Genomic DNA, 72,089 nt, shown 5'->3' on the forward strand with positions numbered 1-72,089 from the left:
TGTTATTAAATTGTCACATATGAATTTTTTACTACTTAAAAATTAAGTCTTAAATAAATTAAATCAAAATGTATTTTTCCACACTTAAAATATATTTTTCACATCATTTTTGTAACACAATAATAAAATATATTTTTCTAAAGAAACATGTTAAAATAGGTATTTTAATTAAACCCAAGCTTGTTGGTTAATTCTTGGTAAATTGATATTTATTTAATGAAAATGTCACATATTTTATTTTGAGCTAAAATAAAATAAATTTATAAAATAAAATAAAGTTTTGAGAAATTTAATCAACTTAGAAATTTTAAGAAAAATAAAGCATGTAATATGGCTATTGATTTTCAAACAATAAAAGCAAGAAATGTAGAATTATCGTTTTTGAAAACGTCTTTATTACGCAACATTCCCACGTATGCATGTTACATGCAAATAAATTTTTACGTCCAGAATCATGATTATTATTCAACTATGTAATTTTTATAAAGCAATCATGTTAGTAAAATGGGAAGAACGGGCATTATTCTTTTTGGCGATAATTGCATATTTTAGTGTAACTGTTATCATGAGTGCATGGCCCATGCACACATGAGTTGTATGGAAGGGCAAAATAGTAATTTTATGAACCTAAGAAACGTTATTTTGATTATGATATAGGCTCGTTGAACGATTGTGAAATTCTTAGCTTGGACCTGAGGTAAGGAAGTTAGATAGATTTTATGACTTTATGCTATGAATGGTAAGGCTGTTATATGAATGAACTGTTATGAAATTATGAATGCCTTAATGTGATGATATGATTGAATGTGATATGTGTATGGGTGTTAGATACATCAAACAGAATACGATGTTAGATACATCAAACAGATTTCGATGTCAGATACATCGACCGAGTTACTAAGGACATTGAGACGTGACTCCTAGGGCGGACGCGCCGAGGTTATTCAAGGACCAGTGATCTCCTGTTTACCTCATAGGGTGACATGGACAACTAGCGTTCCATGCTCATCATGTATGCTGTATGATTGTGATATGATGATATGTCACATTTATGTTATGATATGTTGATATGTCACATTTATGTTATGATATGATGAAATGTTACGATTATGTTATGATGTACCATGATGTTTTTAGATGAACGTTAGTGTTTGGTTGTTTGTTGTCTTTCTTACTTGCTTATTTGCTTGTACTTCCTTACTGGGCTTTTAGCTCACCCCCCTTACTTTCCTTCCAGGTAGCAAATAAGATTTCTCTATGGCACGCGTGGTGACGTGAGGAGTTCTTCATCATGGGGTGTATGGCGTGGGGCAATCCTATGGACGATAAAACGATCAATGTAGAACGCCATTTAAATTATGTTTTGTTTTAAGGGACTTTTTCCTAAATTATCAGTGGGACTCTGTTATTTAACTTAATTGGTTTTCTTTGAACTTTGCATAAAAACCTATGTTTTATTTTAAACTTATGGCGCCAACTTGCATGATTTTAAATAAGTCCCCCTGAGACTTTAATAATGGATGGTATTCTTTCATAAGCTATGTTATGCGAATATTTTGTAAGTATTAGTCTAGGGCGTTCTTTATAAATGGTATCAGAGACGGTCGTCCATGTTTTCCAAGGACCCCCCCCCCCCCCCATACACGCTAAAGATGGGAAAATCTCACTTCACCGCGTCGTAAGTATTTGCTTATGTGTTATTGCTTGTTTCTATTTTATTTAATGTTTCTGTTAACTGCTGTAGTAAATATGCCTCCTGTATTAAGAACAACAAAGAAACAATTGATTAAGGAAATCCGTGCAATTCCTAAAGTTGAGCTTGACGAGGACTACTACGATTGGAAGGTAGTGGTCCTAAAGACGACGAAAGAGGTTTGCGAACGTATACAAAGAATGATGAATAAGAGAGGAGCTTTGCTTTGGCCCATAGAACAATACTGGGTAATGTGTGAGGCGTTGTCAATGTACCCAGAGGCTCTTTTACAGTTAAATCAGTCATGGAATAGCGTTGTGATAGATGACATGGAGTTTAGCACTATGGAGTTCACGATTCGCGACTTTCTGGTAAGTTACGAACTAAATCATCAGGAGCTGGTATTAGTAATGACGGATGATGGCGAGATAGAGGAACGTTTAGAATCGATATATGACGTGGAAGAAGTACTGCGTGCTATACCGCGTCCGACCCCAAGGATGGAAATTATGGCAAGCGCGCCTGACTATTACCACATTCCGGAGGACATATTCAACTATGATTCAGGGGACGAGTCCACCGTCGAGGACTAGAGTCCACTTCGTGATCGTCGCATGGGGATGCCAATAAATAAGATGGATTAGTAATAATTTCCTAAGACTTTAAGGAAACATGTTTTGGCTAATTAAACACTTTTTGGGATTGTTTAATTTTGGAATATTTTTAGACATTTTTAATGCTATGGATATTTTATGCAAATTTAATGGTGTGATGTGAATGCATGATTTACAAATAGCCATCGATATGCAAGTTCCTTCCTTACGATTTTTCCTGTGATTGCCTTAGAACTTCATCATGTCAACCAGAGGAAGAGGAGGAAGGGGAAGAGGTAGAGGTAGAGGCAGAGGAAAGGGTGCCTCCGCAAGGTCTGAAACTACGGCCATCCCTGATGTTGAAGTGCCAACTGCTCAACCTGCAGCTCCAGCAGCGCCAACTGTGGACCTAGCTGCAGAGGTGGCAAGGCTAAGAGAAGAGTTAAGACTAAGAGATGAGGAGCTAGCGCAAGCTAGACAAGCACCACAGACATCTCAAACGCACCCTATACCCCAAGTACCAGTGGCACAACCGCAGCAGCCAGTACCACCACCTGCACCACAACCTGTAGCCTATGGGTTTGAACCAGTATATGAGCGCTTCAGGAAACGAGCCCCACCGACGTTTGAGGGGAAAGCTGATCCAATGGAGGCAGAAGATTGGCTAAGGTCTGTCGACGCTATTTTTGATCATATGGAGTTAGATGATCGCCAAAGGGTTTCCTGTGCAGCTTATCTACTTAAAATGGATGCACGTATTTGGTGGGACGTGACTAAACAGACCCATGATCCAAATACCATGACTTGGGCGCAGTTTGTCTGGGCATTCAGTAAGAAGTATTATAGTCCAGCGGTGCTAGCAACTAAGGTTGATGAATTTATAACTCTGGTTCAAGGGAGCCTTTCGGTCACCGACTACGCACAGAAGTTCGATCGATTGGCCAAGTTTGCCCCTGAAGTGGTGCCGACTGATGCAATGCGAGTTTAGAGGTTTGTAAAGGGACTCAAATCAATGATAGCAAGGGATGTTAGGATGACCAGCGCTGAGGTGGCCAGTTATGCAGAGATATTGGATAGAGCTCTTGAGGCTGAATATTTGGAGGATCGAATATGGAAGGATAATGCTGCTAGAAGAGAGAGCCACCGCAACAAGAACTTCCATGAGAGCAACAAGAGAAAGGCTATCAAAGGGCAGAATAGTGGGGTTGACAAAAAGCCTAGACCTCCAGTCCCGAACAGCAGCAACCACAACTCTCAGAACCATAACAACCGCAACAACCGCTTCAATGACCGGAACCGTGGGAACCAACAGGGCAACCGAGTTGAGCATCCTACCTGCCCTAAATGCATAAGGAAACACCAAGGAGAGTGCCAGGCCGGTACCAACAAATGCTTCAAGTGCGGCCAGACAGGACATTTGCGGAAGAATTGCCCACAATGGAAGGCGGGACAGAATAACAATAACAATCTGGTGCCAGCAAGAGTCTTCGCCTTAACTCAGAACGAAGCGGCCAATAGCAACACCGTGGTTACAGGTCAGCTCCCTATATCTGGTACAATGTGTAGAGTCTTAATTGATTCTGAAGCAACTCATTCCTATGTTTCCGTGAATGTGATTGATAGACTGAATATGCCTTGTAAGATGTTTGCACATAACTTTAGTACATTGTTGCCATCGGGAGATATGATGTTGTCAAATAAGTGGTTACCGTCAACACCTGTAACGGTAGAAGGTAGAGAGTGCCCAGCAGATCTCATAGAACTGAGTATACTGGATTATGATGTCATACTCGGCATGGATTGGTTATCCAAGCATGGAGCTACGATAGACTGTCGAAAGAAGATCGTAGAGTTCAGGCCAAAGGAAGGAGAGGTTTTCTCCTTTAAAGGTGAAGTATGTAGAGTCCAAGAACTTTACTTAGCTAATTGTTTAGTAGTATTATAGTATGTTTACTGTTATCATTGTTACTTTGGATTTTTGGTTCAGACCGGGAGTTATTTGGACACTCATAGTAGTACTTATAGATTTTCTAAGTTTAACCTATAGTTTAAGAATATTAAGTATAACCTAAGGTTTGATTAATGTGACTGATATTAAGGATTATATTAGGATATTATAAGGTTTAGACATCAACCAATAGGATTTTAAGCACATGTTTTGAATGGTAATTAAGGATTAAGTATTTTTGAGGATTAAATTAAATAAGGGTAAAAGTTTGAATGTATAGGGTCAGCCAGCAGCTTTGAGCACGTTGAGGGCTTAGTCAAGGCTGTTTAGTCCATTCAAACTTAGCTAAAAATGTATAAATTCGTGTTTAAATATTCTGCGTATGCCGATATATCGCAGCTATAGGGGGCGATATGTCGCAGCACGTAGATACGGAAAACACGAATCGATGCACGGTCGCCTCGGGAACAAAGGTCCAGGCGATATATCGCCTATAGGGGGCGATATATCGCCTCCACCAGCATGTTTTCAAATTCATTTGAATTCTTTTCCCTTCAGCCATTCAAACGCCTTCAACAGTCCAGCATCTTCTGAACGAGTCTTCAGCCTCTGCTGAACGATTATTCAAATGATTTTCACTTAAAAAGCCATTATTTTTATTCAAGTAAAATCAAGATATTTTCATTCCCAAACTCTATAAATAGGACCTAGTACCCAGCCATTATTCACCATTTGCTCTAAGTTCAGAAGCTGCTAGTGTTAAGTGAGTGTGAGAGTGTAAACACTTGGTTTGGGGAAAAACTATAAGCTTAAACATCATAAGCTTATCAAACACTTTGGGAAGTGAGTTCTATAGTATTTCGGTGAAGGTTAGATTGATCTTGCAATCTTTGAGGTAAACCCAAAACTTTAGTTCTTTTCTGTATTTTTATGTTATTTCCTTTCTCAAAACCTTCTACTCAGTCCCCTAACCTTATTCTTATTTTGGTTAGGGAATCCAAGCTTTTAAGCATATAAGTCGGTAAGTATGTTTTCTATGGTTTAGTCTTTCCATCTCTTTCATTTCATCTCCTTTCTTTAGACTTACTCTTTTTTATGGTTTTAGGAGTGTTCCAACAATCCCAACTCAGTCCATAATCTCGGTAACTTTGGTAAGGAAAATAGGCTAGAATTAATATGTTATGTGCTTATGTTATATATATGTTTATGTTATTAAAAGTGTTATGATATGTATATGTGTATGTTTGTAGGCTTGGGCATATGACCCATATGACTAACAAGACCCCAAATGGGTTATGGGCATATGACCTACTTAGCTAGTAGGACCCCATTAACCCCATGGGCATATGCTTGTTTAGTCTATGGGACCCCAAGTAATAATGGCCATTATAATAAGTGTATGTTATATGTATTATGTTAGGTCTTTATGTTTTCTTATGAAATTATGTATGTGACTTTGTGTTAGATTTTCCTTACTGGGCATTAGGCTCACTCCTTTCTGTTTATGTGCAAGAAAATAAGTTTAGAGGCGGAAAGATTCGTGACGCTTGGAGAATGTGTATCGATGATGAATGGAGTCAAGGGGCCGAGCGTTATTCGATTCGAGGATATAGTCTCCTTTTATGTTTTTATGGTTTTTATGTGTATTTTCCGCATTATTATGAAATGTCTTTTATTTTAAATCTTGTTTTGTTTTAAAGACAATGGGATCCCAAAATCCTTCTTAGTATTCTGTTTATTTGTAAATAACTCTTATTTTTCAAGTTACTCAATAAATTATGGTATTTTCGTAAAAATGTAAGTTTTATGTATAGTTTCGATAATGGTCCAATTAGTCTAGATTAGTGGGTCATTACAGTTGGTATCAGAGCAAACGGTTCCTTCGCATGAAGTTCTCCTCGATACACATGCTCAAAGCTCCGAATCGGACCGCCAAGTAAGTGTTTAAGTTACAAGTTACAAGTTACAAGTTACAAGTTACAAGTTACTTTGTCTATGTGTATAGCTAACAACTTTAGTGTTTATGTTTCAGTTAAAAATGAATGGAGCTTTAACCTACCAAGATATCCGAGCCATTAAGGCCTTAAAAAGAATAAGGGAGCCAAGAAACACCATATGAGCCTTAGAAAGGATTACACGAAGGTTGCTTTTGTTTCACCAAGCAATAGGTGGCCTTCAAGAGGCTAAACAAATAATGCTAAGATCAACGGAACAATATGTATTAGTGATTAGGTTGTTTAAAGATTTCCATCCTGTAATAGCAGCCTTAGAAGAAATATGGGAAGAAATGAATGATGAGGATGAATCACCCTTAGCAATGAGATACTATTTCCTCTTAGTTAGGTTCACCACAAAATTTGAATTTCAATTCACCAAGGAGCAAAAGAATAGGATTCTCACAAACCTTCCTAGAGGGCATTTTGATGCTCATGATAATGATGACTATGAGGCTATAGATGATGATATGTTAGATGACGGATCGGATGTAGAAGATCCCGATTTTTAGATTAGTAGTTTTTATTTGTTTTATTTACTTTTATGTTATGATTGTAATAAGTGAATTTTTTTCCAAATGAATAAACATGCTATTTGAATATCATGTGTGAGTTTGAATTTTTTTCAATCATAATAAATACTAAATAAAATGAATAATGACTGAGTTCGGTGAGGGTGGATACGAATCAATGAACCTGGTTTCCTTGTTGAGAGTTAGGGGGCCTTAGTAGTGGGAACGATTTTACTGATCCCAGCCCTCCCTCAATATGGTTAACTTTGGAACAAAGATAAGTTTCGAGCCTGAGAATTAAGTCATATAGGATTATTAGAAACACACTTAGAAAATAAAGATGACTTGTTTTTCTAAGTATAGAAACCCACACTAATAATAAATAAAGACCTATATAATTTTTCATAAAAAGTCATAATAAATAGGTCCGAGATATGTTTGTTTTAGAATAAGTTTTTGCCTTAGAGCCTATTAGGAAAAAAAAGTTCTAACATGTTTCTTTTAACTGTTAGAACTCTGCTACGATGTCTCTCCGAAGATCTGCTCGCACCAACGGGAACGCTTCCAACGATGTTCCAGCGACCAATGCGGTCCCTACCGTTCGCCGAAGGAGAGTGCGTGTTACTGCTCGCCGCAATGCGCCGGCACAGCCAGCTGACAACACTGTAGAGATTGCCAGACTGCGACAGCAAGTTGAGGAACTTCTGCAGCAACAACGCCAACAGGCTCAATCTCAGCCTCAGCCTCCGCCACAGCCGCAGCCGCAGCCGCAGCCACAGCCAATGGCCCCAGCACCCCAACAAGTTGGTCCGTATGGGGGATGGCCTATGACGAACTACGCTCCTTATCCTGTACAGCATATGGAGCCGGTGTACGAAAGGTTCCGCAAGCAGCACGCTCCGAACTTCGAAGGGACTACGGACCCCTTTGAAGCAGAAGAATGGCTAAGGAATGTGGAGCCGATCCTAGCTCACATGAACCTCAATAATGCTGACCGCATATCCTGCGTCTCATCTTTACTCAAGAAAGATGCCAGGATATGGTGGGATTTGGTCCAGCAATCCCACGATGCTGCCACTATGACGTGGACCCGATTTGTGGAGCTCTTCCACAAGAAGTACTACAATTCAGCGGTACTTGCTACGAGAGTTGAGGAGTTCACCAATCTGAAGCAAGGGAATTTAACAGTGGCGGAATATGCTCGTCAGTTTGATCGCTTAGCCAAGTTCGCGGCAGAGTTAGTTCCGACCGACTATCTAAGGGTGAACAAGTTTGTTAGAGGACTTCGCCCGAAGATCGAGATGGGGGTAAACTAGCAAACCCAGGAAACACTTCATATGCCGACGTTCTTGAGACGGCAATTGAAGTAGAAAGGTTGCAAGCCAACGTGAGCAAAGAAGAAGCTAGCAAGCCTGAACCCAAACAACAGAGCCAACCTCAGGCCAGTCGGAACAGCAATCAGTCTACCAATAGCGGCAACAGTCAGTCCAACAACAACGGCAACGGACATAAGAGAAGGCATCCTGACAACAGGCAAGTTGACAACAACAAAAGGGCACGACCAAATAATGGGGGAAACAAGTCGGGGTACGTGGAATACCCGCCATGTGCCAAATGTCAGAAGAAGCACCCCGGAGAATGCCGTGCCAACACCAAGGAGTGTTTCAACTGTGGTCAAGAAGGGCATCGTAAAAGAGACTGTCCTCAGCAAAAGCCGGAAGGAAAGAAGGACGAAAAGATGGTTCCTGCTCGGGTTTTTGCTTTAACCCAAGGAGAGGCGGATGCTAGCAACAAGGTGGTCACAGGTCAGGTTTCCATCCTCAATAAATTATGTCATGTATTATTTGATTCGGGAGCCACCCATTCGTATATTTCGTTAGGAATGATAGATAAACTAGACAAACCTAGTGAAAGATTTAGAACTAGGTTTCCAACCGAGTTGCCTTCGGGCAAAGTAGTTCTATCATCACGAATTGTACGAGGCGTACCAATCAAGATTGAGGACAAGGAACTAGAAGGAGACCTGATAGAGCTTGTGATCAAAGACTTCGACGTCATACTAGGCATGGATTGGCTAGCACGGCATGGCGCAACGATCGACTGCAGACGCAAGAAGGTGACATTCGATACTCCTGACGGCCAGAAACTGTGCTTCATGGGACAAGCTTCAGGACTACGCACACCGTTAGTGTCATCTCTCAAAGCTCAGAGGATGATGGAGAAAGGATGCCAAGCATTCTTAGCCAACATCACGAATGTGGAGAAGGAGACATCACTCAAAGTTGGAGATGTTCGAGTCATACAAGAATTTCCAGAAGTATTTCCCGATGACTTGCCAGGATTGCCGCCAACTAGAGAAATAGACTTCACGATAGAATTAGTACCGGGCACCGAGCCTATCTCTAAGGCACCATACCGGATGGCACCTACGGAACTCAAGGAGTTAAAAACGCAGCTACAAGAACTCCTAGACTTGGGTTTCATTAGGCCAAGCCATTGACCATGGGGAGCTCCGGTACTATTCGTGAAGAAGAAGGACGGAAGTATGCGCATGTGCATAGACTACCGAGAGCTGAATAAAGTAACAATTAAGAACAAATACCCGCTACCTCGGATTGATGATTTGTTTGATCAACTCCGAGGCGCGACTGTATTTTCTAAGATCGATCTACGGTCCGGGTATCATCAGCTCAAGGTAAAGGGAGAAGATATCCCTAAGACAGCCTTTAGGACTCGTTATGGACATTACGAGTTCTTGGTTATGTCTTTTGGTCTTACTAACGCGCCAGCCGCGTTTATGGACTTAATGAATAGGGTCTTCAAGGACTACTTGGATAAATTCGTCGTTGTGTTCATCGACGACATTTTAATTTACTCCAAGGATGAAGTGGAGCACGAGGAACACTTGAGGATAATTTTGACGCGATTGAAGGAGCACCAACTCTACGCGAAGTTCAAGAAATGCGAGTTTTGGCTCTCACAAGTGGCGTTCCTCGGGCACATCATATCGAAAGACGGAGTTGCAGTAGATCCATCGAAGGTAGAGGCCGTGAAGGATTGGCCTAGACCAAGGAACGCGTCGGAAGTAAGAAGCTTCTTAGGGCTAGCAGGTTACTATAGAAAGTTTGTAGAGGGCTTTTCTAAGATAGCCACTCCACTCACCAACCTGACCCGGAAGCAACAAAAGTTTAACTGGAGTGATAAGTGTGAGGAAAGCTTGCAGTTGCTTAAGGATAAGCTTTGCTCAACACCAGTACTTAGTGTCCCAACACCCAACGACAAGTTCGTTGTTTACTGTGATGCATCAAAGTTAGGATTGGGATGCGTACTGGTGCAAAATGACAAGGTGATAGCCTACGCCTCACGTCAGTTAAAGGAGTATGAACAACGCTATCCAACTCACGATATGGAGTTGGCAGCGGTGGTCTTTGCGTTAAAAATCTGGCGCCATTATCTTTACGGAGAACGGTGCGAGATTTATACGGACCACAAAAGTTTAAAATACTTCTTTACTCAGAAGGAGCTTAACATGAGGCAGCGCCGGTGGTTGGAATTAGTAAAGGATTACGACTGCGAAATCCTATACCACCCGGGGAAGGCAAACGTAGTTGCCGATGCCCTTAGCCGAAAAAGTTATGGGAACTTAGCAGCCTTATCCGGAATAGAAAAGCCACTGCAACAGGAGCTTATCAGTGCCGGAATAGAAGTGGTTGTAGGCAAGCTGGCTAACTTGTCTATCCAATCGAATCTGCTAGAAGACATACGGAATGGTCAGAGACATGATGATTCACTAGCAACGCACATGGATGCAGTCAGAGAAGGCAAGACTACAGATTTCTCAATATCCAGTCAAGGTTTATTGAGATATAAGGATCGAGTATGCGTGCCAGACAATCAGAGTATTAAGAAGACGATCCTAGAAGAAGCGCACAATACTCCGTACTCAGTTCATCCAGGGTCTACCAAGATGACTCATGACATCAAGGCAGTCTATTGGTGGCCAGGGATGAAGAAGGACATAGCGGAGTATGTATCTAAGTGTCTGGTATGCCAGCAAGTGAAGGCGGAGCATCAGCGGCCTGCAGGATTATTGCAACCGCTTAGCATACCGGAGTGGAAGTGGGACGATATAGCCATGGACTTCGTGACGGGTCTGCCAAAGACAAATAAGCAGCATGATTCTGCTTGGATAGTCATAGATAGACTAACCAAGTCGGCTCATTTTCTGCCTGTTAAGACTTCCTATACGGCAGACCAATATGCAGACATCTACATCCTAGAGATTGTACGATTGCATGGAATCCCCAAGACGATAGTATCAGATAGAGGATCAGTGTTTACGTCAAGATTTTGGAGAAGCTTACAGCAAGCCATGGGTACTAAGTTAAGTCTTAGTACAGCTTTCCATCCTCAGACAGATGGGCAGTCAGAGCGCACGATTCAGATCTTAGAGGATATGCTACGTGCATGTGTACTTGACTTTGGAGGATCGTGGAACAAGTACTTACCGCTGATCGAGTTCTCATACAACAACAGCTACCAGTCGACGATCGGAATGGCACCTTATGAGTTGCTATATGGAAGAAGGTGCCGATCACCGTTGCACTGGGACGAGGTAGGAGAAAGGCAGCTTCTAGGGCCCGAAGCTGTTAGGCAAGCTCAAGAAGCAGTAACGCATATTAGACAGCGTATGCTTGCTGCTCAAAGCCGTCAGAAAAGCTATGCGGATACCAAGCGACGCGATGTGGAGTTCCAAGTTGGAGATCAAGTCTTCCTGAAGATATCTCCTATGAAGGGTGTCAAGCGGTTCGGGAAGAAAGGCAAGCTCAGTCCCCGATTCATAGGTCCTTTTGAGATATTGGACAAAGTGGGACCAGTTGCGTATAGACTAGCCCTACCGCCAGCACTAGCCGATAGTCACAACGTCTTCCACATCTCGATGTTACGCAAGTATGTGTCAGACCCATCTCACGTCCTCAAGTACGATACCATAGCGCTCCAGAAAGACTTAAGTTACGAGGAACGATCAGTTAGCATCCTAGATAGGGGGATGAAGCAGTTACGGTCCAAGAGCTTTCCTATAGTTAAAGTCCTATGGAGCAATAGTTCTGAACGCGAGGCAACGTGGGAGTTGGAAGAGGACATGCAGAGCCGGTATCCGGAGTTATTTGGTAAGTAAATTTCGAGGACGAAATTCTTTTTAGTAGGGGAGAATTGTAGAGTCCAAGAACTTTACTTAGCTAATTGTTTAGTAGTATTATAGTATGTTTACTGTTATCATTGTTACTTTGGATTTTTGGTTCAGACCGGGAGTTATTTGGACACTCATAGTAGTACTTATAGATTTTCTAAGTTTAACCTATAGTTTAAGAATATTAAGTATAACCTAAGGTTTGATTAATGTGACTGATATTAAGGATTATATTAGGATATTATAAGGTTTAGACATCAACCAATAGGATTTTAAGCACATGTTTTGAATGGTAATTAAGGATTAAGTATTTTTGAGGATTAAATTAAATAAGGGTAAAAGTTTGAATGTATAGGGTCAGTCAGCATCTTTAAGCACGTTGAGGGCTTAGTCAAGGCTGTTTAGTCCATTCAAACTTAGCTAAAAATGTGTAAATTCGTGTTTAAATATTCTGCGTATGCCGATATATCGCAGCTATAGGGGGCGATATGTCGCAGCACGTAGATACGGAAAACACGAATCGATGCACGGTCGCCTCGGGAACAAAGGTCCAGGCGATATATCGCCTATAGGGGGCGATATATCGCCTCCACCAGCATGTTTTCAAATTCATTTGAATTCTTTTCCCTTCAGCCATTCAAACGCCTTCAACAGTCCAGCATCTTCTGAACGAGTCTTCAGCCTCTGCTGAACGATTATTCAAATGATTTTCACTTAAAAAGCCATTATTTTTATTCAAGTAAAATCAAGATATTTTCATTCCCAAACTCTATAAATAGGACCTAGTACCCAGCCATTATTCACCATTTGCTCTAAGTTCAGAAGCTGCTAGTGTTAAGTGAGTGTGAGAGTGTAAACACTTGGTTTGGGGAAAAACTATAAGCTTAAACATCATAAGCTTATCAAACACTTTGGGAAGTGAGTTCTATAGTATTTCGGTGAAGGTTAGATTGATCTTGCAATCTTTGAGGTAAACCCAAAACTTTAGTTCTTTTCTGTATTTTTATGTTATTTCCTTTCTCAAAACCTTCTACTCAGTCCCCTAACCTTATTCTTATTTTGGTTAGGGAATCCAAGCTTTTAAGCATATAAGTCGGTAAGTATGTTTTCTATGGTTTAGTCTTTCCATCTCTTTCATTTCATCTCCTTTCTTTAGACTTACTCTTTCTTATGGTTTTAGGAGTGTTCCAACAATCCCAACTCAGTCCATAATCTCGGTAACTTTGGTAAGGAAAATAGGCTAGAATTAATATGTTATGTGCTTATGTTATATATATGTTTATGTTATTAAAAGTGTTATGATATGTATATGTGTATGTTTGTAGGCTTGGGCATATGACCCATATGACTAACAAGACCCCAAATGGGTTATGGGCATATGACCTACTTAGCTAGTAGGACCCCATTAACCCCATGGGCATATGCTTGTTTAGTCTATGGGACCCCAAGTAATAATGGCCATTATAATAAGTGTATGTTATATGTATTATGTTAGGTCTTTATGTTTTCTTATGAAATTATGTATGTGACTTTGTGTTAGATTTTCCTTACTGGGCATTAGGCTCACTCCTTTCTGTTTATGTGCAGGAAAATAAGTTTAGAGGCGGAAAGATTCGTGACGCTTGGAGAATGTGTATCGATGATGAATGGAGTCAAGGGGCCGAGCGTTATTCGATTCGAGGATATAGTCTCCTTTTATGTTTTTATGGTTTTTATGTGTATTTTCCGCATTATTATGAAATGTCTTTTATTTTAAATCTTGTTTTGTTTTAAAGACAATGGGATCCCAAAATCCTTCTTAGTATTCTGTTTATTTGTAAATAACTCTTATTTTTCAAGTTACTCAATAAATTATGGTATTTTCGTAAAAATGTAAGTTTTATGTATAGTTTCGATAATGGTCCAATTAGTCTAGATTAGTGGGTCATTACAAAGTAGCAGGCCTTCGAACACCCATAATATCTGCACTCGAAGCACGGAATATGATGCAACATGGATGTTCGGCATTCCTTGCCAGTGTAGTGGATAAGACCAAGGAGTCAGAACTAAAGCCAGAAAATGTTCACATTGTTTGTGAGTTCCCGGAGGTGTTTCCCGAGGAATTACCAGGACTACCCCCAGACAGAGAGATCGAGTTTGTAATCGAGCTTGCACCTGAAACTGCACCGATATCTAAGGCACCCTATCGAATGGCGCCGGTAGAGTTAAAGGAACTTAAGAACCAACTACAGGAGTTGTTGGACAAAGGGTTCATAAGACCTAGCCATTCGCCATGGGGAGCACCAGTCCTATTTGTGAAGAAGAAGGACGGGAGTATGAGGATGTGCATTGATTATCGAGAGCTCAATAAGGTCACCATTAAGAATAAGTATCCTTTACCTAGGATAGACGACCTTTTTGATCAGCTACAAGGGGCTTCAGTGTTCTGAAAGATTGATCTGCGGTCTGGGTACCATCAGTTGAAAGTGAAAGAGGGAGACATACCGAAAACGGCCTTCAGAACTCGCTATGGACACTACGAATTCTTAGTGATGTCCTTTGGACTCACCAATGCCCCAGCAGCCTTTATGGATATGATGAATAGGGTATTTAAGGATTTCTTGGACAAGTTCGTAGTAGTGTTCGTTGACGATATCCTCATTTACTCAAAGACCAAGGAGGAGCACGAAGAGCACTTGAGATTGACTCTAAACAGATTACGGGAACATCAGTTGTACGCCAAGTTCTCTAAATGTGAATTTTGGCTGGAACAGGTAACCTTCTTAGGGCATATAGTCTCCAAGGATGGGATTGCAGTAGACCCATCAAAGATCAAGGCCATTAGAGACTGGCCCCAGCCAAAGAATGCCTCAGAAGTTCGGAGTTTCTTAGGGTTGGCAGGTTATTACAGAAAGTTTGTCGAGGGTTTCTCGAAGATCGCTACCCCGTTGACCAACTTAACCCGGAAACATCAGAAGTTCGCATGGACAGAAAAATGTGAAGAGAGTTTTCAGACCATGAAGGATAAGTTGATTTCCGCGCCTATCCTTTGTGTTCCCACTGAGGGCGGAAAATTTGTGGTATACTGTGATGCGTCAAAGAACGGTTTGGGATGCGTGTTGATGCAAGAAGGGAAGGTGGTAGCTTATTCTTCCAGACAACTCAAGGATTATGAGCAGCGGTATCCCACTCATGACCTTGAATCGGCAGCTGTAGTATTCGCACTCAAGATATGGAGACATCACCTGTACGGAGATAGGTGTGAGATATACACCGACCACAAAAGTCTGAAATACTTTTTCACACAAAAAGAACTAAACATGAGGCAACGAAGGTGGTTGGAATTAGTAAAGGATTACGATTGCGAGATTCTATACCACCCAGGCAAGGCAAACGTAGTTGCCGATGCTTTGAGCAGGCGGGGATATGGGAGTGTCTCAGCACTGTATGCGATAGAGATGCCTCTTCAGAAAGAGATCATAAATGCTAGGATTGAAATTGTGACAGGAAGTTTGGCAAACCTCACATTGCAATCCTCTTTACTAGAGCAAATCCGAGAAGGACAGAAATTGGATGAAGCCTTGGTGAAACAAGAGGCTTTGGTACAAGAAGGTGGTAACAGCGATTTCATGGTGTCTGATGGTGGATTGCTAAGATTCAGGGGTAGGATTTGTGTACCTGACAGTGCTAAAATTAAGGAAAGTATCATGAAAGAAGCGCACACAACTCCTTATTCCTTGCACCCAGGATCCACGAAAATGTACCAAGACCTCAAAGCACTGTATTGGTGGCATGGAATGAAGAGGGACATTGCTGAGTTTGTTGCTAGATGTTTGACATGTTAGCAAGTCAAAGCGGAACACCAGAGACCAGCAGGGTTACTTCAACCGCTCTACATTCCTGAATGGAAGTGGGAGGATATCACGATGGATTTTGTGGTAGGGTTGCCTAGAACTACCAAGCAGCATGACTCAGTGTGGGTGATAGTAGATAGACTCACTAAGTCTGCTCATTTTCTGCAAGTTAAGACTACATACTCGGCGGATCAATATGCTGACTTGTATGTTAGTGAAATAGTGAGACTTCATGGGGTGCCAAAGTCGATAATTTCTGATCGAGGGTCAGTTTTCACATCGAACTTTTGGAAAGGGCTACAGAGAGCTATGGGATCAAGACTGAAGTTCAGCACTGCTTTTCATCCTCAGACTGATGGCCAGTCCAGGAGGACTATACAGATATTAGAAGACATGTTGAGGTGTTGTGCATTGGACTTTTCAGAGTCTTGGAACCGATATCTACCTCTAATGGAGTTCTCGTATAACAACAGTTACCAATCTACCATAGGGATGGCTCCCTATGAGATGCTTTATGGGCGTAAATGTAGATCTCCCTTGCACTGGGATGAAGTTGGGGAGAAACGGATTTTAGGGCCTGCAGCAGTTAGTGAGGCTAGTGAGGCAATTGAGAAGATACGCCAAAGGATGCTTACTGCGCAGAGTAGGCAAAAGAGCTACGCTGACCTCAAGAGAAGGGACATCGAGTTTGCTGTAGGCGAGTTTGTTTTCTTATAAATCTCGCCGATGAAAGGTGTGATGCGTTTTGGAAAGAAAGGGAAGTTAAGCCCTAGATATATCGGTCCATTTGAGATATTGGACAGGATAGGGAAAGTTGCGTACTGTTTGGCACTGCCCCCAGCATTAGCTGAAACGCGTAACGTCTTTCACATCTCGATGTTGCGTAAGTATGTGTCAGACCCCTCTCATGTGATGAGTTACGAGCCGTTACAGCTGAAGCAGGACTTGAGTTATGATGAACAGCCTGAGCGCATTTTAGAAAAGGGAATCAAGGAACTGAGATCCAAAAGGATTCCACTAGTCAAGGTCCTGTGGAAGAATAGTACGGAACGAGAAGCAACATGGGAGTTGGAGGATGACATGAAAGCAAGATACCCTGAGTTATTTGGTAAGAAAGAATTTCGGGACAAAATTCCTTTTAAGGAGGGTATATTGTAGTGCTCCAAAAAAAAAAATTTAGATTATTTAAATTTTGTGCTTTATTTGATTTAAATGTTAAGTGTGATGAATTGTTTTATTTAAGTGTTGTTATTTTATTTAATTGTTTATTTGTTTTATTTGATTGTTTGTTATTTTATTTAATTGTTAGAAATGTTTTGGTTAATTAATTTAATAAGTGAATAATTGTGTAACATGTTATTTTACTATTAGTGTTACATTCACTACTACAAAATAACCTTTACGGGACACTTTTTTAGGACACGCACATAAATGCAAGTCCTTAAAAATATTTATGAAGTTTTTAGGACACTCATTGAGAGTCCTAAAAAAACACAATTTAGGACTCGCAATGAGTGTCCTAAAAGAAAATGCGAGTCCTAAAAAAATCTGGGCTATAAAAATAAGTGTTTTACTTAATATTTTTAAGGACTTGCTTTGGGAGTCCTTAATACTCTTTTAGGACTCGCAATGAGTGTCCTAAAAGAATTTGCGAGTCCTAAAAAATCTGGGCTATAAAAATAAGTGTTTTACTTAATATTTTTAAGGATTTGCTTTGGGAGTCCTTAATACTCTTTTAGGACTCGCAATGAGTGTCCTAAAAGAATTTGCGAGTCCTAAAAAATCTGGGCTAAAAAAAAATATATCTTACTTAATAATTTTAAGGATTTTCTTTGGAAGTCCTTAATACTTTTTTAGGACTCACTGGGAGTCCTAAAAGTATTTAGGACTCCCAAAGCAAGCCCTTAAATATTTTAAGTAAAACTCTCAAAAACAGCCATATATTTCGGGTTACACATATATACTTAAAAAACTTTACACATTTGGGGTTTTATAGGGTTACATATACTCAAACCCACAGCAGCCACACAAGGAGATGAACGGCTGAACGGCATGACCAAGGCTGAAGGAGATGAACGGCAGCAGGTGGTGCTCGACGGCAGTGACGTTCCAGCATTCTCGGCGGCGTCGACGGCGGTTCCAGCGTTCCAGCACTCACGGCGGCGCAGGTCTCGGCTCCAGCAGGCTCTCTGGCGGTGCAGGGTCTCGGCTCCGGCGGTGCAGGTTCTCAACTCCGGCGGTGCTGGTTGCTCACGGTTCCAGCCGTGGGTTGAGGTCTGTATATTGCTTATTTTTTTTTATTTGTTTTCTTATATAAATATATATATTATAATTTCAGATATATATATATATGATATATCAATCAAAATAATATATATATATACTAGAGAGCTTGCTCAACAAATTGAGAAGGAGGTATTCTAGTTGATTTTTAGATGGAGCAAACCAGTGAGATATTTTGTAATCTGTGGTCCTAATTATTTTTGCCACTGGCACTCCATTGTACTCTATTAAATAATCCAATGCTGCTATGAATGAGATATTTGTAATATGTGGTAATAAGTGGTTTGATAAATATAACTGCAGTTAAGCCTGTTTAGAGTCATCTGATCTTAGATGGTAGTTGTAGTTGATTTTAAGATGGGAGCAAACCAATGACCTATTAATAAGATGTGGTAATAATTATTTTTGGAACTTCATAGTAAACTATTAAATTATGCAATAATGAATAAGATAAGTGGTTGCGATAATTATAACTGCAATTGAATCTGTTTAGAGTCATCTTATTTTACATATAATTGTATAAGCCTGGGTGTGTATTCCTTTCCTCATTGCATCTTATGTGAGTAGAACTGTTTCAGGTGTCTCATTATGGTAGTTTCTATTTTCAAGTAGAATTCCTACTTTACATTTTGTAGATTCTATTTGTTTCAGTTTTAAGCACCCTTTTCCGTTCGCCATTTGGATATTAATGTTATTGAACATGATATATATGTTCAAGATAATTGAGTATATTGTGCTGTCACTGTGTATTGATTCTGTGTCATAATAATGAGTTTCTGTTTTTTACTTTACAGGTTAAGGCTTTTAGCAAATCTCTCGAGTCATTTAAAACTGCAATTGTTGTTGGTGGAACTAATATATCTGACCAGGTGACTGATGTGGATTTATAGTTTATTATTTACTTAAGTTCTCCCCTGTGTGGTCAAAGGGAATACTGTTGGGTGGATTATGTTGATCTATATTGTTTATTTATTTATTTTTGACATTTCTTATGTTGTGGTTATTTTCCTATAATTTAAATTTTATGTTCTAACTAATGAGTTATTAATTAAATATTTAATTGATATCTTATTCTTTATGGTAGGATGTGTACCCTTAATTTCAATTTCGACTTCTCTTTTATCTTAAGTCTGAAATACACCGTTCTTTGGGTGTATGGAATGTACTTTCTGTCCTCGTGAAAAAGGCCATATCAATATGTGTTTGACTGATTTCACTGCTGGATGCCAAAACAGAGGTCTGAGCTCCGTGCTGGAGTTGATATAGTTGTTGCTACTCCTGGGAGATTTATAGATCATTTGTAGCAAGGAAATAGTTCACTTTCAAGAGTTTCATTTGTTGTTCTAGATGAGGCTGAGCTGACAGAATGCTTGACATGGGGTTTGAACCTCAGATAAGAGAGGTACGCTCCCTTCCTACCTCAAATATTTCTATTTTTCTCTTTTACTTGAGATTTTTTCTGTTCCATCTGTTTGTATGCTCCATCAAAGCCTGGCTATTCATGTCCCCCTTTCCCTGTTGCACAACTTATTCCATCGCAGAAAATCACATGCCTCAAGATATTGACATTTCTACATTACAAACATTAGGCAATTGGGATCTTTCTCGAGCTTGGAATAGACCTTTTACAAGCCATCCAAAGGTATATATATATACATATATATCTATGTATAGCTAGTTTGAGAATGTGCTTAATTATTATATATGTTTAAGAGAGTTTCTAAAAATTAATGACGAGTATACATATAAATATTATATATACAAAATGCAAAGAGTTCCAGGCACTGGGGAATTGGTTACAATTGGAATTGCCCCAACGAAGCCTTATCTTGAAATAGGAGTAATTTCAGGTATATATATATAGATGAAAACACACACACACTATATATATATATATATATCTTAATTATTAGTGATTATTATTTTTAATATTTGTAATTATAAATTTTAATTCAGCTGATGGAAAGAATCTAGTTCATAGAGCGGATCTAAAGCTCAATCGGTGTCCAATTTGCCATGACATTGGAATCACAAAGAGGTAATTATTAATTAATCAAAGCTTAATTAATTAATTAATTACAAATATCAAATGTTAAACTAATATATAAGCTTTTCATACAAGTTAATTGGTTTCATTAATTAATCATATATATAATATTGGGGTTGCTTCAGGTACAATTTGATTATGGATATTCCACTTACTATAGACATAATTAATCAAGGCTCTTAAATGTATACGAGTTGATAAATTTTGGTTAAGACAGTTAATGCCTGTAACATTCTAATTCCACACATTATTTATAAATTTCATTCTCATTCCTTCTAGAGAATGATTCTTCCTTGAGCTTCCTTGGGCTGTTCCACCTTGAAGTGAGGCTAGATACAATATTTTTAAAGTTTTCTTGTATGAATACTTTAATTGTTTGGATACATTTCATTGTTTTCCCAGAGAGTTTAATTAATGGTTATATAAATAAATAATATAGGGAACTAGAATGTTTAAAACACTAAAAATAATATAGGCTAATAATTTTCTATTTATAATATAGGGTAATAATATCAAACTTTTGTTGTCGAAACAGGTAATAAACAATATACAACTACATAGTATTAATTTAGTACAATTTTTATATATGCTTTGAATTTATTACCACTAATATAATTATAATTAAATTTTTGTTTTTTTTTTTTCAGTTCACCTCCGACAAACCATATTGTAGAGTCCAAGAACTTTACTTAGCTAATTGTTTAGTAGTATTATAGTATGTTTAGTGTTATCATTGTTACTTTGGATTTTTGGTTCAGACCGGGAGTTATTTGGACACTCATAGTAGTACTTATAGATTTTCTAAGTTTAACCTATAGTTTAAGAATATTAAGCATAACCTAAGGTTTGATTAATGTGTCTGATATTAAGGAATATATTATTATATTATAAGGTTTAGACATCAACCAATAGGATTTTAAGCACATGTTTTGAATGGTAATTAAGGATTTAGTATTTTTGAGGATTAAATTAAATAAGGGTAAAAGTTTGAATGTATAGGGTCAGTCAGCAGCTTTGAGCACGTTGAGGGCTTAGTCAAGGCTGTTTACTCCATTCAAACTCAGCTAAAAATGTGTAAATTCGTGTTTAAATATTCAGCGTATGCCGATATATCGCAGCTATAGGGGGCGATATGTCGCAGCACGTAGATACGGAAAACACGAATCGATGCACGGTCGCCTCGGGAACAAAGGTCCAGGCGATATATCGCCTATAGGGGGCGATATATCGCCTCCACCAGCATGAATTCAAATACATTTGAATTCTTTTCCCTTCAGCCATTCAAACTCCTTCAACAGTCCAGCATCTTCTGAACGAGTCTTCAGCCTCTGCTGAACGATTATTCAAATGATTTTCACCTAAAAAGCCATTATTTTTATTCAAGTAAAATCAAGATATTTTCATTCCCAAACTCTATAAATAGGACCTAGTACCCAGCCATTATTCACCATTTGCTCTAAGTTCAGAGGCTGCTAGTGTTAAGTGAGTGAGAGAGTGTAAACACTTGGTTTGGGGAAAAACTATAAGCTTAAACATCATAAGCTTATCAAACACTTGGGAAGTAAGTGAGTGCTATAGTATTTCGGTGGATGTTAGATTGATCTTGCAATCTTTGAGGTAAACCCAAAACTCTAGTCCTTTCTGTATTCTATGTTATTTCTTTTCTCAAAACCTTCTACTCAGTCCCCTAACCTTATTCTTATTTTTGGTTAGGGAATCCAAGTTCTTAAGCACTTAGTGGTGGTAAGCATATTTTCGTTTAATGGTTTAGTCTTCCTATTCTCTTTCATTTCATCTCCTTTCTTTAGACTCACCCTTGTTCATTGTGGTTTTAGGAGTGTTCCAAAAGTCCTAACTCAGTCCATTTTATCCCGGTAACTTTGGTAAGGAAATAGGCTAGAATCAACATGTTATGTGATTACGTTATCTATATGTTTTATGTTATTAAAAGTGTTATGATATATGTGTATGTTTGTAGGCTTGGGCATATGACCCATATGACTAACAAGACCCCAAATGGGTTATGGGCATATGACCTACTTAGCTAGTAGGACCCCATTAACCCCATGGGCATATGCTTGTTTAGCCTATGGGACCCCAAGTAATAATGGCCATTATAATAAGTGTATGTTATATGTATTGTGTTAAGTCCTTATGTTTTCTTATGAAATTATGTATGTGACTTTGTGTTAGATTTTCCTTACTGGGCATTAGGCTCACTCCTTTCTGTTTATGTGCAGGAAAATAAGTTTAGAGGTGGTAAGATTCGTGATGCTTGGGAGGATGTGTATCGATGATGAATGGAGTCAAGGGGCCGAGCGTTATCGATTCGAGGATGTAGTCTCCTTTTATGTTTTTTTATGGTTTTACATGTATTTTCCGCATTATTATGTAATGTCTTTTATTTTAAATCTTATTTTGTTTTAAAGACAATGGGATCCCAAAATCCTTCTTAGTATTCGTTTTTTTGTAAATAACTCTTATTTTCAAGTTACTCAATAAATTATGGTATTTTCGTAAAATGTAAGTTTTTATGTATAGTTTCGATAATGGTCCAATTAGTCTAGATTAGTGGGTCATTACACATATACTACTCAAGAAATTGACGAAGTTAGAGAAGAATGGGCAATGTCATTTTTACAATTGGTTAGAGCAAAATGAATGATATTATAGCTAGCTAATTACAATACATGTTTAGAAATTTTAAATTTATTTCGTAAAATTTTTTTGCCAATTTTTTAGTATTTTCTTTTCAGAATTCTTTTGATACATATTCGACACTCAAATGGATATATATTTTTAAATAAAAATTAAAATTGTAGCTATATTTTTTTTTTTTTAAAAATTACTTTTAAGGGCATGCAAATCGAGTCCTAAAAAATTACCCGCGAGTCCTAAAAAATTTGGTTGAGTGCCTTTAATTAAGTTTTTAGGACTCGCTTTGCGAGTCCTAAAAATTCTGATTGAGTGCCTTTAATTATGTTTTTAGGACTCGCAATGCGAGTCCTAAAAATCCTGGTTTAGTGCCTTTAATTAAGTTTTTAGGACTCGCATTGCGAGTCCTAAAAAGAATGTTTTTAGGACTCGCAATGCGAGTCCTAAAAACTTAATTAAAAGCACTCAATCAGATTTTTTTGGGTCTCGCACAGATTTTTTAGGACTCGCGTTGCGAGTCCTAAAAACAGTTTTTTAGGACTCGCATTGTGAGTCCTAAAAAACCTTAGTTTTTAAGGCTCTCAAATAGAGGACTCGCGCCCCGCGAGTCCTAAAAAATTTTTTAGGACTCGCAATGCTAGTCCTAAAAAACCTTTTTTGTAGTAGTGATTTTATTTAAGTGTGACAAATGAGGTAATTATGTGAGCTATGGTGGAATGCACTAAGGTGCATGATAGATAGTAATGCACCCTAGTGATTTAGTGTGTGCTAGTGCATGGTAGCATGGTGCACATGTGTAGATTTTCTACACATTTTATGTTTCCTTATTTTAGATTTTATTTAGGTTAATGTATTTTATAAAAAAAATAAAAAGAAAGGGGAAATGGGAAGTGGGCGTGTGACCTAGTAGGAATGGAATATTTCCTTAAGATGGTAAAAAAAATCAAGACTTGAAGACCATGATCATTTGGGGATAGGCATGATCATATCTTATCCCTTTGTATCTTTTTGAAATAAAGAGAAATCAAAGAAAATAAAAGAGAAATGGAAACTTACCTTAATATTGTTTGGGGAGACTTTATGAGAGGATTTGTGATAAAAGGGCTAAGAAAGGAGAGAAGAGCCATTGCTCTTGTGTGTGTGTGCGTGGCTGCCGTGACCTAGAGAGAGAGAGAGAGAGAGAGAGAGTGGCGTGTAGAGAGAGAGAGAGAGAGAGAGAGGAAGAAAGAAAGAAAGGAAGAAGGAAGAAGGAAGTGAAGAGGAACCCCCTAGAGTATGTCTTCTTGTTTTCTCTTTGTTTAATCTCTTTATTTGATAATATGATATTGATTTGTGTTATGTTTTGTGTGTGTTTGGATTCTTCTTTCTCCTCATGGTGGCTTTCCCAAAAAAAAAAAAAAAAAACCCCAGGCATGAACAAGGGTGTGGAGTTTGGGGTATTGATCTTTTGTGTTCTTGATTTTTACAATCAAGAGAGGTAGTGGTCTTTTCCTTAGCCTTATATTGTTTTTGGTGGGTTGTATATGAGGTTTTTGCTAATGGTGCTCATGGTTGATTTTGGTAGGATTGATGTATAGGATTTGGATTTTGTGAGAGTATGATTTGTGTTTAAGGGTTGTGATGTTGATTTTGCTATGCATAAAAAAATTGTAATAATCTATGAATACTTGTATGGTGATTTCGGCCTAGGTGCACCCAAGGGTGTTCTTGATATGTTGTGTGATTTACAATATGTTTGATCCATGTTTTAGGATCTATGATATATGGGTAAGAGAAAAAGTGGTAATCTTGATATTTTGATCATGAAATCTTGTTAGATGCATGTTATATTTTGAATGATTAAATTATAAGATGCATGAAAATAATGATAGAAATATGCTAGGTTAATATAAGGCATATGTGAATATGGTGCTTATAAATTTACTATATGCTATTTTTATTGTTAATGTTTTGTTGGTTTTCATGGAATTGCAACAAATGATTTTAAAAGGATTCATGTGATTATGTTAGTAGAATCATGCATATTATAAGAGCATAATGAGATTTTAGGCATGAATGATTTTATGTAATTTTTAAGACAAAAGTTGAGCTTTACAAAGAATTAAGCTTGCTATTTTTTTTTCAAAATAATTGGGTAAAAGTTGATAAAAATATGAGTTGCATGCATAAATAATGTTCTTGATGAATGTGTTAATTTTTATGAAATTAAAAGAGGATTTTAAGGCTCATGTTATGATATTTTACCCAATTAATTTCCTACAGAATTTTTATTGAATTTTGAGAAAAAATGAGTTTATAAAATTGAATATGGTGATTTTAATGATAAAAAAATGGTTGCTGGAATTTTGTAATAAAATATGAAGTAAGTCTCACTAGAAATGAATTTGATTAATTTTTGGAATAAATTATTTTTCCTAAGTTATGGTAATATTGAAAAATGATATTTTAATGGTATGAATGCATATTTTGATAAATAATGATTTTTCTTTATTTTGATTGAGAAAAATATTTAAACTCTATTTATTTGTGATTTTTGAATAAAATAAATAGTGGCTGAAAGTTTGTTTTAAAAAGGTTAACAATTGTTATTAAATTGTCACATATGGGTTTTTTACTACTTAAAAATTAAGTCTTAAATAAATTAAATCAAAATGTATTTTTCCACACTTAAAATATATTTTTCACATCATTTTTATAACACAATAATAAAATATATTTTTCTAAAGAAACATGTTAAAATAGGTATTTTAATTAAACCCAAGCTTGTTGGTTAATTCTTGGTAAATTAATATTTATTTAATGAAAATGTCACATATTTTATTTTGAGCTAAAATCAAATAAAGTTTTGAGAAATTTAATCAACTTAGAAATTTTAAGAAAAATAAAGCATGTAATATGGCTATTGATTTTCAAACAATAAAAGCAAGAAATGTAGAATTATCGTTTTTGAAAACGTCTTTATTACGCAACATTCCCATGTATGCATGTTACATGCAAATAAACTTTTACGTCCAGAATCATGATTATTATTCAACTATGTAATTTTTATAAAGCAATCATGTTAGTAAAATGGGAAGAACGGGCATTATTCTATTTGGCGATAATTGCATATTTTAGTGTAACTGTTATCATGAGTGCATGGCCCACGCACACATGAGTTGTATGGAAGGGCAAAATAGTAATTTTATGAACCTAAGAAACGTTATTTTGATTATGATATAGGATCGTTGAACGATTGTGAAATTCTTAGCTTGGACCTGAGGTAAGGAAGTTAGATAGATTTTATGACTTTATGCTATGAATGGTAAGGCTGTTATATGAATGAACTGTTATGAAATTATGAATGCCTTAATGTGATGATATGATTGAATGTGATATGTGTATGGGTGTTAGATACATCAAACAGAATACGATGTTAGATACATCAAACAGATTTCGATGTCAGATACTTCGACCGAGTTACTAAGGACATTGAGACGTGACTCCTAGGGCGGACGCGCCGAGGTTATTCAAGGACCAGTGATCTCCTGTTTACCTCATAGGGTGACATGGACAACTAGCGTTCCATGCTCATCATGTATGCTGTATGATTGTGATATGATGATATGTCACATTTATGTTATGATATGTTGATATGTCACATTTATGTTATGATATGTTGATATGTCACATTTATTTTATGATATGTTGATATGTCACATTTATGTTATGATATGATGAAATGTTACGATTATGTTATGATGTACCATGATGTTTTTAGATGAACGTTAGTGTTTGGTTGTTTGTTGTCTTTCTTACTTGCTTATTTGCTTGTACTTCCTTACTGGGCTTTTAGCTCACCCCACTTACTTTCCTTCCAGGTAGCAAATAGGATTTCTCTATGGCACGCGTGGTGACGTGAGGAGTTCTTCATCATGGGGTGTATGGCGTGGGGCAATCCTATGGACGATAAAACGATCAACGTAGAACGCCATTTAAATTATGTTTTGTTTTAAGGGACTTTTTCCTAAATTATCAGTGGGACACTGTTATTTAACTTAATTGGTTTTCTTTGAACTTTGCATAAAAACCTATGTTTTATTTTAAACTTATGGCGCCAACTTGCATGATTTTAAATAAGTCCCCCTGAGACTTTAATAATGGATGGTATTCTTTCATAAGCTATGTTATGCGAATATTTTGTAAGTATTAGTCTAGGGCGTTCTTTACAAAAAGCATGTTTTTCTCTATTCTTGCTGCGACAGTGTACTATATCTGGCGAGTAAGAAATGATGCGCTTTGGAATCACAAGCTATGGCAAGTTCACCATACAGTTAGTAGAATTCAAAATGACTGTAAATTTCGTTTACTTAGTGTATTCCCATGTAAAGCCTCTAGGAAAGATAGAGAGTTTTTTAACAGATTGATTTGAATTGAAATGTACAGTTTTTTATAGGGGTTAGTTGTCTTGGTCTGATAACCCTGTTAGGGTTAGTCTTGGATTCTTGTATCTGTGTTGGGTGTTCAAAGACTTGGTTGTATTTGTTTGTTTGAGCAATACAATGATCTTATTCATAAAAATAAAAAAAAATAAAAAATTACCCAATGTGATATCAACGGTGAACATATTTTGTTGTCATTAATAATGTCGTCGCCAAAGAGTATATTTCTTGTAGTGGCAGTAGAAGCTTCCTTAAACAATAAACAAAAAAAGAAAGACCTACTTGAAATAAGGAAATAAATTAAACATATTTTTATATTTATAGATAATTGTCTGATTTTTAAAATGAACTGTCAATTAGTAGGGTTTATTACTTTATTAAAAAGCTAAAAGAGGTTGATAATTTTATTGAAATTATCATTGGTCTTCGTCATCCACTTATTTCCAAAACATATTTTAATTTTTCTTTTTATTAAAATTGTGTGCAAATTAGGAGTGTATAAATTATTACTCTATCTTTTCTAAATAATTTTGTTGACGCCGTTTTTCGTCAAACAGTGAAAGAAGAGCACATAAACAATTAATTGATAATGGCCAATTGAAATAAAACAATACAAACACACGATTTTTACGTGGTTCAGCAGTTAAATCTGCCTAGTCCACGAGTCTTTGTTATTAAACTTAAGATTATCTCTAGGAATTCTTCAGGAATGAATTCTCCAGAGTTTTCTCTCAAGGATCAGAATTTCAGTCCTTTACAATGGTGCATGGCCTCTCTATTTATAGAGAAGGCTGCAGAATAATATCCCACATATTTTGGGTAGTTACTCTTTTGTGTAAATAAAATAAATGGCTTTAAATGCCTATAATAAGATATAACAGGAAACGTCCCTTGAAGACCAGGAGACGTATAACTGACCAAATACTATCCCACGATTCTAGGGGATTTACAATAATAAATGAGGATTACATCTCATATTTATAACACTTGTAGATATTCAAGGTGGTTATCGCGTATCTTTAAGGCTTTAGCTTCCCAGGTTTCCCGTCATCTATCGAGCTAGAAACATCTCCCGAGGCCACATGGCTTTCGAGATCGTACGTGCGTCGAGCTCGGGACCCCTGATCCGAAGTCGTCCCTGAAGATGAGTGTTCCCAGAGCTATCTTTCGAGATCATGAATACTTCGAGGTCACCATACTCGAGGTCGTCTATATCCTGCAAGCTCGACATACAATCCTGGAGTATGTTTCCAAACTTATGAGTCCACTTATTTGCGAATCCAACTTTCGAGGTCATAATTAACATAGCTCGAAATTTGGGTGTAACAAATTTTTTTTTGTTTTAAAGGTTTTTTTTTGTTAACTTTAATGAAATATTCTAAATATTTAATAGAATATATATTTAAAACTAATTAAAAATAGATATTTAATAATTATATTAATATAAATTCAAATGCTATAAAATATCATTATGATAATAATGTCCTAATTTTTTACATTCAAATATTATAAAATATTATTATTATATATAATAATATTTAATATTTATTTTAATATAAATTTAAATATTATAATATATCATTATAATAATATATAATACATCATCTTAATTTTTATAAAAAAAATTATTATTTATATTTGAAAAGGTTATTATATTATATATATATTAAAAATTATAAGCAATATTTTAGTTTAATTTTTATTTTAATATATTTATGTCATTCTTTTATATATAATATTGTTTATTTATTTGAAATTTATATAGTAGTGATACAAATTTAATAAAAATAATTAATAAATTTTATAAATAAAACTAAGCAAAATATGCTTACTTGTTTGTATCTAGTATATATATATATATATATATATGACATAGAGTGATTGAATTCATTAAGTATTATTGATACTAATTAAAGCAAATGCATGTTTATTTAATTATTCGTTTAGCCAAAATTGATCAGCCACTTTATATTTTGACTGAATCATATATAGTATATACGCATTATATATAATAATAATAATAATAATAATAATAATAATAAAAGGAACAAAGTTACTTACCTAGTTGACCCAAGGTAGTCAAGTAGGTTATATTGTACAATTCCTCTTGTTTTTGGAGCATAACCCAAGAAAATGCACAATTCAGAACACCTTGAATCAAATTTCCCCTACAAACAAATATTTTATCAACGAATTAAATATCTTTCAAATTTGATTAAATACATATAGTAATAATTTAACCACTGTATACACATCCACATAGTAATTCTATTTCTTTCGATAATGAGAGTTACTCAGAAAAATAAATGATATAAATAAAAAACTTACAGTAAACAAACTAGGAAAGTAGTATAGACCTACTTGAAATAAGGAAATAAATTATACATATTTTTATATTTATAGATAATTGCCAGCTTTTTAACATTCTGTCAATTTCTATGGTTTATTAATATATTAAAAAGCTAAAAGGTTGATAATTTACATAAAATTATCACTGGTCTTCGTCGTTCACTCATTTCGAAACATATTATAATTTTTCTTTTCATTTTTTCTAACTAACATATACATTCATGAATGCCACCATATAACAAAGAATATTTCGTACAAAGAGCCACTGCTAGAAATTAGTGGGACAAGTTGCATAATATAATATTAAGAGGAGGGAAATTAAAGAAAGAAAGAAAGAACACTATTAGAAATACTACAAAAAAAATTGGTCTATCTTGACGGGCCAGGCCCGCCGAGAATTTGAGCGACGATATTGTTTCTATGTTAAATGTCGGTGGTTTCATTACTACAAATATATAATTTCTTTGTGGTTTTTTTCAACAATAAACAAAAAGCGCAGAGAAAATATTTGAAAAGAGTCGAAAAAATTATATTTAATGTCCGTGCCGTACGTTATTGCGGTTTTAAAAAAAACTGCAGTGAAAAGTTTGAAGTGGGACACTTTTCTCTGCGGTTTTGGGTATAAAACCGTAGAGAAAAGTGCAAAGCTTTTCTCCGCGGTTCTATGCCCAAAACTACAGAGAAAAGTGCACTTTTCATTTTCCATTTTCGCAGAGGCATACACGGCGCTCCACCACCGTCCCCAGCCACGGATAAGCCTCATTTTGTCCATTTTTTTTTCGTTTTTTTTTTCATTTTCTTGCATATTAAAGCTTGAAATCATGTAAATATACTTAATCTTGATTTATTTTGAAGTTTTAGTGTAAAAATGAAGAAATATTAAGTGGGTTTAATGGGAGTTTCAATATATGTTTATATGGTTATTTTCAAAGTTTTTTATAACATTTTTTAAAGTTTATATAGGATTAGAAGACACTTTCATTGTTTAAAACATGTTTTGATCACAAAAACTTGATTTTTTAATGTATATTTCGGTTTTAGGGTATTTTTATTTTATTTTATTTATAATAATGTTGTTTACATAATTTTTTATATTAAAATATTATTGCTTAAATAATTTTGTATATTATTTAGGTAATGGTTTTTTTAAAGTATATTTTTGTTAATTATATTATTTTAAGATGAATTCAATTACCATATATTTACTAATGTTTAAATTTTTATTGTAGGAAATATTTGTTTGAGTATTGAGAACACTGAGAGCCCCACTGGTAGGGCTTAAAGTGAAGCCCCTATAAGAGAATTCCTCTATATATGGCTCTCAGTGTTCTCTACCCGTGAACAGTTTTCGGCGCAATTTTTTTTATGACAATGTATATTGTAGCTATTTAGAGCATCCTGAAAATTTTCAGAAAATTCTGAATAGTTTACAGTACCGAAAAATAAGTTCAAACATGTTGTTGTACTCGTGACTAATTTTTTTTAACCTAGTTTTCGATACTGTAAAATATTCAGAATTTTCTGAAAATTTGCAGGATGCTCTAAATAGCTACATTATACACGGTCATAAAAAGAAATCGCGCCAAAAACTATTCACGGGTAAAAAAACACTAAAATCCCTATCGATAGAGCTTAAAGTGAAATTCCAACAAAAAAAAAAAAAATTGTCCTATGCGTTATTAGCTTCACATATTATTTCATGACGTTACTAAAACTATATATAATTGTGTTAGCTGCCATTTTATTTAATTTGCTTTCTTTTTCCTTTTTAATATTTTCCTTTGGAATTTTGACCCAAATCATCTTTAATGTAGGTACGTACTATATTAATTTAAAAAGGATAAGCTCCAATGCATAGAAGTTTCATCATTAAACATTGTAAATAATACTACTACTAATAATAAAGATTATATATTATATTTTCTTAAATTAATAAATAATAAGCAGATTCCACTCGCGATTTGAAAAAAAAAAATAGTAAAATATAAAATATTAAATAATATCCACATATTATTCATGTACGAAAAAGAATGTAAAAATTCTCATTGTATACCACAATTTTTGTTTTGTCTCTTACTATATATTAGTCAGTCACCGATAATGACTAGGCTGATCCAATGCATAGAAAGAATTGTCATACTTGACTCCACTCACTCAAGCATATAATAGGAAAGGTCCAAATCCTTCACCACCTCACATTGTAATTTTTTTTATTTGTTTTTAATAGTCCTGTTTTTAAAATAAAATAAAAAAATGTCTTATAAATTACATACATTAAATTTGAACATAAAAGCCACAAAACCAAGAACCAAGCAAAAATAAAATGAAAAGAACTACATAAAGACATCCAATATTTTATTTATTTGTAGTTGTGGTTTTTCAAGTGGTATTGTTCCTCGTATAAAAAGTATGCAAATAACGAATTTTTTTGTTGTTGTTTTAAATATTTCTTTTTTAATTTTAATATAGTATTATAAGTATTTAACGAAATGTATTTTTAAAATTAATTAAAAATAAATTTTTTATATTATATTAATATAAATTCAACTATTATTATTATAATAATATTTAATATCAGACTATATATATTTAATATATATTCACAGAAAATTGGGGCTTGAGCAGCCCACGGAAACTTGATGGCGTCTCATCTTATAAAGACAAAAACAAAGTTACTGAATTATATATTCATTGTTCACGTTTGGTGTCTATTATTGACGTTGGATAAGCTCTGCAATGCATAGAAGTTTCCTAGTTGACTCTTGACTTATAATACGAGAGTTAATCAATTTTTATTAAAATTATACATTTTATTATATTTATACATATTATAAAATTATAATTTATTTTATTATATTTATATATATTTTAAAAATAATGAACTAATTTTTATTAAAATTATAAAAAATATTTACAATTTTATTTTACCTAGTATATATATGATAATTTTTTTTATAGGAGTTTCATTTAAGCTCTATCAATGAGTAATTATCGTGCCGAAAACTGTTCATGATCCGTGCCGAAAACTGTTCATGATCCGAGAAGAGTGAGAATTCATATATATATATATATATATATATATCTAATTAGCAACTTTTTACAACAAAACTTCGTGGTTTCTACAGATGATGTAGCTCTTATTTATTTCGTCATTCGTGGTACACAAAAATTAAAAAAAGACCACTGCCAAGTCTTACGTCTATTAAATTAGAATTTGATGCGTTTTTGGTTAGAAAATATTTACTTATATATAACACATACTTGGTCATAATTAGCAATAAAACTCCAACTTTCTGTTCTTATTCTTGGAACTCAGATATCTATTCCTCCAACAAGCCTTGCTAAAGAAGAACACAGCACAAATCTCCAGGTTTTAATTACTTTGCATATAATACTACAACAATTTGTTTTTTCTTGTATAATCGGTTAAGTAAAAGGAATTTATTGTTATATATTTTTATCGACACTTAAAAAAGATTAAAAGAATTAAGAGTACAAAATTTATACTGTGTTTGGCCGGGTATTTATTTGGGCAGGAATAGAAGTCAAAGCTATATGGAAGACAAGAAGGAAGCCAAAATAGATATGTGGTAAGTTCTTTTCACTCTTCGAGCACATGAAAACATGAATATCAATCTCTTCAAGATTTACTTTTGCATTACTTTGCAATAAATATGAATATCAATCATCAAGGATTGTAGTGTTTTTTTTTTTTTTTTTTTTTTGCCCAGCATGGCAGAACCAGACTGGAGCATACAGTACACGATTGGTGCAAGCATGAGGATGAACGGTGGAATAGATGAGAAGAAGAAGAAGAAGAAAGGGTGGACCAAAATAAAGGAAATTCTAATGCAAAAGAGCTGGCTTCTTCCAATGTGGAATAAGATATTTCTTTTGGTTTGTGTTATTGCTGTTACATTAGACCCTTTGTTCTTCTATATTCCCGTAATAGACAACACAAAATATTGCATTAAGATTGACCAGAAGTTGAGAAATTCAGCTCTAATTTTAAGATCATTAATGGATATTATCTATATCATAGATATTATTTCTATCGTAGCTAAAACCTATGAGTCACTAAAAAAAGATCAGATAGCTACGAGTGTTTCGGCAGTAGCAAAGAATATCTCTTGGTCTCTCATCTTCGTTGACTTTCTGGCCATTCTACCAGTTCCTCAGGTATGTATATATGTATATATATATATATTATTCTAAGAAACATATATCAGTTTACATTTATAATTATTCAAAATGAAAATTGTTAATGGAGATACTTATAATAATTTCAAGTACAATAATTTATTATCTTTTTGTAGGTAATAATTTTAGCTTTTAATGAAGGGAATGAGACCTCGGGATCTTCTAGCAAAAAATTGCTAAACACTATTCTTCTCTCTCAATATTTACCAAGGGTTATTCGAATCTACCTATCATGTAAAGAACTTTCACGGAACCAAGATTCAGTGACTAGAATTGTTTGGGTTAAGGGTGGACTAAACTTTTTCCTCTACATCCTTTCTAGTCATGTAAGTTCAATCAAACACATAATTCTCCATTTTGTTATATATTAATTATATATATATGTATATATATTACCACTTGTATTAATTAAATTTTGTTTAATTATAGTACTACATGATTGTCATATTATTTATAAGATATCCATATATTTAACTAGTTTAAAATATTGGTGTGCGTGAAACTAATCATGTACATGAGGTTTACGTTAACCAAATTATTGTTCTAATTCGATGAAAGCACATCCATAAGTTTGTCCCTATCGCCTAGTGTTTTTTAGTCACAATTTTTTGTTTGTTTGACGACTAAGCATTTTTTTATTCGTAATTATTAAAAAAATTATAGTAAAGATAATATTTTAATCATCCCAAGTTGTGATTAAATGTTATTTTGAACGATTATATTTATATGAATTGTTTGTTGTGTTTGATTTAGGTGTTCGGAAGCTTTTGGTACTTTTACTCTTATCAAAGACAAGCCTCATGCTGGCAAAGTGCTTGTAAAACACATGGAGAGAAAGCATTATGTGAAAAGTTTGAAAATAATCAAATTTGTAATAATGGCACGAGCAAATTAGAACAAAGAAATATGAGCAATCTGATCGCTACATACTGTCCAATAAATCCGGGGAATGCAACAATCTTCGATTTTGGGATATTTCTTGAAGCCCTTGAATCTGGTGTGCTAGAATCCCAGGATTTTCCTCAAAAGTTCATGAAATGTTTTTGGTGGGGACTACGAAATCTCAGGTTAGAATTTATAAATTTTCTTTGTTGGTTTCATGACAACTCGATCGTCAATTGACAGCATTGAATAATTTTAAATATGAAATCATTTTATCAAATGTTGCAGTTCGGTTGGTCAAAACCTCGAAACAAGTAGCTATTTTTGGGAGAACTGCTTTGCCATTTCTATTTCTATCATTGGCTTGTTACTCTTCTTGTATTTAATTGGAAACTTGCAGGTTGGTATATATATATATATATATATATATATGATAATTCTTTTGTAGGGCTTCATTTTAAGCCCTATCGGTAGGGCTCTCAGTGTTTCTTGACCCGTGAACAGTTTTCGCCGCGACTTTTTTTATGACCGTATATATTGTAGTTATTTAGAGCATCCTGCAAACTTTCAGAAAATTCTGAATAGTTTACATTATCGAAAACTAGGTTCAAACATGTTGTTTTGCACGCGCATAAAAAAAATTAGTTACGCATGCAACAACATGTTTGAACCTAGTTTTCGGTACTGTAAACTATTCGGAATTTTCTGTAAATTTGCAGGATACTCTAAATAGCTACAATATACACGGTCATAAAAAAAGTTGCGCCGAAAACTGTTCACGGGTTGAGAATATTGAGAGCCCTGCCAGTAGGGCTTAAAATGAAGCCCTTCTCCTATATATATAATAATATTGTGTATCTACTTACTTAGACTCTTGTGCATTATTGCTTGATCATTAATTATACTTGTGGCATGCATGCATAGACATATTTGCAGTTGGCAACTACAAAATCAGAAGAGTTAGGAGAGAAGATGAGATTGAAAGAACAAGAAATAGAATTTTGGATTGAAAAAAATGGTCTACCAAAGGAAGAAAAGGCTTTAATTATGCAAAAAGTCAAACACAAGTTGAAGGAAAATAGAGAAGTTGATGTTGAGAATCTGCTTTCTATACTTCCTTCCGAAGATAGAAAGCGTATAAAGCATCTTTTGTGCTTCCCTTTGCTACAAAAAGTAAATATATCTTAAACCCTACTACTACTTACAATATATAGCTAGCTACATAGAATGAGATGTTTCTAACTTTTTTGAGCTTGATTATGTGCATATTTTTTAGGTTCCAATGCTTGAAAATATGGAGAGGGAAATACTTGACATGATTTGCGAGAATCTTATGCCTGTAATCTACACAGAGAGTAGCTACATGATCCGAGAAGGAGACCCACTTGATCGGGTGATTTTCATCACACACGGCACAGCTTGGGCATACACAAACAATGCTAGTGATCATAATGAGGCCTTGAATGTGAGCAGTAGTACAAGTAATAGCAGAACGAGACGCCTCAAGAAATGTGATTTTTTTGGAGAAGAGCTGTTGGAGTGGTCAAGAACTCAATCTCACATCATTCATTTTCCCATTGCGACCATCAATGTCAAGTCCCACACCAAGGTTGAAGCCTTCTCTCTTATGGCCAACGACTTGTTAAATATAGTGAAGAAGAACCATAGGTTCTTCAGGCGGAATATCCCCACCAATCCACAACGGCAGGAGACCTCGGTGCAGTTGGATAATGATGATGATGTAAAGTCACAGAGTTCCAAGTATCAGCGCTTGCACAAATAGTGGTATATATATTTATATATATACTAGGTAAAAGTAATGGGCAAAATGCACCTTTGCTTAGCTTTAAAGTTAGAAATATGCTTATTAAAATATGTATTTATTTTTATTATTTTTTAATTATATGTTTAATATAGTTTATGACATAAATGTATTAAAAAATTAGGGCAAAATATTGTCTATAATTTTAATAAAAACCAATTTTTTTTTCAATATATAATAGAATGAATTAGAGTTCTATAATATATACAAATATTACATTAATAATCTCTACATGTATGACATCTAAACACAACATTGACATAGATATCTATTTACATGATTGCATGACATATATATAAAATACAATAATATTTAGAAAGAAATTAATAATAGAAAAACTCATAGTGTAGAGTAGTATACATGCATCAACTATTTTTAGTTTCTAATGTAACTCGCAATGTCCTTTGGTGAATTTAATAAAGAAAAAGAGTTCCAATCATATTAATATTATACATGAAAGTTTGTTTCTAGTTAATAATAGATTATATTGTGTTATATGTTTAATATGATATTATTCTAATACGTGAAGTTTAAGTTTAAGTTCAATTAAATTTTATTTAAGTTATAAAATGTATGGTTTTATTATTTTTAAATAAGTGTCATTGTAAAATATTTCAAAAATATCATATTTTAATTTGTTTATTTATTTATTTAAGTTTAAATCATGTTTACAATCTACCGTTAAATATAAGAATATTCTGTTATATATAAGAAAATTCCGTCAAAGTTAACAAAATAAAAATTAAAAAATATGTTAAAACCAAGAATTTCCTTTATTTACACATTTATTATATATAAGATATATATATATATATATTGTCACGACCCGAGCCCTAGGCCGTGACAGATTTGTAATACCCATAACTTGGGTGGTCAAAGGTCAAAATTTGACCCTCGTTGAAAAATAGTCTTTATAAATGATCATTTACTTTATATTAAATCGTACTATAATTATAAGTTAAAATAATGAAATAACTCCTATAATTAGATAGAAAAATATTAGTAATAAAAGTATGATCATTTATCATTATACATAAAACAATAATATCCCCACAGTTATGTAATCACCAAATAGTTAAATTTAATAAGTCATAAACACTCAAAATAATACTTAGCATCCACCATTCCTCATCCCTAACTATTTCATAGCTCATTCAGATATACCGATCATTAGATTCGAAGTCGAATACATATATAATGCTCAAAAGATAAGACAATGACCCGAAATAGAAATAGGCTAAACACATTGGCTCCATCGATAAAAATAAATAAACAATATCATAAAAATAAATAAAGACATAAATGTATTAAAAAATTAGGGCAAAACATTGTCTATAATTTTAATAAAAACCGATTCATTTTTTTCCAATATATAATAGAATGAATTAGAGTTCTATAATATATATATAAATATTTATATCAATAATCTTTACATATATGACATCTAAATACAACATGGACATAGATATCTATTTACATGATTGCATGACATATATATAAATTACAATAATATTTAGAAAGAAATTAATAATAGAAAAAGTCATAGTATAGAGTAGTATATACATGCATCAACTATTTTTAGTTTCTAATGTAACTCGCAATGTCCTTTGGTGAATTTGATAAAGAAAAAGAGCTCCAATCATATTAATATTATACATAGAAGTTTGTTTCTAGTTAATAATAGATTATATTGTGTTATATATTTAATATGATATTATTCTAATACGTGAAGTTTAAGTTTAAGTTTAATTAAATTTTATTTAAGTTATAAAATGTATGGCTTTATTACTTTTAAATAAGTGTCATTGTAAAATATCTCAAAAATATCATATTTAAATTTGTTTATTTATTTATTTAAGTTTAAATTAGGTTTATAATCTACCGTTAAATATAAGAATATTCTGTTATATATAAGAATATTCCTTTAAAGTTAACGAAAAAAATATAAAAAAATGTTAAAACTAAGAATTTCCATTATCTACACATTTATTATATATAAGATATATATATAGGCTTTGGATTTTTGTCCCCTTTTATTATAAAAACAGAATGCTTCCCGTTATATATTGCAGACTTTGTTTAATATACTTGGATTAAGATATAATTGGTTTGATGTATTTAGACTTCTAATAAATATATGTCCAATTAATCCGATGGTATGTAAAATAAACGTAATATATATCTTATAACAAAAAAAAATTATGATTTTTAAAATTTTTACTGTGCTTCAAAATTTTTTTTTTACATTTTTATTAACTTAAGTTTTCAAAAATACTATTTTAATGTTTCAAAATTACTAAAATACAATTTACACTAAATATCAACCCACAAAACATAACGTTAAAAAAAAAAAAAAACAACACAACAACAACCTCACAACAATAAAGTGCAACTCATCATATTGTAGCTACGAAAAAAAAAGAAAAAATTAACACAAAAACAACATCGAAAAATCCATTCTTACATTTTAAAAAAGCAACACAACAACAATATACAATATCAAAAAAGTAACGTAAATGCAACACGGCAGCAATCTCACAACAACATAGAGCAACCCGTAGCTACCCGAAAACAAAATCGAAAAAATTAACACTGTATTTTTCAAAAAATAACTAAACATGACAATAAGCTAACATACCACAGGTTCTACCTCCTTTATTAACAATATTAATATTAGAGACACTAACTGCATCAACCCAAAAATTAACTAAAAAAACAACAAAAATAACCTCAAAAAACTTATCATTGCATTAAAAAATGTATCAATAATAAACTTGAAATGTTTATATCAAAACAACTAAAAAACAACACAAAAAACAAAATGATATTAGACAACTATACATAAATCTAAACCTAAACAATACGGTATTGAAAAAGCAACTTAAAGTCAACTAGACATCAACCGCACAAAAAAAGACTCAATACATTACATCAACCCAACATAAACTAAAAAACACAGTAGGTATCTACAACACTAGCTAGGAACCCTTTGCAACCTTCCTGCATCAGGTCTCTGGCCTTCAGTGCTGAGATCATAGGCACTCGCGGTCCATTCACCATTCCCACAAACACGAAAGGTACCTCACCTTCTGGTTCAAAAGTCACCATACGCCGCTTGAAATCAATCGTTGCTCCATACCTCGTTAACCAATCCATCCCTAATATCATATCAAATTCATCCATGTCTAATTCAACCAGATCAACAAACAATTCTCTACCATCTATCTCTACTGGTAATGCTCTAACCCAGCTCCTAGAGACTACCAATTCCCCTGTTGGCAACAAAGTCTGAAAACCCCTAGCATACACAATACTAGGTCTACAAAGCTGGTCTATCACCCTAGCAGATACAAATGAGTGGGTAGCCCCTGAATCAATCAATGCAGTATATAAAGAACCAGCGCTAGAGATCTGACCTGTCACAACTGAGGGACTAGCCTCCGCCTCAGTCTGAGTCAAAGCGAATACCCTGGCAGGAGCGAGACTGTCTCCCTGCTTTGGCTCTTCTTTCTTGGCTTGTGGGTAGTTTTTCTTCAGATGGTTGGCACTCCCACAGATAAAACATGCCCTAATCCGGCACTCACCCTGATGTCGTCGCCTGCATCGAGGACACACTGGAAAGCTCCTCCAGTTGTCACCTCCGCCCTGATGGCCACCAACAGAACCTCGTACCCTCCTATTAGAACTAGGAGGAACAAATGAATCTGGAACCCTCCTTTTCTGCTCACTGGGGCCACTGCCCCGACTAGACCCAACGAAAGGAGGCACCGTCCTCCTGGCATCGAGCCTAACAACGATGTCCTTCCATATCCGATCCTCAGCCGTTTCTGCAGTAAGGGCCTTATCCACTGGTTGAGCATAAGTAGTAGTCTTTGGAATTAACGTAATATTTACATCACGGGCGATCATCACATTCAACCCCCGTATAAATCTATCTCTCCTAGCTGCATCCGTCGGCACTAAGTCTGGCGCAAACTTTGCCAGTCTGTCAAATTTAGGGCGTACTCAGTAACCGACAGCCTGTTCTGAGTCAGGTTGATAAACTCATCAACCTTCGCAGCTTGAACTATGTTGTAGTATTTCTCATTGAAGATACTCTTAAATTCCTCCCATGTCATAACTGTAACATTCCTCCGCTGACTCACTACATCCCACCAGATGCGGGCATCCTCCCTAAGCATATAGCTAGCATAAGCCACCCTTTCATTTCCTTCGACCCTCATAAAGTCCAAGATCAAGGAAATCATATTCATCCATTGCTCTGCCCGCAATGGGTCCGATCCACCCTCAAGGGTAGGAGGTTGTTGCTTCCTGAATCTTTCATACAAGGGTTCCCACCTATTCTCAGTCACAGGCTGAACCGGCACTGGCGCCACATTCTGCTAAATTGGTAACCCTGTAACTTGTGAAGGGGCCTGTTGCCTCATCTGACGCAGTTCTTCCTCTGTTCTCTGCAACCTAGCCTCCATTTCGGCTAACATCTGCTGCCAGTTCTGTGGGGCAGGTGGAGGGTCCTGGCCCTGATTGTCATCCTCGGCCCGACTGCCGTGGAGTCTAGATGATTGTCGAGGCATTACAACTATATGCCTGCAATCAGTGACACCGCTCATCAGGCATGATAACAAGATCCAATTCCACCTCTCAATCTCAACAACAAACCAAGATCAACAATCCAAATAGCATGCAGATAGCATATAACACACAACAGGCCTTGCCCTGGCATCATGCATATGTTATTTCATTCATCATGCTCTTTATAAACTAAGCAGGCAAACAAGGCATTCATACACATATTCAAGCATATTAATCAACCATACCAATCAACCCTGAGTCGAGCTTTTCAATGGCAGCGAGCGTACATGTTCGGTCAATCTCCAGAACCAATAAACCTTGGCTTGCTCTGATACCAAGTTGTAACGCCCTACTACCTTAGAGTCGTTCCTAAGTGAGTTTAAAATGTGCAATTAACTCGCTCAGCGAGGTTTTTAGAACAAAAGTGTGATTAAACAAAAAGACAAGGCTGTAATCTTTAAAAGTACTCTATTCCATTAAAAGTTCAAGTGTTTAACATTTGGGATCCCAAAATAAAGCTTATAAAGTATTTACAACTCAAAATAGGTTTGCAGATGACTAACTAACAAAAACGTAGTTTAATACAGCCTTTTCTCAAAAACACCCCCAACCAAAGCAGTCGGGCAGGCCAAACATGTACGCGCCGCCCCCACGCTCTCCGTACTCATGGCTGGTTGATCTTCTCCTTGCCCTTACCTACAACACAGAGCACCCGTGAGCCGAAGCCCAGCAAGAAAACTCATACAACAAATAACCCATGCATAATATATGACCATTATGTCAGATAAATCCACAGATTAACAAACAATCCAACAGATTAAACATATATGGCCATGCCGTCCCAGAAGCATTATCAAAGCCTGGGATCTCGGTCCTCACCGTAAGGATATCCCATGTATCCATTGGGGTCTCACCCTAACTATAATCACTCCATGTGCTAAGTGATATTCCCGGCCCTACTGCCATTCTCGGCCCTTCGCCATTCCCGGCTCCTTTGCCGTTCATTCTGCTATAACCACATATATCATTCTCAAATAACAATCAAACATATAATAATTCATTTACAGCTACACCCTAACAATAATACAATCTAGGGTCGTGCCCTGCAACAACACTATGGGCCCATGCCCTGCTCTACGGGTGTTACAGTTTTCTTACCTGTATCCCGAGCTTCACAATGCACCAAAGCCACGAGCATAGTTCTCTATCTCGAGCCTCTCCGAAGACCTAGTCACAACACATATAAAACATCCTTTAATACTAACCAATCCAAAACTACTTCCCGGGACCAATCCCATACTCTCGGGACCTCTAATTTCCTAAAACAATGTATCGGAGACATCCCCCGAGCCCCCGGGCAAAAGCCCTAAAAATGCAAAATTACACTCCCAGAAATTGCCTAGGGCCGCGGCACTCCCCATCAAGGGTCGCGGCGCCCAGAACCCTTTCCTGATCCTGATGCATGCCTGTGCCGCAACACCAAAGAACAGGGCCGCGATGCCCCTACGCGAACCCAGAATTCTGGGTTTTCCCTTGCATTTTTCGCAAGCCAAAGCACCTTCAATTCAACCCAAACAAATGCCTAAACCCCAAAATCAATTTAAAACTCCAATAAGCCATTATACAACCTATAAACACCAACAACAAACTCAAACATACAATCACACCCAAAATCCACCCTTGGGTTCCAAATTTCAGAAACTTAAGTCATGGCTTCTAGAACATAACCCAGAGCTTGAAAACTATACACCATGCCTCTAAAATCTTAAACCACATCAGGTACGAAAATTTAAACATGTTAAAACTCTTACCTCAGTCAAAATCTCAGCTTGAATTCTCCTCAATCCTAGCTTCAAGTCACCTTCCTTTTGATTATCCAAACTAATTTTTCAAATAAAACCAGCCATCCTATCTTTAAATTTCCACACTTAATCTCTGAAAATCAACCTTAAGCTCAAGCAAAAACAGAGCATAATCCTTACCTGTGAGTAGTCCTAGCTTAAATTTGACCTTGGTTGTCTCCAATCCCTCTTGAATTTCCTCCTAGGTCTCAAGTTTCAGCCCTCCTTCTTGCTTCCCTTTCTTTCTAGCCTTTTCTTCAATTTTCAGCATAAACCAAAATAATAAAGTGTTGAACGTGAACCATCTTTCCTTCAGCTGAAACTTATCTAACCTTAACCAAATGACCATTCTACCCTTCCATAAAAATTCTTTCCTAACTAAACCTCAAGGGCACTTTTGTCATCTCATCTCTTTTACAATTCTAGCATTTTCCCATCACAACTTGTTACTCTCAGCAGTTACTAATGGTTACTCAAGTTACTCAATCACCAGTAACCATTAACCACTAATTCTCAACTCAACTTACGAGATTCCCAAAGCACCCCTAGGCTCCTCCCGAGCCGGGTATAAAATCCCGTTGTGACTTTTAGGTTAACTAGCTCCCTAGGACCGTCTCAGCACGTGCATCACATAAACATCACCACACTCATGTGGTACAAATCACATAATGCAATTATCACATTTATGCCCTCAGCGGGCTAAAATTACCAATTTACCCCTAACATACAAACGGGGCCCACATGCATATTTATACCACCTAAACATGCATTCTAATCACACATTCATTCAAATTCACATATATTATCATGTTAATTCACTTATTGCCCTCCAGGCACGCTAATCAAGATCCTAAACCTTATTAGCAAATTGGGGTGTTACAAACACTACTACAAAACTTACATGCAGTGACTTATGATAAAAAAACATGGCAGGTCGACTGGCGCCAAACCGACCTCTGGTGTAAGACATGGTAGGTCGGTTGAAAATCGACCACTGGTGTAATTAAGACATGATAGATCGGTTGCACACCGACCTCTGGTGTAAGACATGGTAGGTTAGTTGCAAACCAACCTACCATGTCTTACACTATAGGTCGGTTTGGCGCCAACTGACCTTTGGTGTAAACCATGGTAGGTCGGTTGCACACCGACCTCTGGTGTAAATCATGGTAGGGCGGTGTGCCAGACCGACCTCTGGTGTAAAACATGATAAGTCAGTTCATAGCTGACTTATGGTGTTTTTTTTATTAAAAAGTGTATTATGCCCCAAAAAATCCTGATTTTTATACAAACGAAGTGAACAAAACAAAATATCATAGTAATATAAAATACTATAATTTGAACTAAGTATCCAAAATAACGAGTCTTAAGTTAATTACAAAATGACTCATATAAGCATTGTAAACTATAGTTAGACAACAAAAGTGTGTATAACTTCAAGAAAGTCTAGGTTAACATTGTAAGTATATCTCATTAAAAGTCTAAGTTAAAAAAAGTTAGTGGACCTATGCAGTACTCATCAAATACATGACGCATTGTGCCCATTCTTCACGTACTTCATTGATCTCATCCTTTGTGTAAGAGTTTTTCCCGCCACACTAAAACAAAATTCATTGCATGAGTTGAATTAATATATTAAGGTAAAGCTAGAACTTTAATAATGAGTATTTTCACTTACGTTACTAGTTAGCCATCGCATTGAAAACTCATTTTTCATGAAGTCTGTTTACCCAAAAAAACAGCTGCTGATGACGTGGCAAGGATTTCTCACACGTAGTTGACATGTGGCAGAGTCGAAATAAAGAGGTGTTGTTCGATTATCGACCAGCTACCCGTTGCTTTGTCAAACCTCACGATTAGATGCGACCAGGCTGGTCGTATGCTTCAGTTTATTTCCTTAAAAGATTGTAATCTTATAATAACTATGTTGATTATGTCCTCTTTATGGCCTTGATACACGGGTATTAAGGATAGTTAAGACCCATTGGCCCATGTAACCCCCCTTGAGCCTATGAATATGCATGAGAGAGCTCAAGGAAGGGACTTTTGACTTTTGAATCTTTTTTCTGAATACTGAGAGAAAGAGCATACAGTGCGATTATCCTCCAAACAGTTGTATTTCCCCTACGGCTTGTGAAACTCAAGAACCCTAGTTCTTTGATCACGGCATTGGGATTCAATATTAATAATAGCACTAAGTGGACGTTAGGTCATTACCATTCATTGGGGCCGAACCACTATAAATCATTTGTGTCTATTCTTTACCATTAGATTCCATTCTTGATTATCATCTCATTTCTTGTCGTATTTTTGACTCCGTGTCGTTGGCCAAATCGAAGGTCAACATTCTGGTGCTTTCGTTAAGAGTTGAACTCAAGAAGCCATAAGAAAATCTAATGGCAAAGACATCTAAGAAAGCTGGACCGGCCGCTGGCGCTACATCATCTCAACCTCCACCTCCAAATGTGGCAGAGAGTGAACCACATTTAGAGTTTGAAGAGGAGTTGGATATGGAAACACTGAGGGCAACACTGGGGGTGTTGCAGGATGAATTGGCCAATATGAGGGCCAATCAGGAGAACGCAGCGGAAACAATGGCACTGCAGCAGAGAGAAATTGAACGTTAGCGCTAGGAGCTGAGTGAGCAGCAGGCATACATGTACCGTCGGCAAAGGGATTCCATGGTCGCTCTCGAAGCAGCCATTCAACTGGCTCGAGGACAGGTTGTGCCGGCCTCTCAATCGGATCAGCCACCGAGTGCGCCCGCATAACGGGCTCCCAATCCAAGTCCTCCCCTCCAACCGACAAGCCCCCAAAGGCCGGAGCAACCACCTGTGGCTCAGGATGATGTCCCAGTTCGGGATCTTGAGCAGCAACCTCCATCTCAAGTTGGTCGAGGCAATCCCCAGCGCTAGAGGCAGAATAGGGTCGGGCAGTCGCCCTGCAACCCTAGACGCCCAGGGGACGAAGAGCCAAATCCACCGAGCAAGGGGCAGTGTCCTTCTGCCATCATAAGGAACAACGAGTTGGGCTCTATGGTCAGGGGCCCCCCAAGGCATAATAATGCACGGGGGCCCAACGACCAGCGCAGGCCTCCCCCTGACACTCAGGAAATTCCAGCCCGAGGAGGAAATAGCGTGAACAGTCAGTCACGCCGTAGTCGGCCACAGTTTAGAGATGGCCATGACTATAATGACGTCGATTCTGGCAGAGGAAATGCTGGTCGAAGGAATGAGGAAAGAGGTGGAGACAGAAGTCCCCCACCTAGAGAAAATAGGCCAGCAAGCCATAACGTTGGGGAGCAACCCAGGCAGCATAACGTCTTTGATCGAATAGGAGTTAGCGAGTAGAGCTGCAGGGATGATGATTTGAGAGACGTACTCAACGACCGTCGTGAGAGGCACGATGAGTACGCTCCTCCGGCACTGGTTGCCCCAGCGATCCCAGAAGTGGTTCAAGCTCAGATTGATGCTATGAACCAGGCAGTACAACAGCTGGTTGGGAGTCGAACATCCCACATAGAGTACGATCGGAGGAGGGGCACTCCGTTTGTGCAAATGATTGCTGTGGTAGAAACCCCCAGTAAATTCAAAATTCCAACACTGCCAAACTTTGATGGGTACGGAGACCCAGTATCTCATGTAAACAAATTTGAGATACAAATGGATATAAAAAAAGTGTCAGAAGATGCCCGCTGCAGGATCTTCCCCGCAACGCTATCTAACACCACCCATGAGTGGTTCTTTAAGTTCCCTCCTGCTAGTATAGTATCCTGGAAGATGTTCGTGAAGGAATTCTACGGAAAATTCTATGTGGGTCACGTACACCCCACAGAGGCCAACCAGCTGGTCGAGATACACCAGAAGGAGGGAGAGCCCTTGAAGGAGTATGTCTAGTGCTTTATGCGAGCAGCGGGTAGAGCCAAGACAGTGGGCAACGAAGGAAAAATGATGGCCCTAACTGCTGGGGTTAGACGCTATTCTCCCCTCTGGAGTAGCCTAACAAAGAATGGGGTAAGAAGTACCCAGGAGTTTTTGGATCGAGCTGATCGATACATCAAGCTCGAGGACGCGATTGACAATGAGGGAAAATCACCCATGAAGGACAAGGGGCCAAAGGAAGAACCCGCCAAAGCCGCCAACGGGTCGGAGAAACCCAATGGCAACGGTAAGGGCAACGGGAATGGAAATGGCAGAAATGGTGGAAAACGAGCGAGCAATGAGTGGTTGGCATCCGACAATAAATGCCCCAAAGGCAATTGATATGAGCTGAGATTCACCAACTATACGACCCTTGTCGAAAGTCAAGCGGAAGTCTACCAGGCGACCAGCTCTAGCGTGCCTTATAAGCAACCCGCACCTTTAAGGAAGGATATCTCCAAGAGAGATATAACGAAATTATGTCATTTTCACAACGACTACGGGCACGACACTAATGAATGAAACCAGTTGAAGGACGAAATTGAGTTCCTGATCAGGTAGGGACATCTAAGGAGATATGTGCGAGCCGCAGGAGGGTCTCAGCGAGAGGCTCAAGGTGGCAACGAGCAGGCGCCTGCACGCCAATGCTCGCCGCCTTTACAGCCAGCTCCTGTCGCAGGCACGTTACTCACCATCTGTGGTGGCCCACACCTTGCAGGGGACAGTGGGAAGGCAAGGGAACGTTACGCTCGAACCCTACGGCACGACCAGGACATCGAGATGATGAGTGTGGAGGATAAAGCACCAAAGAAGGCTTGAACAGCGGAGGAATTGATGACCTTCTCTGAAGACGATGGCCAGCACGTATGATTCCCACACTCCGATCCATTGGTTATGGACGTGCATATTGCCAACATGATGGTGAAGAGGGTGTTGGTTGACACAGGAAACTCAGTCAACATCCTATATAAGTCCTCATTGGAAAGAATGAAGTTGTCCATCGAAGACTTGGAGCCATGCAACCAAACCATCTATGGTTTTTCTGGCGAAGGGCTCACCCCAACTGGGTCGATTAGGCTTCCAGTTACAGCAGGTACTGCACCTGCTAACAGGACATTACTCACTACTTTCATAGTTGTTGATTGTCCTTCGGCATATAATGCTATAATTGGGAGGCCAATTTTGGTCGACCTACGAGCCGTTACCTCGACACCTGTCCATGAAATTCCCAACCGACGCAGGGGTAGGATGCATGTTGGGAAATCAGCCAAAAGCGAGGGAACGCTACAACGCCTCGATAACTAAGGCAAAGAAAGGTATATCGAGGGAAGTTGCCGGAAAAGATTTGCAAATGGCGGTTGATGTACAAGCCCAATCAGGTGATGATATTACCAAATAGGCCATTTCCCAAAGTGAGGACAGAGATTTAGATCCTCGCTTTGGGGATTTTGATGAAGAGATAGGACCCATCGAGGACCTTGAAGAGGTTCAACTCGATGAAGAAAATCCGACCAGGGTTGTGAAAGTCGGTAAAAACTTAGAGACAACAACAAAACAAGCACTGGTGGAATTTTTGAAGGAAAACCAGGAAGTCTTTGCCTAGTCGCACAAAGACATGGTCGGAATAGACTCTGCAGTCATTAGCCATGTCCTGAACATAGACAAAAGTTTTCCAACGGTACAACAGAAAAGGAGGCTACTCAACAAAGAAAGATTAAATGCCATAAAAGAAGAAGTTGAGAATCTGAAGGAGAATGGATTCATTAGGGTAGCGTTTTATCCATCATGGGTCTCTAATCCCGTGCTAGTTCCCAAGCCGAATGGCAAATGGCGAACATGCGTGGATTTCACATACCTTAATAAAGCCTGCCCTAAAGATTGTTTCCCACTCCCTAGGATCGACCAACTGGTCGATGCCACTACAGGGCATGAGATTCTCTCATTCATGGATGCATACTCCAGGTATAATCAGATTAGCATGCATCCTCCTGATGAGGATCACACTAGCTTTCGGACTGACGCAGGGCTTTACTGTTACAAAGTAATGCCCTTCAGTTTAAATAACGGTGGTGCGGCTTACCAGCGACTGGTCAACCACATGTTTAAGGAGCTGATCGGCACAAACATGGAGGTATATGTCGATGACATGCTGGTTAAGTCGAAGAAGGCAGGAGGGCATATAGGGGATTTGCAAGAATGCTTTAACGTCTTGAACAAATACTAGATGAAGTTGAATCCCCTCAAGTGCTCCTTCGGAGTAGGATCAGGGAAGTTCTTGGGGTTTATAGTAAACTCAAGAGGAATTGAGGCCAATCTCGAGAAGATCAAAGCCTTGGTCGATATGAAATCGCTAGCAAAGATCAATGATGTTCAAAGCTTGACCGGAAGAATTGTTGCTCTGAGTAGATTTATTTCCAAATCGACGGACAAATGCATCCCATTTTTTAATCTACTCAGAGGCAACAAGAAATTCGAATGGACGGAGGAGTGCGAGGAGACTTTTCAAGCATTGAAGATTCACATGTCGCAACCACCGATCCTATCAATGTCAGTTGATAAAGAAACTTTGTTCATCTACCTGGCGCTCACAGAATATGCTGCTAGTGTTGTCTTAGTAAGAGAAGAAGAAGGTGTACAAAAGGCTGTTTATTATGTAAGCAAGAGGCTAATTGGGGCGGAGCTGTAGTATCCTCCTATTGAAAAGTTAGCCTATTGCTTAATTTTAGCCTCCAAGAAGCTGGGCGCTACTTTCAAGCTCACCTGATCACGGTTTTGATCGACCAGCCTCTACGACAAATTCTGCAGAAGCCAGAGGCCACAGGCAGATTATTGAATTGGGCGGTCAAACTTGGGCAGTTCGATATCTCTTACTTGCCACGAGCAGCAATAAAAGGGCAAGCCCTGGCTGACTTAATCGCAGAATTCTCTAGGCTTCCAGATGGCAAACAGCCAGAAGCACCTGAAGAACCTGAGCCTCAAAACCAAACTCCTTCATGAAAGTTGTTCACGGACGGCTCCTCTAATGAACATTACGCAGGAGTAGGTGTGATTTTGATGACGCCTAAAGGGCATCTATTTAAAATGTGCACGTGATACCCTCTAATTTCCATATCTCATGCTTTGTTCCAATATGTTTTGTCGCTCTTTTGGTCAAAACCTTGACACAAGTAGCAATGTAGAAGAAAATCTGTTTGTAGTTCTTATTTCTATCCTGGGCTTACTTTTGTTTTTATACCTTATTGGAAATTTACAGGTATATATATTCATTTCTAGTCTTTGTTAACTTTATGTAAATTTATTAATATTGAAATAGAGTATATTATAGATCTTGTTTAGCATTACATACATACTAATATATTTAGAATTTATATCAACCAACCATAGGTATTACTAATATAGTACTATTTATGAAGGTGTTAGTGAGATCCGCTTGATATATATAGAATTTATATGACTGATGGCGTTTACAGCGTGAGTGCCCTACTGACTCAAACGGTCCTCACTAATACTGTCAATGTTGTAACTGACGCAAATATCATTTCATTTGTGTCAGTACCCAACTATCACAAATTCTAATTCCCAGTCAACAGTGTAAAATTGATATATTTTGGTGTAGTTAATATCTAAATTAACTAATGAATACTCTTGATGTAAATTACAGACATACATGCAGTTGGAAACTACAAAATCAGAAGAAGCAAGGAGAACAATTCGTATGAAACAACCAGAAATAGATTCTTATCTATCAAACCATGACCTTCCACCACATAAAAAGAAAGCCATCAAGAGATACCTAACTCGAAGTATTAGAGAAGGCAAAGATTTTGATGTGAAACATCTCTTTTCTTTACTTGAAGAACATGCTGATCATGACCAACACAAGAATGAGGTTAGTCAATGAATAGTCATAATTCATAATGTTGAATTTAGTATATATGCTTATTATATTAGTATTCATTTTGGTGTGTGTATATGACTTTCCAATCTCTACTGCCAATCTCAAATCACATACGAAAGTTGAAGCCTTTGCTTTGATGGCAATTGACTTGGAGCATGTGCTCTCTAGTTGCTGGTCTAAGTTTTTTGAATGTTCAACTAATGAATCCATATCTGATGGCTTAAAATATTTCGCAGTGATTTATATGCAATGAAGGTTCCGACGTAACATGAGAAATAGAGAGGTACAAGAAAATAATAAGTTAAGTATATGTGTTGACAACTATTTCGTTAGACTCTTGTAATAGCATACACGTCAAGAGTGTAGGTGTAATCTTATTTGTTTCACTTTATCAAATAGTGGGAAGCTTTACCCTAGTTCACTGTATCTTATCAAGTAAATTTTCATTCTTATAAATACAAATATGAACAATTACATACCATCAAAAGCTCTAACTCCCAATATATTAGAAGTTTTTTATAATCCCATTGTACGAGATTTAATAACAAAATTGTTACGAAATCGATCTTTCTCACACCAGCTTCATCTACACACACAAGGACAACAAACGAGTAGAGACACAACTTGCTGAGATACAACCAACAAGAAAAACAATAAAATCAACATCAATAATTGTAGAGTTTCGGCCCAAATAAACTTGAGCTTATTACCTTTTTGAACTCCCATTGGGATATTCTTTTATGCACTATAAAACAGTAATGGAGATTATAATAACTCATCACCAGTTGAGATTAGAGGTGCACACGGGTCGGGTTTCGGGTGCATCGGGTTTGGATTTTGTAGGTTCGGATGGAAAAATAGTTTATCGAACCCGCTCCGAAGTTTTTGGTTTTTGGGGTGATTTCGAGTGTCGGGTTTGGTCAGGTCGGGTGGGGTCGTGTTTCTGGTGGGATTTGTCTAAAAATGAATTTTTGGCAAAAAATGGTCATTGGTAAAAAAATTTCAAAAATACCATTTTTTTTTACTTTTCACATGTTTTTTTTAAACTTTGTTGTTAGTTTGGTAATGTTTATTTTTTTACAAATTGGGCCTTAGTAAATTTTTTTGAAAAATGTATTAGTCTCTAAAATCTATATATATATATTTAAATTATGTTCGGGTTACACCCGAACCCGTGTGTCTTTAGTTTCAAAACTCGAACCCAAACCTGACCCGAACTGTGTCGGGTTCAGACCTGATTTAACCCGAATCTGACGAGTTTTGAAAAATTCAGGTTTTTGGGTTGCAGGTCAGAAGGGTTTGAGAGTTTTATCGGTCAAATGTTCACCCCTACTTGAGACGCTCTACATTTGACTGGTTATAATGTCTTAGACCCAGGCAAAATTCCAAGTACACTTGACCATGTACAAAGAAATCTCTCTCCTCAAACCCAAATGTTTCTCTCTCAAGCTCTCTCTCCTAAAACCCAAGTGTTTCTCTCTCAAGCTCTCTCTCTCTTTCTCTCAATAAAATAACTCATATTCTTTACAATGAACTTTGTTCTCGTTACCCTTTCACAAATGAGATAACAGGACCTATTTATAAAGTTTGTACAACTCTCAAAAAAACTTAAAAATACCATAAATTAACCAAGACATAACTGATAGAATTATAGACAAGACTAGGAGAAAAAATGTAAACTTTGTTGATGTTTAATGTAGACCAACTATTTTAACAAAAATGTATTTTCCATCAAATTCAAATTATATTTTTTTCTTCTTTCTAAAGTTGTCTTTCTTTCCTATCCAATGGTACTAAAAACAAAGTGTTTTCATGTCAGTTTAATTGATGTAAATTTTTTTGCATGGTTACAAAATTGGCATAAAAATTATTGACGTTAAAATTTTAAAAATTTATGTCAATTTAAAAATAACGTTAAATTTTCTACATCGGATATAGTTCCACCATATGAGAGTTTAGTCACAATATAAAATCATCACGACAATAGTTATTTCATTATGGTGATGTGAAGAAATAAAAGAAGCGTTAATTAAAGTAGTTAACTACAAAAATATTAGTTTTAGTCACAAAAAATTTTGTGACTAAAAACAACAATTTTGTGCTAAAAACAAAAGCTTATTAGATAGAAGGAGAAGGGAGTACACTTAGTTAACGAAGAAATCATTTTGCAATAAAGGTGTTCATTGAGCCGGTCACCGTTGGCTAAGAACCATTTCTCACTTGTGATGTGAAGCCAGGAGAAAGCAGGTTAGACTGCAATGTATGCCTATGGAAAGAAAAGTCACGAAAAGCAATAAGTCCAGTTCTGTAGGCCGAATCTAATAAGGTAGGCGAACCTGGCAAGTAGTTAACAGGCTTATTTTTCGTTCTATGCCCGTTCCTGATTCTAAGCCCGTTCTTTCAGCAAGCTACAAGAGAGGGTCTATTTGGTCACTATGCCTGTGGGTGGAAAAACCCTCCTGATTCAATCCCTAATTTGTGGCTAAAAAAAATTATCTTATCTATGTCATCATTATAAAGTCCGTGACTAAATGTATTAGTCACAAAAATCACAATTTGTTGTCACTAAATGTATTTTTAGTCACAACAAACTTTATCACTAAAAATAATAGGTTGTGACTAAAACTACATTAGTGACAACTTGTGATTAAGTATGACTTTTTAGTCACAAGTAATTTTTTGTTGTTACTAAAAGTGGCATTTAGTCACACAAAATATATGTTGTGACTAAAATGTTGTCACTAAAGGTTACACTAATTTACAGTAAAAAAAACAAGGAAGATAAAAAAATCAAATAAATGTAAGAATAATATAAAGAATATATAAGATAAGCATACGTATATCTACTAACTATATACTTGGGCTTGTAATAAAACACACGTCTTTATTTTATGGGAATTTTTAAAAAATATGGCTTTTATATAATCAATGTGCAAAAATATGAGAATTATACTTTTTTTAATTTGTATGGAAAAATTTATTAAAGAAAAAGATAAACTATGGGAAACACAATTAGTAGATAACTAAATATGGAAATGTCACATTTTTTTATCATAGTTATGTTTTCTTTGATTTTGAAGGTAATTTTATTTTATTTTTTAATTTTTTTCTTCATTTTTTTATTATTTTTTCAGTTAATTTTTCTCTTTTTTTTCTTACTTATTTTTTCTTCCATTTTTTATTTATTTATTTTTTCTACTAATTTTTTCCTTCATCATTTTTTTTCTGTCAATTTTTTCATTCTTCTTCTTCTTCTTCTTTTAATTTTTATCCATTTATCTATTTTTTTTATTTCACTTGTATTGTTTTTTTTCCATATTTTTTCAGTTTTCTTTCCTTTTTAAAATTTTTTTTTTTCATTCTATTTTTTTTCATTTTTGTATTTATTATTTTCTCCTTCTATTTTTTTCTTTTTTCACACATATGAGCTTTTTTTCTTCTTCCATATTTTCTTTTTTTTTTTTCATTTTTTTCTACCAATTTTTTTCATTTTTCCATTATTTTTCTTCTTCTTCTTTTCATTTTTATTTATTTATCTATTTTTTTTTTCATTCATCTATTTTTTTTTTCATTTTTGTACTTATTCTTTTCTCATTCCATTTTTTTTTCATTTTTTTCACACATATATTTTAACATTACATAATTATTTTACTATTTTTTTATTTATTATCTTTTATTATTGTATTTTTTTTTTAGAGTTTTTTCCACTATATGTAAAAAAAAATTCAAATCAATTGTTTTAGCATTTCCTTTTTACTGTAACACTTACAAGAATACCAAAATTTCGAAAGAAAACTAATAAAAATATGAAAACGTGAATGAACAACTGGTTACCATTATTTGTGTGTATATTTATGAGGGTAACTGGTTACCTTCATATTTTGGTGTGTGTATATTTATGGTAACTAGTTACCTATGTTACTAAAATCATAGTTACTTCTTCTTCCTTTTTTAATGAAGTGTTCTTCCACTTTTTCCTTCAAATTTGATGTTTCTTTTCATATTTAATATGAGTAACTCATCACCCCTCTTAGGTAACTGGTTACCCCTCTTATGGCAGAAAGTTACTCATCTCAGGATAACTGGTTCCTCCTCCAGGTGCATGTTATTTAACTTAGCTCTAAAAATTTTTTTACATAACTGTCAAAGATTAATCAAGTAACTGGTTACCTTACCTAGGATTTGGAAAAAAATGTACAATCTAAAAAAAACATGTTTGTAATAAATAAATTTTTTTTTAAAAAACAATTCATATTACAAAAAAAAAAAAAAATTTGCAAAACAATCAAAGATTTAATATAAAATTAGTAATATAAAAACAATATAAAAAACAAATTAGCTAAAAAATAATAATCAAATTACAAATATACTCTTCCAAATTAATAAAACTTGATTAAGAGTAAAATTATGGCATAAACCAACTTTTATACAAAAATATGGGAAAATAAACCTATAAAAGTGAAAATTCTTAAAAAAAGCCATAGATTAACTTTTTTTTTGAAAAAAAAAAACCATATTTTTGCACACTCTATTAAAAATCTCATATAAGATGTAATTTCCCCTTATTTAGCTTATGTGCTTTCTTTGCATAATTTCATTAAAGCTCCTAATTAATTAGAAAGCATATATAATTTGTTAGTTATTTTCTATATATTTTGGGCAATACATGTGTTATTTATACTCAAATCCAATCGAAGTGATCTAATACAGTTTATTAAGTAAGTTTGCAAAAATACCATTATTTGTGTATGGGCTCTATTGTAATGAAGTCCAATTGTCAAGATACCAATAAATGATGGGCTAATTGATGATTTGACTGAGTGTTTTGTCACTAGAAGATTCACTCAACAATTCACCATGACAACAATGGAAAATGTATCCATGGTTGTTGATCAACATATATAATCCTAGGTTATATATATAAATATATATATATATTCAGATTAGTGTAAAGCATGTTCTAGGGTTGGAATATTGTTACGATGTCTGTATGTATTTAAAATTGTGTTTTGCAGTTGTAGTCTTTTTGTTTTTGTTTTTCTTGTGACCACTTTAGTGAGCAACCAATAAACAATCCCAGACTCAAGTTGTCTTAGATTAATTTAAACATTAGTTAAAGAACATTATTAAAATGTAAAACAAGGAGAAAAAGTCAGGGTGGCCGAGTGGTCTAAGGCGCCAGACTCAAGTTCTGGTCCTCTTACGAGGGCGTGGGTTCAAATCCCACTTCTGACACTCTCTAATATATGTTATGATATTTTTCTTGAATCAACAAATTTTTGTAGATTAACAAAGTTATACAATGAGATATAATGCATAGTTGTCTTATAAACTTCATTGTTTATAATAATTTTTTTTTGTCGATATTAGTTTTTTTTTATTAAAGAAAACTTAATTGTATATTATATACTTTGATTATGTATGTGTAAAGAAGTCCAATTGTCAAAATACCAATAAATGATGGGCTAATTGGTAAGTTGATTTTTTGTTGATGAAATTTCGATATCTGCACTGAAATTTAACGAAAATTTTGGAGGTTCATATTTTTTCTCTCAAATGTTTGTTTTAGATGATTTTTTTTTAATTTTGGTATTTTTTCGAGATCTACAAGATTAGAATGAGAAACGTTAGAGAGAGAGAGAGAGTTCGGACTGAGAGAGAAAATGAGTGTTTGAATGTTAGAAGTATTTTTGTCCAAAAAATTGAAATTGTCATATATTTAGAATAGTAACTTATGTTGACATGTTAAAATTTTTCACTAAGTTATCATGCATAGAACATAAAATTTCTCTTGTGTTAAGCAAACTATTTTATATAATGCATAAAATATGTTATTGTAAAGTGTACTATAATACTATTTTATAAGTGGCAAAAAGTATTATATAAACTATTATTAACATTCCAACTTTATTGGGAACTTGATGAATATCGTATGTTAGCTGTGCAACTCATGACTATGTACAGTTTTGGAATGGCACCATATTCTTATTACTCTATTCTTGCTCAACACGTCTCTTAAACATACTTGATGAAGCTCACAAACATCTCAGACCTCATAAACCATTAGAACTTGATTTACTAGCCAAGTAAATAATCGTGTATTATGAGTTAAGAAACCCTAAAGCCAGATTTTCATGATCTTCTAACCTTAGTGAAGCCAAATTATCTCATTTCTGTTTTGTTTCATTAAAAGTTTTATTCTAATCCAATTTCACAAGCTCTTTCAGCAAAGTTTGTGGGTAGTATGCTGCCCAAGCTTACGATTCCAATGCTACTAAATATCCTTGGGCAGCGTACTACACACAACTGTGGACTAAAATATTCTTGATGAACAAAAGTACCTCGATAGAGACCAAAATAGGATGATCGTGCCTCGAATTTACGATCCATTACCAATTTCTTTTATGTTTTAAACATCAATTTTTGGGTTAAGAATGCACTAATCATGTCTAGGGAATTTGATCTGTCCATTTTCACAGGATTTCTTTGGTCTTATCTTCTAATCGATGTTTTAGCCATTCTTCCTCTTCCTCAAGTATTACTATCTAATCAAGTATATGCACTTGCTCTATTTTTAAGATTTATTTGATTTTGCTACATAATAATTTTATCATCTTAACTTATAATAACTAACGTCATAAGAGCTAGGAGTGATTTCGAATTCTGAAAATGCTGTCGTTAGAATTTCATTTTGTTTTTTGTATTTTTTAAGTGAAGTTAAGAGAGAACAAATGGAAACAATGAAGAAAAAGAAAAGGAGTAAGGGAGAGGCGTAAAGGGGAGTTAAGAGAACAAATAGTTTCCCACATGTGTATATCTTTTTTCTATATATACTTATTTATTTTATTTAAAAAATAAATAAAGTAAAAATTTATTCCAATACATACAAATTACACATGCTTAAAGTTAGTTTGGTTCTTTTCTCAAATATAAGTACTGTCCTCCATTCGTTGAGTGCGACGTCATCTAACGAGTCTTCTTTCTCAATATATTTACTTTTTCTCATTATATAGTCATAAATGAAATTATTGTTAAAATAGGGTCAACAAAATCTCTAGGTAATTTTAAAATATTAAACACACAAAAGAATCACAATCTAACTGTAATAAAAGTAGGATAAATAGGATTTTCTTCTCAAACTATGACCCTTTTGTAGGGTTTTACATCTTAAACTTTTGTATATAGTGCAAATTAATCATCGGAACTATAAAAATTTGAAAACACGCTTCTTATGTTTCATTCGTTCATTTTTTTCTAGCTAAATAATTCACTACAAGAAATAAGGCTTTTGTCGGCACAATTCGGAATTACGTTGGCGAAATTTTTTTTTATCGGCGCATTTAGTGAATCACGCCGGCAAAAACAAGCACTTCTTTTGCCGGCACAATTCGGGGTTGCGCCGGCAAAGATCTATCAGATTTAAAAAAAATACCATACACTTTTGCCGGTGCATTTCACCTAACACGCTGGCAAAAGTCAAAACGTGCATTTTAAATTTGTGCACGTTTTCAACAAAGTAGGTGGCTAGACTTTTGCCAGCTCGTTTCATTGCGCCGGCAAAAGTCTATTTTGCGTCGGTAAAATTCGGACTAATTAAAACGACACCGTTTTGTCCTAGGGTTTTATTAAAGACTTTTTCCGGCGCAATGAAATGCGCCGGCAAACGTCATAGCGATTTTAGTGCAATCGTGAGCCCTTCTTCCCCATTTTTAGATTTTTTTCTCAACTTCTTCTCTCTTCTCTCTGGTTTGATGTCCGACCACCCCATGCCATAATCCCACCGTGGCTCAGCTCAGATAGTGAAGCTCTTCTCTCTCAAGATTAGTAAATCCAATGGCAAAAATTTTAATATTTTTAGACTTTTTTCTCTATATCTCGTTTTGTAATTGTATTTTTTTTTTGTTCTCTCTCTATAAACATGTGTACCAAAGTGTGTGCAGCTCCAATCTCTCGGTAGAACAACTCTAAGGGTTAGTTTATGTATATATGTATATATATTTATATGTATATGTTTATGTCTGTTTATATATATATGTGTATATATATTTATATGTCCGTATATATGTATATTTATATTTATATGTCTGTTTTTTGTATATATGTATATATGTTTATATGTATATATGTATATATGTAAATGTGTGTGTACATATATTTATTTAATGTTAATTCATTTTAGAAAATTGATTAATTAATTGTGAACTATTAATATATATGTACGTGTGTGATATTTGGTATTATAGTTATATTTTTCTGTTAAAAAAACAGACAAATCTGTGTAGTTTTAGAAAAATGAGATTAATAATGAAAAAGAAAAAAAGAAATATGGTTTTAGTATTTATTATAAAAAACGGATTTGAGTATGTATATTTTTTAATTTTAATGCTTTATATGGATATTAAAAAATATAGATTAGATTATTATATTATATTGTATATTTGCATTATAATTTATTGTTTTTATATTAAAGATTATTTGTTTATAAATATTTACTAAATAAATTGTTTTGATCTTACTGTATAGAAAGATTTGATATATGTTATTAATCTTGGTTTATGTTATGCATGCTCTGGGAATATTCTGTATATTGCTATGGGAATATTCTGTATATTGTGTGTAGTTTGCATGTTTTATAAAATTTTGGGATAGTTTAAAATATAGCCGTTATGCTGACCAAATTTTGTTAGTCTTAGGAAAATTAACATTAATTACAAAAATTATAGTCGTTAATATTAATTTTTATTTTAATGCTTTATATGTATTTGTTTATCTTAATAACAACTATTTTTTAAGTTATTTTTATAATATATGTTTTTTGTATTTATTAATTTTTTTTGTAAAATTAAAAAAACAGATTTGAATATGTATTTTTTTAATTTTAATGATTTATATGTATTTGTTTATTTTTACTTGTTAATATTTATTATATTGTATTTTGTGATATATATTAGTTAAAGTATGAACTTAAAAAAAATCATATTAATAATGTACGTTTATATTTTTTAATTTATTTATATTAAATGTGATATGTTTGTAAATATGTATTTAATAATTTTTTTGTATTAATAAAAAAATCAATTTTGGTATATGTTTTGTTGTGGTTAAATATTTGAATATATGTAAATTAATGTATTTGTTAATGTATATATATGTTTTGTATGATCTATGAATATTCTGGTTATATATGTGTTTAATTTGTAGGTTTTGAAATTTTTGGGATAGTTTGAAATATAGTTGTTATGCTGTCCAAATCCTGTTAGGGTTAGTAAAATTAATAAACGTTTAATAATTAATTAAATAAAAGTTTAAGTACAATTAAAAAATACGTCAAAACATTAATTTTTAACTATAATTTAAATAAAGTGAAATTACCAATCATAATAATTAACAATTAATTTTAACATTAATATTAAATGTTTTGTAATTGAAATTTTTTTAAAATATAAATTATTTAATAAAATATAATTAAGTAAAATATAAATATAATAAAATTGTTATTAATTAAGAAAATAATCAAATACAAATTGAAGAATTTAATAAAAAATTACAAAATGAAACTAATGTATAATTAAATTAATTTTAAAATAAAAGTAATAAACAAGTAAATGATTTTAAAAAATTGTAATAATTAATAATTAGCTATATTTTCTTTGGAAAATATAAATAATTATTTTTGCCAAAGATATGATATTATTATCACTTAGTGATAATAAGGGAGACAAACGGTCATGAAATATTTTGACTATCATTTCCCTTATTTTAAGACAATTATTAATATTTTCTGAATTATTTCGCTTGAAGATGGTGAGCGACAGAAGCTAGATGAGTGCGAGGAATCGTTGGTCTCTAGAGTATAGAAATGGTGTTACAGAGTTTTTCGACATCGCTAAAAATCAGGTGAGCGATCTGGTGGTGGTTCGTTGTCCGTGCAAGAAATGTGGGAATGTTAAGTTCCAGCCTATAAATGCAATTTCGATGCATTTATTCAACATTGGCATCATACAGTCCTACAAAGTGTGGCATTACCATGGAGAGGCGCTGCCGCCGCCAGCAGATGTGGTACGAGATCAGGATAGAGATGAGATAGCGGATATCCTGGAGGATGTTTACGCTGAAGATGACGTTCCCGCTGGAAACTATAATGATCCTCCCCAAGATGATGTTCAACATCACGGCAAGTATGACAATTTATTTAAGGAGATGTCAAGTGAACTGTACCCGGGTTGCCGAAAGTATTCCGCGTTGAACTTCTTGATGAAGCTGATGCATCTGAAAGTTATTAACAAGTGCAACAATCATTACTTTGATGGTTTGCTGGAATTGTTAGTCAACGCTATGCCTGACGGAACAATTTTACCTAAGTCTAACTATGAGGCGAAGGCAAAGTTGCGGAGTATTTTGGAAGGAGAATGCGAACTTGGAATTCTGTCTGGTTTGTGGTGAGTGTCGCTCCAAGATAATTGTGGGAACGGGAAAAAAGTGGCTCATAAGGTCACGTGGTACTTTCTGTTGACGCCGAGATTGAAAAGGCTGTACAGTTCGAGATATACTGTAGAGGATATGAGATGGCACTATTCTAAAAGGCCAAAGGAAGATGGTGTGATGAGGCACCCCGCTGACAGTAAGGCGTGGAAGCGCCTTGATGAGTTGTACCCATCTTTCGCAGCCGAACCTCGAAATGTTAGGCTTGGGTTGGCTACAAATGGTTTCAATCCTTTTGGGAACATGAGCAACTCTTACAGCATGTGGCATGTGATACTTGTCCCATACAATTTGCCATCGTGGAAGTGCATGAAACCACAATCATTAATGTTGTCTATTCTAATTCTAGGTCCTTCTTCACCTGGAAAAGATATCGATGTCTATATGAGACCTTTACTTGATGAGTTGTAGGAGTTATGGGTGAATGGTGTCGAGACACGAGATGCATACAATAGTACCGTGTTCAATATGCGTGTAGCAATCTTGTGGACCATTAACAACTACCCAGCTTATGCTATGATGTTTGGGTGGAGCACAAAGGGTAAAAGGTGTGCCCCACATGCAATGAAGAAACTCCCTCTGTAGGGATTAGAAGTAAAATTGCATACATTGGCCATAGGAGGTTTCTTGATATGGATCATGAATGGAGGAGAAAACGAGCACTATTCAACGGTAATAAGGAACTCAGGCCACCACCGAAAGATTACTCCGGTGATGATGTGTTGAAGCAATTAGAGAATTTGCAGATTATACATCCTGGGAAACACAAAGAATTTGGTGGTGTGAAATGCAAAAGGACTCCGATTGAACTTAATTGGTCGAAGAAAAGCATATTTTTCGACCTTGATTATTGGAAGGAATTATTGCTAAGGCATAACTTGGACGTAATGCACATTGAGAAGAATGTTTGCGACAGTGTCTTGGGATCTTTGTTGAACTTAGAGGGAAAATCTAAAGACATTGACAAGGCAAGACTTGATCTTACAGACATGAAAATTAGGAAAAAACTCCACCTCCACAAAGAGGGAAACAAGTGGAAGAAACCACACGCCAGTTACACCCTCAGTGTCCTGGAGCGTCGAGTTTTCTATGAATTTGTGAAGTCAGTTGAATTCCCAGGCAGTTTTGCTACAAACCTTTCCAAGAATGTCAATGTCAATGATGGCAAGATAACTAAGCTGAAATCACACAATTGCCACGTGTTGTTTCAACAGTTGTTGCCCGCCGCAATTAGGTCGTTTTTGGTTTCTGAAGTTCGGAAGCCAATTATTGAGTTGTGTGGTTTTTTCAAAAAACTTTGTTCACGGACTTTGAATGTGAAAGACCTTGAGAAGATGGAAACAGACATTATCACCATTTTATGCAAGTTGGAAATGATATTTCCTCAAGCATTTTTCAACATTATGGTGCATTTGGTTTTGCATATTCCAAAAGAGGCAATTCTTGGCGGTCCCATGCACTTTAAGTGGATGTATCCCATTGATCGTTCGATGGCGGTTTATAAACAGTATGTAAGAAATCGTGCACGCCCAAAAGGTTCAATCGCAGAAGCTTACGTGGTCAACGAGGCCTTAACCTTTTGCTCAATGTACCTCCGGGGGGTTGAGACTCGATTCAATCGACCTGAGAGGAATGACGATCGTGTTGAATCCCAACCAAATCGGGAATATTCTATTTATAAGGCTGTTGGTTGTCCATTTGGTAAGAAATCAAGTATGCTCCTCAATTTGCAGTTAAAGCAAAAGATTGAGCGGTACATCTTGAACAATTGTGTCGAAATTAAGGAGTACCTTAGGTGTGTTTTTTAGTATTTTTTCAATAAATTTGTTTGGTTTATATACCGAGTAAAGGCAAAAATCATAACATTGTTGTCCATTTGTAGTGAACATATGATTTCATTAAGAAGACGGGGGGGGGGGGGCTCGAATCTTGAAGTTCAACAAGAACCTGATTTTCCTCAGTGGTTCAAAGAAAAAGTATGTATATTAGTCAATTATTTTCCGAAACCCCACTTAATCAATCCAAAACTAACTTTCAATGTTAATGTTGATAGGTGAATGGTTTGCATGAGTCAACAACTACTGAAGTGAATAATGAATAGTATGCTCTCGCAAACAAATCAAGCAACACCGTGTTCTCATATCCAGGGATGATAGTGAATGGTGTGAAATTTGTGATTCATGGTCATGATATGATGCTTAAAACACAAAATTGCGGTGTAATGGTGCCAAGTGAGGAGTGAGTGAACTACTATGGAGTTTTGGAAGAAGTAATTGAATTGTCCTACTTGATGGGTTACAATGCTGTCCTATTCAAGTGTAGATGGTTCAATACAAGTAGAATTAAAGTGGAATCCAATTTTACGAGGGTATATGTGAAGGAAGAATGTTATAAAGATGATCCTTTCATTCTCGCATCTCAAGCGAAGTTAGTGTATTATCTTCGAGATGTGAAAAATGGGGATGATTGGAGGCTTGTTAATGAATACATTCCGAGGAATGTATGGGATTTCTCAAATTCCGATGTTGATGATACTGAGACCACAAATGATATACCAATATTGCAAGAAGTTAATTCTTCTTCATTTCAGTTGTGGGTAGAACTTCCAAATTTTGATAATTTTCAGTATGATCGGGTTGATGTCAATCCCACTGAAGTGTACAACGTCGATGATTTGGTTGGCGAAGGTTCAGATGAGTTTGTTGTCGATGATGAAGTTGAATTTGAAGACGACACGTTGGCCAAGTATGAAGACGATGAGGATGACAGCAATGTTCTAGTCGATAGTGATAATGATAGTGGTGTTCATAATGATGTTGTGGTTAGTGATGATGAGGACAGTGATATGTAATTTAAACAAGTATATGTAACTTTTTATTTAATTCAATGAAAACTTTATTTATTATCATTAATTAATGATAGTATTAGATATAGGTACACATGCACCTATTGGATGCCTTAGGGATAATCATTGTATTCATGTACTGGTTCTCATTTTTTCAAGATATTTGATAAAGTATCTTGAAGAAATGAGAATTAGTACATGATTGCTTACTATCTCCAAGGGATCCACTAGGTCGGAATATGGTAGGTTGGGAAAGACCATAAGTAATAAAATGTTAATTATATATATAAAGTAATAGACATGCACCTAGTGGATGCCTTGGGGATAGCCAATGTATTCATGTACTATTCCTCATTTTTTCAAGATGTTTGAGAAACATCTTGAAAAATGTGGAAAAATACATGACTGCTTACTATCTCCAAGGGATCCACTAGGTTGGAATAGGGTAGGTTGGGAAAGACCATAAGTAATAAAATGTTAATTTTATAACAAAAAACAACAGACATACATAATTTGAATTAGTTAATTAATGAATATTTTAATGTAGAATGACCGAACCAAGTAATGAGACAGGTGGTGGCTCCAAGAGGGGCAGGGGAGCTTATTACGGTGCCAATATCGAGAAGGAGATGCCACCAAAAAAGTTAGCCATCTGAAAGTAGAGTTTGATGCACAAACTGGAAAAGTTATTCAAACGTATGGCAAGTGGTTCAACAATTCCATGGCTCGCTATTTGCGTAACATCGTACCCCCAGCTACACTAGCTTAGGAACAAGTAAAACCAGCTGATATCCAAGTTATTCGACAGAGGCTATCTGTAAGCATTTTTTAAACCTTTAATAACTCACTATTAAAGATTTTGTCCATCTTCATAATATTTTAACAAATTCCAAATTTAATTGTGATTTTAGGAAAAATTCATTTATCCACAAGACAATCCAGTAATCAATGATGTCATGGTAAGACAAATGCAAAAGCATCTGACTGATTGGTGCCACACGATGAAGAAACACTGGGTAGAGGTTGGAGGAGAGGTGGACAACGAGAGAGCGAAGTCAAAACCTTTTGGGTCGATTACTTCTTCTGATTTGGAAATTCTATGCGATTTTTGGGCTTCTGATTCTCAGCACGTATGCCGTAGATTTTAAATTAATTTTTAATTATAAAATTAGAATCTAGATTAATGAGTACTATTTTCTATTTGAAGCGTATATCTATAATGACCCAACTACTCTAGACTTTGGACCATTAATGACTGCTATACATAGACACTAATCTTTAATAAAACTCACAAGTGAAATAATCATAACTTCATTAAAACTTGTAAGACAAATGCTAAACTACATAAAATTTAAAGTAGGATATGGGATCCCATTGTTTTTAAAATGAAAACATAACATAACTTTAAATAAATGGATTACAAAATAAAGTGCGGAAAATACATATAAAGCATAATTTTTAAAAGACTAAGAAGCAACTTCATCCTCGAACCGAACGCTCAATCCATCCATTTCCATTCTGCCTCAATACATAACCCCCAAGCTGCCAAGAACCTTTCCGCGACCATAGCTATTTTCCTGGCCATATAAACATAAAGGAATGAGACTAATGCCCAGGAAGGAAAATCTAACACACAAATCATATACATAAAATTCATATCACAACATATACTAAAACATATCATAAACATATGTCACTTATACTATAATGGCCATTATTACTTGGGGCTCGTAAACTAAACAAGTCATATGCCCATTAGATTTGTGGGGCTTGCTGGCTAAGCAAGTCATATGCCCATAAATTTATTGGGGCTTGTTAGTTATACAAGTCATATGCCCAAGTCTACAAAATACATAATATAACATATAATGCATGATTTTGTGTGTGACTTTAATGAGTTTAATGCATGATTATGATTTAATGCACGTTATATGACTATTTGATTATTTGAGATGCATGACTATGTGAATTAGTATGCATGTAGACCTGATTGTCTTAGAAAGAGCATAATTGTAATTTGGCCATTTTGGGCATGACTGTGTTGATATCTGTGATCTGTGACTCGAGACGATCCTAGATGAGCGGGTTAGCGGAAAAGTCAAAGCGGGAATTTATACCCGGCTTGGGTTAAGCCTGGGGAGTTTAAATGAGAATTTGGAAAATATATTGAGGTTAATCTTGATGATGAGGAATGTATATTTGATGATTAATCAGGTATTGGGTAGCAAGCGGGAAATTATTAGGAACACCTGAGGAATTAGTGGGAATTTGGGTAATATGACTAAAATGTCCCTACATGGGCATAAAGGTTTAGAATTATTAGGGAGGGCATTTTGGTCTTTAGGCTTGTTAGAGATGAGTTGAAGGGAGCTTTATACTTAGTGGATTTGGTAGAAAAATAGTTAAGGCTGAAAGAAAGAAAGAAAGAAGGATGAAAAAGGAAAAGAGAGAAAAGCTGAAGGGTTTTGTTCCAAAAGAATCAGTTTGTGGCTCTCCCACCATTTCCCTTCATTTTTCTTGGAGTTAAGCTCAGTGGAGAGCTAGGGTAGGCTGAGCATCAAGGATCCTAAGCTAGACTTGAGGATTGGCAAGGGATTAGCAAGATCACATCAGAAATTTGAGGTAAGTTCTTGGAGATTTCAGTTTTAGGGCTTGACTGGTTTGAGCTGTGTATTTGAGCTAAATAGATGGGATTTTTGGGGAAATCAGGTCAAGGTTGTGAAGGAGCAAGCTAAGGAGGTCTAGGGTTCAACTCAAGGTCGAATTTCCATCCACGGTATGATTTCTAAGACCTTATCTTTGATGTATGAATGAATTTCTGGTTTTAGGGTTCATTATGGTAGATCTTGAGTTTTGGGTTGCTTGAGCTTGGGTTATGAGTTCTTGGGATGCTTGGGATGAGTGTGAGGTGTTGATAAGTTTGTTTTTGGGTTTGGAAAAGATTTGGACAAGTTTGGGGTTGAAATGGTTGAAGGAAAATCGCAGAAACGATTTTTGGGTGTGGCCTGGCTGCAACTAGCGCTACAGCGCTAGTCATTGGGCGCTGTAGCGCTAGCCCCTATTTCTGGGGGGTGTGATTCTGCTTGTAGCGCTACAGCGCCCTCTTTAGAGCGCTGTAGCGCTGCACTGTTCACAGAAGGGGATTTTTGGGCTTTTGTTGAGGGATTTTGACCTAGGGTTCGGGGCTCGATTCCACCACTTTGTTTTGGGGATCTAGGACTTCCCGGGGGCTCGGGATTGGTCCCGAGGCTAGGTTTTGGACTTGAGGTTTGGTAATGACTTTGACTTATGGATTTTTCTTAGGTAAGCGCTAGGGCTCGAGTAGGATCGTGCTCGAGGAGTCAGGTGATCATGGCTATCGAATTGAAAGGTAAGAAAACCGTAACACCCGAGATTAGGGCATGGGCCCACAGTGTTATTGCAAGGCATGGCCCTAGATTGTATTACGTGCAAATGTATAACCTTGGATGAATTATTATATGTTTGAATGATTATTTCGAAATGTATTATGCGTGCGATTATAATGAAATGAACGACTAAGGCCGAGAGCGGCAAGGGCCGAGTACGACCTTGGGGCCGGAAGTAACACTCAGCACATGGGGTGCTTATAGCTAGGGTGGGACCCAATGGATACATGAGTTATCCTTACGGTGAGGACCGAGACCCCAGGCTTTGGTAAGGCCTCTGGGGCGGCATGGCCGTGCTTGTTCAGTCTGATGGTTTTCCTATTTATCAGTGGATTATATGTCAGCTATATTTTTATGCATATGTTATGTATTGTTTGAGTTTTCTTGCTGGGCTTCGGCTCACGGGTGCTCCGTGTTGCAGGTAAAAGCAAAGAGTCAGTCAACCGGCCATGAGTATGGAGAGCGTGGGGGCGGCGCGTACATGTTCGGCCTGCCCAACTGCTTTGGTTGGGGGCATTTTGTATATGGCTGTATTAACTTATTCTTTTGATAGTTAACCTGGTGTAAATCTATTTTTGAGTTGTAAATATTTTGTAAAACTTATTTATGGGATCCCAGATGTTTGATACTTAATGTTTTCAATGAAACTAAACATTTTCAAAGAGTACAGCCTTAAACTCTGGTTTAGTCACACTTTTGGTTTTTGAAACCTCGTAGAGTCAGTTAGTTGCAAAATTTCTGTTTTAAACTCACTTAGTAACGGCTCTAAGGTAGTAGGGCGTTACATATAACATAACACATAAATCATAAGATAACACATAACATAACATATAAAATCCTATCCTATTTTCCTTACCAAAAATACCGGGATATGAGAACAGGATTGGGACATTGGAACACTCCTAAAAACTATCAAAGAAAGGTGAGTATACTAAAGAAAAAGGGATGAAAAGAATGAAAGAACTATACCATCGAAACGATACTTACCAAGAACCTTATGTTCAAGATCTTAGATTTCCTAACCAAGAATAAAGAATAGAGTTAGGATTTTGAGTAGAAAAACTTATAAGAGCTTAAGGAAAACAATACCAAATTAAACTAGAGTTTGGAATACCTTGAATGCTTCTATGACCGATCTAAACCTCGAACCGAAATGTGCTATAAACCTTACTTCCTAAGTGTTTGATAAGCTTATAATGATTAAGCTTATAATCCTCAACCCAAGTGTTTACACTCTCAAGTACTCCTAGCAGCTGGTAGGCTCTGAACTTAGCTTGATGAATGAATAAATGGCTGGGTACTAGGTCCTATTTATAGAGTTTAAGAATGAAAAGATCTTTATTTAACTTGAATAAAATAATGGATTTTTAAGTGAAAAATATTTGAATTGTCGTTCAGCAGAGGCTAAAGACTCAGTCAGAATGATGCTAGACTTATCAAGAGGTTAAAGAATAAATTAAGCTCGGTTTCAAAAACATTTGAAAATATGGTACATGAGCAAATATATCTCCCCTAGTAGGCGATAGATTGCCTGGGCTAATATGCCCGAGGCTCGTCGAGGTGGTCGTGCGAAGTTACGTGTTTTTCGTATTCCCGTATGACGATCGCCCCCTATAGCTGCGATATATCGGCATACGCTGAAATATTAAACACGAAATTGCACATTTTTAGCCTAATTTGAATTGAGTAAATAGCCTTGACTAAGGCCTTTAACGATTTCAAAGCTGTTGACACACCCTAGGATATTCAAATATTGATCTTAATAAACTTATTCCTCAAAAATACTTAATTATCATTAAACATACACAAGACAAGTGTCACTATCTTATTGGGACTATCTAAACCTTATAATATAATAAATATCACCATCAATATCAGTCATATTAATCAAACCTTAGGTTAAAATTAATATTCTTAAACTATAGGTTAAACTTAGAAAATCTACAAGTGATACTACGAATGTCCAATTAAATCCCGGTCTGAACCAAAATCCACAGTCATAAAAATACTACAACTAATACTATTGCTACTACTATCTAACTAGCTAAGTAAAGTTTTTGGAATCTACAATTCTCCCCTACTAAAAATAATTTCGTCCTCAAAATTTACTTACGAAATAACTCCGTATACCGGCCTTGCATGTCCTCCTCCAACTCCCACGTTGCCTCTCGTTCAGAATTATTACTCCATAGGACCTTGATTATAGGAATACTCTTGGACTGTAACTGCTTCACCTCCTATCCAGGATGCTAACCGGTCGTTCCTCATAACTCAAGTCTTTCTGGAGTGCTATCGTATCGTACTTGAGGACGTGAGATGGGTCTGACACATACTTGCGTGGCATCGAGATGTGGAACAGGTTGTGGCTATTTGCTAGGGCTGGCGGTAGGGCTAGTCTATATGCAACTGCTCCCACTGTGTCCAATATCTCAAGAGGACCTATAAATCGGGGACTAAGCTTGCCTTTCTTCCCAAACCGCTTTACACCTTTCATAGGAGATATCTTCAAGAAGACTTGATCTCCGACTTTGAATTCCACATCGCATCGCTTGGCATCCGCATAGATTTTCTGATGGCTTTGAGCAACAAGCATACGCTGTCTAATAAGCGTTACTGCTTCTTGAGCTTGTCTAACAGCTTCGGGACCTAGAAGCTGCCTTTCTCCTACCTTGTCCCAGTGCAATGGTGATCGGCACCTCCTTCCATAAAGCAATTCATAAGGTGCCATCCCGATTGTTGACTGGTAGCTATTGTTGTAGGAGAACTCTATCAGCGGCAACTACTTATTCCATGATCCTCCGAAATCAAGTACACATGCGCGTAGCATATCTTCTAAAATCTGAATTGTACGCTCGGAATGCCCGTCTATCTGAGGATGAAAAGTTGTACTAAGACTTAACTTAGTACCCATAGCTTGCTGTAAACTTCCCCAAAATCTCGATGTAAACACTGATCCTCTATCCGACACTATTGTCTAGGGGATTCCATGCAACCGTACTATCTCTTGGACGTAGATGTCTGCATATTGGTCTGCTGTGTATGAAGTCTTAACAGGCAGGAAATGAGCTGACTTGGTTAGTCTATCTTTTACTATCCAAGCGGAATCATGCTGCTTATTCGTTCCTGGCAAACCTGTCACGAAGTCCATAGCTATATCGTCCCACTTCCATTCTGGTACGCTAAGCGGTTCCAATAAACCTGCAGGCTGCTGATGTTCTGCTTTCACTTGCTGGCATATTAGACACTTGGACACAAACTCTACGATGTCCTTGTTCATCCCTGGCCACCAATAGATTGCCTTACCATCATGAGTCATCTTGGTCGACCCTGGGTGAACTGAATACAAGGTACTGTGCGCTTCTTCTAGAATCGCTTTCTTAATCCTTTGAACATTTGGAACGCATACCCGACCCTTATATTTCAATAAACCTTGGCTTAATATTGAGAAATCTATAGCCTTTCCTTCTCTGACTGCATCCATATGTGCTGCTAGTGTGTCGTCAAGCCCTTGCCCAATCCAGATATCTTCTAGCAGATTAGACTGGATGGACAAGTTTGCCAGCTTGCCGACTACTACCTCTATTCCAGCATTGATCAGCTCCTGTTGTAGTGGCTTTTCTAATCCGGCTAATGCCGCTAAACTCCCATAACTTTTCCTACCTAGCGCATCGGCAACTATGTTTGCCTTTCCCGGGTGGTATAAGATTTCACAATCGTAATCTTTTACTAACTCTAACCAGCTGCGCTGCCTCATGTTGAGCTCCTTCCGAGTAAAGAAGCACTTTAAACTTTTGTGGTTCGTATAAATCTTGCACCGTTCTCTGTAAAGATAATGGTGCCAGATTTTCAATGCAAAGACCACTGCTGCCAACTCCATATCGTGAGTTGGGTAGCGTTGCTCGTACTCCTTCAACTGTCATGAGGCGTAGGCTATCACCTTGTCATTCTGCATCAGCACGCAACCCAATCCTTGCTTCGATGCATCGCAGTAGACTACGAACTTATCGTTGGGTGTGGGTACACAAAGTACTGGTGCTGAGCAAAGCTTGTCCTTAAGCAGCTGGAAGCTTTCTTCACAGCTATCATTCCGGTTGAATCTTTGTTGTTTCCGGGTCAGGTTGGTGAGTGGAGTGGCTATTTTAGAAAAGCTCTCTACGAATCTCATATAATAACTTGCTAACCCCAGAAAGCTCCTTACTTCCGATGCGTTCTTTGGTCTTGGCCAATCCTTTACAGCCTCTACCTTTGATGGGTCTACTGCAACTCTGTCTTTTGATATAAAGTGCCCGAGGAACGCCACTTGCGAAAGCCAAAACTCGCATTTCTTGAACTTGGCGTAGAGTTGATGCTCCTTCAGTCGTGACAAAATCAACCTCAAATGTTCCTCGTGCTCTACTTCATCCTTAGAATATACTAAGACGTCGTCGATGAACACTACGACGAATTTATCTAAGTAATCCTTGAAGATCCTATTCATAAAGTCCATAAACGCAGCTGGTGCGTTGGTAAGTCCAAAAGACATAACAAAGAACTCGTAATGTCCATAACGAGTTCTAAAGGCTGTCTTAGGGATATCTTCTCCTCGCACCTTGAGCTGATGGCACCCAGATCGTAAATCAATCTTTGAAAATACAATTGCACCTCGGAGTTGAGCAACCAAATCATCGATCCGGGGTAGTGGGTACATATTCTTAATCGTTA

The 72,089-nt window shown here is 35.9% G+C and overlaps 2 protein-coding genes and 1 non-coding gene across 5 annotated transcripts; all 3 read left to right on the forward strand.

Moving 5' to 3' along the window:
* The first annotated feature begins 17,810 nt into the window (after positions 1 to 17,810).
* LOC133780229 (DEAD-box ATP-dependent RNA helicase 41-like) lies at positions 17,811 to 19,444 on the forward strand. Of its 3 annotated transcripts, none has more exons than XM_062220087.1 (3): positions 17,811 to 18,038; positions 18,842 to 18,916; positions 19,283 to 19,444. In XM_062220087.1, exons 1-3 carry the CDS (start codon positions 17,817 to 17,819, stop codon positions 19,349 to 19,351), a joined length of 366 nt encoding a protein of 121 aa, XP_062076071.1. In that variant the 5' UTR covers positions 17,811 to 17,816; the 3' UTR covers positions 19,352 to 19,444. The 3 variants fall into 3 exon arrangements, 2 of the variants coding, with proteins under 2 accessions (XP_062076071.1, XP_062076072.1); XM_062220088.1 differs by lacking the exon at positions 19,283 to 19,444 and adding an exon at positions 19,132 to 19,216; XR_009869173.1 differs by lacking the exon at positions 17,811 to 18,038 and adding an exon at positions 18,128 to 18,179.
* Positions 19,445 to 32,665: 13,221 nt separating this feature from the next.
* Positions 32,666 to 36,595, forward strand: LOC133834309 (cyclic nucleotide-gated ion channel 1-like). The gene is made up of 8 exons (XM_062263883.1): positions 32,666 to 32,889; positions 33,056 to 33,109; positions 33,251 to 33,698; positions 33,836 to 34,045; positions 34,473 to 34,786; positions 34,890 to 35,001; positions 35,526 to 35,774; positions 35,878 to 36,595. The coding sequence occupies exons 2-8, from the start codon at positions 33,075 to 33,077 to the stop codon at positions 36,382 to 36,384; spliced, it is 1,875 nt and encodes a 624-aa protein (XP_062119867.1). The 5' UTR covers positions 32,666 to 32,889; positions 33,056 to 33,074; the 3' UTR covers positions 36,385 to 36,595.
* Positions 36,596 to 55,805: 19,210 nt separating this feature from the next.
* Positions 55,806 to 55,889, forward strand: TRNAL-CAA (transfer RNA leucine (anticodon CAA)). The gene has a single exon. It is a non-coding gene; the product is annotated as a tRNA-Leu (tRNA).
* The last annotated feature ends 16,200 nt before the right edge of the window (positions 55,890 to 72,089 follow it).

Source organism: Humulus lupulus, chromosome 5, assembly GCF_963169125.1.
Source record: "Humulus lupulus chromosome 5, drHumLupu1.1, whole genome shotgun sequence".
Classification (NCBI taxonomy): Eukaryota; Viridiplantae; Streptophyta; class Magnoliopsida; order Rosales; family Cannabaceae; genus Humulus; species Humulus lupulus.

Coding starts and splice junctions, on each gene's coding strand:
- LOC133834309 (XM_062263883.1), top strand. CDS start 33,075: ATGGAAGACAAGAAGGAAGCCAAAATAGATATGTG. Junction 34,046..34,472: donor TCTACATCCTTTCTAGTCAT/GTAAGTTCAATC, acceptor TGTTTGATTTAG/GTGTTCGGAAGCTTTTGGTA. Junction 34,787..34,889: donor TGGGGACTACGAAATCTCAG/GTTAGAATTTAT, acceptor CAAATGTTGCAG/TTCGGTTGGTCAAAACCTCG.
- LOC133780229 (XM_062220087.1), top strand. CDS start 17,817: ATGACCAAGGCTGAAGGAGATGAACGGCAGCAGGTGGTGCTCGACGGC. Junction 18,039..18,841: donor GGTTCCAGCCGTGGGTTGAG/GTCTGTATATTG, acceptor TTTACTTTACAG/GTTAAGGCTTTTAGCAAATC. Junction 18,917..19,282: donor GAACTAATATATCTGACCAG/GTGACTGATGTG, acceptor ATGCCAAAACAG/AGGTCTGAGCTCCGTGCTGG.